Genomic DNA, 72,089 nt, shown 5'->3' with positions numbered 1-72,089 from the left:
TAATGAGAAATTTGGTCAAAATAGGGAAAAGGCCATATTTCCAATACAGGGATGTGAAAAAGGAGGAATACTCCAGGTTAAATATTATATTAACAAAAATTACAGTGAAGGGAAAAGAAAATGTTAAGTTTAAGAACTTTTGGAAACTCACTAGACCAGGCTGTCTTCCTAGGTAATTTTAACACATGATCCAATTCTCTCTCCCAACAACCTCAAGATTTTAGAGCAGAAGAAAATGAAATGTAGGAATGTCAGGAAAGGTTTTCAGGATTGTGCATCTGGCAATCCAGGATATATTCCATTTCATAAAACAGGCTCCGAGGGAGATGGAACACAAAGGTGCCGGCCCTGTATCATTCTGTTAGCGCGTCAGCTCTCAGCTCTGCTCGGTCTCAGCTACAGTTTGCAGTTAACTTTGGATACCAATTCTTGATATTTTTTGAGGTTGCCTATTTGTTTGTGTATCCTGTTGGAATATATAATACCATTGTAAAGGATTATAAATATAATTGAAATGCCAACAATGGCAGCCAGGAGACTTCCAGCTCATTGAAGCCAACACCAGCTATATAATAACTTCCCCAAGTCTCCTCCCAACATCTATAAAACATATGAAATCATTTCACATCTATGAAAATTCAAAGCAAAACCATATTCTCAAAATTACTTGGAGACAAAGAAAAACAGCAAGACAATTGTGTGCAAAATGAGAAAAACAAACAAGTGCCAGTCACCCATGGTCCAGTCCCATCTCTGCCCTCAACACGGCCAGTGGCGCAGATTGAGAAAAACAAAACTAAAACCCAAGAGGCTGGAGTAAGAACATCAGCTAAGGGGCCTGTGAGTTGGTGTGACCGTCAGAAAAAATGAAGGGATCTTAAGGTGTAAGTGTCTGAAAAGGGAGGAGACCAGAGGTTAAATGTTTATGAAGCAGAAACTACAGGAAGTTCACAAGTCTAAGGAAATGAGGAGACCCAGCTAGACCAGGACAAGGACGGGGACGGTGTAGGAGGGCTCGGAGAGCATCTACGAGACTGACACCAACACAGTCATCAGAATGATGTTCCAAAACCATGATGCTTAAATCTAAGATTTTAAATAAAGACAAAATCTGATGCTTCACGTACACAGTCCTGCCTCACACACCATAATCCTGGCCCGCAATCCAGTAAAACGTTAGTTCGTACTAACAGGAGGCTGTGGTCTGCTGATTTGACCTGTTAAAGTACTGGGTGTGAACACAGTCTCACCTGATCACTAAGCTTTTCGGTGCCCCATTAAATTCTGTGCCCAACATGAAGACCTCAGTCACCCCTCCCTTGTCTCAGTCTCGCTAATAGGAGCAGTTAATACACCACTCTCAGTGTAAGACAGATGAATTCACAGGAAATATGTAAAAAGACAAGAAACTGTTAAGGAACCACCCTTTAAGAAAGGACCAGTTTTCACAGGGAGTCCACCAAACTGAGCAAAGGCCAGATATTCCCGACCCTCTGTACATTATTCCAGACCACTGAAAGGAAAGAGAGCTACCACATTCCTCTTTTTTGAAGCACTTTAAACTAAACCAGATTAAGATAATACAGAGGAAAAAAAACTGCAAACCAATATTACTCCTTAATAGTAATTTAAAAATTCTAAAGGAAATGTTAGCAAACAGAATCAGTGCAACATTAATAATAATAATAATACACTTTGACTGAGAGGCATTTATGCACTTATACAAAGTTAGTTCAATATTTCAGACTTCTAGCCTCCAGAATGATGACAATAAATTTGTGTTATTTAAGCTTCCAAATTCATGATGATTGGTTGTGTCAGTCCTTGGAAACAGATACAGATATATATTATATTTGTAATTATATATATTATATACTATCTATCAGCTCTGCCTTCTGCAACAGCCTAGAAACTTCAACACTGAGTAGCACCGAGTTCCAGGTTGCTAAGCACCATTATCCAAAATCAAGGAACTAGGATTTCTTGGAGAAATGACTGACTCCAGGGTTAAAGCAGGGAAGGGTCTGGGACAGCTGATGGTATCAGAGAAAGGTTGTAATTTTTTTAAAGGATAAGAACTTGTTAAAGAAAAAGGAGCTCCCAATAGACAAAGCTGGAATAATTTGAGCAACAAAATAAATAACAGTAATGTTAGATTTGAATCCATAGACTAAATTTTTTAAATATAAAAAAAAGAAATAGAAAAGAGAAAGTTCTTCCTTTATTAGAATTCTAATCAATAGATGGGAAGGGGAAACCAAATGCCACACCAGGTAAACACCACGACAGAAAGAGAGGCTGAAAGCACCCACTAGTGAGGGCTGAGGAGAACATAGAATTCACAGGGTCCTCAAGTGTCTTCCCCAAGTTGTTTATTACTAATAAGGGTAGGGTTGCAACTGTACAACAGGAAGATGAGTAGACATCACTTTAACCAAGCAATCAAAGCCTCTGTCTCCAGAATATAACCAATAATGTTGGATTATCTTGATATGTCCAGGGAAACTACCCTTACTGTGTAGGCATCTAATAATGTGTGTAAATACTGAGTCACTATGTTGTACATCTGAAGCTGGTATAATCTGTACATCAGTTTTATTCCAATACAAATACATCTGCTGGTAAGCCTAAGTGACTTTGGGATCTTGAGCATCTGCCACCTCCTCTCCCTGCTTCGTGCCCTCAATAAATTCCCACTTTCTTTCACTACAAAAAGTAGGTCACAGAACAGGATGGGCTGTGGGAAGAGATTCTAGTATAAACATGGATAGAAAAGAGGAAAACACATTGCAGAGAACACTTGGGGCTTAGTAATCTTTTCTCTGACTTTACAACTAAACTAAGCACTGCCCACAAAAATTAGGCAAACACATGGATTTTCATTATGTCATCACAGCACAAATAGCATGCATACACATTTTTCCTAATAGGCATCAGTTTGTCCATGCATATTCCAGAAAATGATCTTAGTGTCAATTTAAACCACACTACTCCTGAAAATCTTCACTGCTTATATGTTTTTGTGAATCATGCTTTTACATGTAATTCTAAGGGTCAGCATCTTCTCTTATGATCTAAGAGCTAATCGGGCTAATTATTTAGAAAACTATTATTCGGAAAAAAGCTCAAAGTGGTGAAGAAGGAAAAACTGACGTTTTGGTTTAAGGACAATGATGTGTCTGCTCATTATGAAACAAATACTTTAAACCTTTGCATTTCCACAGAGAAATTTAGGGACACTTGATCAGATCAGAAATGAGTCTGTTAAAAAGAGAACCACAGGCTCCAAATGGAGTCACTTCTGCCCAGGCAAGTCACCAAACAGGGGCTGAACTCTTTCTCTAATAATAAATGAGGTACCTGAAGGAACACAAATGCTGCTGAGGATGCGGAGAAAGGGGAACCCTCCTACACTGCTGGGGGGAATGTAAGCTAGTTCAACCACTGTGGAAAGCAGTATGGAGGTTCCTCAAAAACTAAAAATAGAAATACCATTTGACCCAGGAATTCCACTCCTAGGAATTTACCCAAAGAAAACAAGATCCCTGATTCATAAAGATGTATGTACCCCTGTGTTTGTGTTTATCGCAGCACTCTTTACAATAGCCAAGAAATGGAAGAGACCTAAGTGTCCATCAGTAGATGAATGGATAAAGAAGATGTCATACATATACACAATGGAGTATTATTCAGCCATAAAAAGAAAACAAATCCTACCATTTGCAACAACATGGATGGAGCTACAGGGTATTATGCTCAGTGAAATAAGCCAGGCAGAGAAACAAGCACCAGATGATTTCCCTCATTTGTGGAGTATGACAACAAAGCAAAACTGAAGGGACTAGTGGTTACCAAAGGGAAGGGGTGGGGGAGGACAGGTGGGGAGGGAGCGAGAAGGGGATTAAGAGGTATTATGATTAGCACACATAATGTAGGGGGGTCATGGGGAAGACAGTGTAGCACAGAGAAGACAAGTAGTGACTCTGTAGCATCTTACTACACTGACAGACAGTGACTGCAGTGGGAGGGGGGACTTGATAATATGGGTGAATGTTGTAACCACAATGATGCTCATGTGAAACCTTCATAAGATTGCATATCAATGATATCTTAATAAAATAATAAAATAAAATAAATGAGTTACCTAAGGCATCTTTGACCCAGCCGTTAGGATCACATAGTAAATAAACGTATGAAGCCTCTTGATGAGAAGTAAGGGACATACAAGAATGAAATATTCTTGTAAAATGTTTAACCTTGTAACCTCGTAAAATATCAAACCAATCCAGGATATTGAACTTTTATGACAAGTTAATAGATAGCAGTATTAATTAATAGTTTACAAATATTTGTACTCATTGACCAACTCATTTTATTTCTAGGATAAATTTTTTTGTGGCAAAACAAATGTAGATCACTATTAACAATAATAGAAGATTTAAAACGTAATTGTGAAACCATAGAGAGAGGATTCAAAAACATTAAAAACAGAGTTCCCATATGATTCAACAATTCCACTTCTGGGTGTATTCACAAAAGAATTGAAAGCAGTGAATCAAAGAGATACTTGTGCACCCATATTCATAGTGGTATTTTTCACAATTGTGAGATGGTAGAAGCAACCCGACTGTCACGAAGAGATGACAGATAAACAAAATGCAGAATATACTTACAATGGAATGATTTCCAGCCTTAAAAAGGATGGTAATTCTAACATACTCTAACATCAACCATAGCATACTATGCTTAGTAAAATAAGCCAGTCACAAAAGAAGAAATCCTGTCCAAACATACTTTTATGAGGTAACTAGATAGTTAAGCTCATGTAAACAGAAAATAGAATAATGGTCACTAGGGGCTGTAAGGAGAAGGGAATGGGAAGTTATCATTTAATAGGTAAAGAGCTTGTTTTGCAAGATAAGAGTTCTGTGGACAGATGATAACAGTGGCAAGAGAATGTGAATACACTTAATGCCACTGAACCGTACACTTTAACAATGGTTACTATGGTAAATTTTATGTAATGTGTGTTTTACCACAACTAAAAAGAAAGAGAAATAGGCCAATTAAAAGAACAGATAAAGAAGCTGAGTAGCTTGGAAAACAAAAACTAAGCATAATATAGCATCTATTTAAATTCCTTAAAAATATACCTATTTTCCTGACAAAATAAAGCACTCGTTAGCAAGACAGAGAAAAGTCGTAATAAATGAGACAAAGTACAGTCTAAATACTATTGCCTTATTTTTAATATATAGTATTAACTGAGGGAAATCAATGTGTATCTAAGGGCAGCAGACTTCAAAATAATACTTAGAAATTATATGAATGAGAGGTGATATTCAGATGTTGACATTTTATCTCTTTTATGACGTTATTCAAGAGTTCAGGAGCTACTGAATAGTTTCTTTAATGTTGAAAGGAAGTATACAAACCCTAAGATTAAAGAATAATGTTGACAGAGTCCAATCTCTTTTTTAAAGTGTTTTATGTGAGTGCAGTTATTTTTCTAGCATAATGCCTCTCAATATAATGGAAAAAGTATATATGAACTCTTGGGAAAAACAGACTTGCCTTTAAATTTCACTCAACTCCCTATCAACAGAAGGAACTTAGGTATGAGGCTTAGCTTTTTGGAGTGTCACATTTTCTGCTTAAAACGGATAAAAAAACTGTCTTACTAGTGTTATTAGGGGAACTCAGGACACATGTAACCATTACGGTGCTTGGCAATAAAGATCGCTAACCATATGAATATTTCTGTTTAGCTAAGAACTAGAAACTGAACACCTCAGAATCATGTAAAGAATGGCAATGACTCTATTTCAATAACTGAGAGAATTGGGTGCAACAGATCCAGAGAAAATCCTGTCCTGAATGACTTCCCTTAAGGGACATTACAAGCTGTCCAGTTAGCTCGTTAAGAAGATATTATGTATGTTTTTGAGTGGAGAAAAGGAAGTAATCAAACATTAATTCTACGGTTTAAAAAAATAGATGTTTATATTTCTGACACCCATCTCAGCAATGTTTCTTTTTGTAAGTGAGTAGGGAGAAGCAAGACAGTCCGAGTTGGTCAAAATGACAATACAGGGGGCACCTGAGTGCCTGTGGAAGTCCTCCCACAGACGCCCTGGGTGCACAGATACACCCGGGCAGTTCCGCTGGAGAGAGAAACTCACTGAGTGACCCCCACATACGGATGAGTGAGGAAATGCCTGCATCAAAATGGGTAAGAAAGGCTGACAGACTTCTGCCATGAACTCTGCCCCAGTGCAGTGTGGTACAGTCAGAAGGGGGCCTCCGCCCCATGTCCTGCTCGAGGAGCAAGAGGTCTGAGCCCACGTGCAGCAACCCGACTTTTAAGACTCCCACTGAGGGGAGGTGTCCTGAAACACCTACCCTGAAAGTCACCAGGTCTTGTGTCCATGAGACCCACAGACTATAGCAAAAATAAGCAATTCTTAACAGGTGCACAGGCTCCAAGAGCAGTGACTCTCAGGGCTCAGCTCAGAGGGAGCAGGAAAAGTCACTCATATTCCAACATCCCTAAAACAGGTGCATCTGCACACCCACTTCTGCCTGAGGGCCAGGCTCTCAATTTTGTAAGCATCTAGGGGCTGGCTGTGATCTTACTCAGAGGCCAAGGAAGCTGGTGAACACCTCCAATAATAATAATACAAGTTCCTGGTATCTTACAGAGAAGCTAGCACACACATCTGGCACCAGCTTTGGTGGCAGTCACCCAAAAGATGGGCTCCTGGATGGGTCTGCAGTGACACACGGGGCTTCTACTCACACCTCCCACGGGACTTAAACAAAAACAGTCCTTGATGGGTGCAGCAGTGCCCGCTGCAGCCATACACCTGGGCCCCCAGGGAGGAGCAGGCAGAAATGCCTGTCTCAGTTTCTCACTGGAAGACACTTCACGACATACTTCCCCAGCAGTACTGCTGGAGGATCCAGCTCTAGTCACCTGCAGGGAGTGTCTGACTGCTGCCCCCACTGTAGGACACCGAAGGGTTTGGGCACACCATCAACTCCTGGGAGCCACGAAGAACCGGGAAGGTGATCGGACAATCACAAAAGTCTGAGACACAGCTGAGAGCTTGGGCTGGCTGAGTGATGAGGTCCGCCCCCCAACGTGAGACCACCCCATCAAGACCAGGAGAGGCAGCCCTTCCACCTGAAGTGCAGAAACTACCACCAAGTAAGGGAAATGAAGGAACAGAGGAATATGCTCCAAATAGAACAAGACGAATACCCAGAATCAGATCTCACTGGAGCAGAGATAAGTGATTTATCTCACCGAGAACTCAAATTAATGGTCCTAAAGATGCTCACCACATGACAAAGTGAGAATTTCAACACAGAGATAAAAAATATTTTTAAAACTGCCAAACAAAGATCACAGAACTAGAGAAAATAATAACTGAACTGAAAAATTCAATAGAAGAGTGAACAGCAGAATAGATCAAACAAAGGATCAGAGAACTGAAGACGAGGGAGCAGAATTCACTCAGTCGGAGCCAAAAAGAAAAAAGAATGAAAATGACTGAAAACAGCTTACGGGACTTAGGGAGCGCCATCTAACAGACCAGTATACACTTCATAGGTGGCCCCAGAAGGAGAAGAGAGAGAAAAAGGTACAGAAAGCTCACACAAAGAAACGATGGCTAAAAAATTCCTAACATAACCTGGGGAAAATACAGGCATGCAGATCCAAGAGGCACAAAAAACATGAAATAAGAGGAATCCAAAGAGATACAGACACACATTACATTTACATTGTCAAAGATTAAAAACAAGGAGAGAATCTTAGAAGCAGCAAGAGAAAGCAACTCGTTATATCTCAGAATCACCGTAAGACGATCAGCAGATTTTTTCATCAGAAATCTTGTAAGACAGGGAGTTGGATAATACATGCTAATGTTGAAAGGAAAAACTGTTAAATAAGATAATCTATTCAGCTTCTCCCCACTGGAACAGCCTCCAAGGAATGTTAAAGGGAATTCAAGCTGAAATGAAAGAGTACCAGTAAGGAGCAGGAAAATGTATGAGAGAATAAAACTCACTGGTAAACATAAATAAGTAGTTATATTCAGAGTACTCTGATCTTTTAGTGCTGGTGGGTAAATCATGTATAACTGCAGCATGAAGCATAAGACAAAAGTATTAGAAATAACTATAGCTGTAATTATTTGCTAATGGGTACACAATGTAAAAAGATGCAAATTGTGAAGTCAAAAATATAAAATATGGGGTGGGGCTCTTGTGTGCATTCAGAATTAAGTTATTATCAGCCTAAGATAGAAGAGAGGAAGAAAAGAAGAAAGTAATTACAAAACAACCACAAAAGAATTCCCAAATGTAAAAAATAAGTACAAACCCACCAATAACTTTAAATGTAAATGGACTAAATTCTCCAATCAAAAGACACGGCATGGTTAAATGGATAGGAAAACAAGACCAAATGCTGCTCACAAGGGAATAGCTCAGCTTTTAGAGCTCACATAGACTGAAAATAAACAGAAATGACACATAGACTGAAAATAAACAGAAATGAGGAGACAGTCCATGCAAAAGAAACTGGGGTAGCCATACTTACATTGGACAAAACAGACTTTAAGCCAAAGATTGTAACAAGAGACAAAGAAAGTTATTTAATAATGAGTCAATTCATAGGATAACAGAATTGTAAATATTTATGCATCCTACATAGGAGCAACTAAATATATAAAACCAATATTAACAGATCTGAAAAAAAAGAAAGTCAACAATAACACAAGAATTCCATGCCCTACTTACTACAATGGATAGATCATCCAGACAAAAATCAATAAGGAAACAGTGGATTTGAACAATGCTATAGACCAATTTGACATACTGTATACAGAACATGCCCTCTAACAGCAACAGAATACACATTTACTCAAGTGTACATGGAACCTTTTATAGGATAAATCATGTAAGGCCACAAAAAGATCTTAATAAATTTAAGAAGACTGAAAACATATCTAGTCTCTTTTGTGACCACATGGTATGAAACTAGGAATAAATTACAAAAAGATAACACTTCCAATAAGGGATTAATACATTCAAAATACAGAAAGTGCTTACAAAACTCAAGAGCAGAAAAACAATAACTCAATTTAAAAAAGTAATGATTCTATAGCATCTTACCATGCTGATGGACAGTGATTGTAATAGGGTATGTGTGGGGGACTTGATAATAGGCGGAGTCTAGTAACCATAATGTTGTTCAAGTAATTGTATGTTAATGATATCAAAAAAAAATGAACAGTGGACCTAACTTGACATTTTTCAAAAGAAGACATGCAAATAGTCAACAAGCACATGAAAAGGTGCTCAACATCACTAATCATCAGGGAAATGCAAATAAAATGAGATACCCTCCTACACCTGTTAGAATGGGATCATCAAAAAGACAAGAGATAGCCAAGTGCTGGTGACAATGTGAAGAAAAGGGAACCATTAGTGGGTATGCAGATTGGTGCAGCCACCACAGAAAACAGTTTAGAAATTCCTTAAAAAATTAAAAACAGAACTACTATATGATCCACCAATCCCACTTCTAGGAATATATCCAAAGGGAATGAAATCATTATTTCAAAGAGATATCTATACTTTACTTTCATGTTCGTAGTAGCATTATTCATAATAGCCAAACTATGGAGTTATCCAAGATAAAGAAATGTCCATCAATGAAGGAATCAATAAAGAAAAAAATATATGTAATATTATCTAGCCTTAAAAGAAAGAAATCCTGTCATTTGCAACAAATGGACTAATCTGGAGGGCATTATTCTAAATGAAGTAAACCAGACAGAAAGACAAATATATACGGCATCGCCTGCATGTGGAGCCTAATAAAAAGTCAATCTCAGAGGAACGGAAAGTAGAAGTGAGGCTCCCAGGGCTGGTGGGTGGGGGAAATTGGTAAATGTTAGTAAAAGGGTACAAACTTTCAGCTGTAAGATGAGTATGATCCAAGGATCTCATGGGTAACATGGTGACTATAGTTAATAATGCTGTGTTGTATAATCCAAATTTGCTAAGAGCAGAACTTAAATGTTTACATTCAAATTTTAAAAAGGATGTGTAAGAGGTTGGATATGTTAACTAACCGGATGGGCAGTAAATCCATCCCTTCACAATATACATACATACCAAATCATCTGGCGTGTCTTATAATTTTGTCAGTTCTACTTGAATAAAGGGGGAAAATTGCATGGAGAGCTTATTAGATGTTGTATACCTTCCTTGGAAAAAAACTAGAACTATTTGAGTGCAGAAGTACACGCAGATCCTGTGTATAAAGTCTACCGCATTCAAGGCCACACAAAATGCATCCTGGTGAGGTGGACACATCTGTAGACTGCGTAGTAGGATATTTGAGTTTTGATCCCACAGAAGTGAAAGCTCAGGAAATTAATCTCTCTGGACCTCAATTTCTTTATGGGTAAATGAATGGCTTGAGCAAAATAATGTCTACGTTTATTTCCTGGGCAGCAATAAAAATGCACCCCGCCTATTTATACTGAGGTGACCTCTAATCTCTATGTTCTCCTAGGCTGACTCGCTGATAGATTTTACAAGTGTATACCATTATCATTAAAATGAAGCAATGGAAAGGTACTGCATTACAGAGTACCTCTCCTCCAATATATAATTAAACAACTCAAAATACTTTTTAAAAAGACCAGAGTTTGCTATCTTACCTAATGAGTAGACAGTTTATAATCTCAAGTCATAAACCACAATGGTGGTGTCCAAGGCTAGAAAGAGAAGATGTGTTTTTTGCTAAACTCTTTATCTCTCAGTTTTGCCCCCACCTCAGCTATGCCCAGAGGAAGTGCAGAGGAACAATCCAAGTGGGAAAGAATCCATAGACACCCTGCGGCTGAGATGAAGGATGTCTGAGGCGGTGCGATCACAGTGGTGTCGGGTCAGGCTGCAGTAGGACTGCTTGTAGTAGAGGCCCTGAGGCCACCCCAGGACATCAGCACAGACAGGGCCCCGGGGGCTCCTAGGGGTGCTGCTGGCTGGAGGGGCGAGCTGGAGCACAGAGACTTCACAGGCATACTGGGCAGTGATGAGGCTGATCTGAAATTATTTAATAATGGAGAAAGTCTCCCACCCTCCACGCCTAGGTCTCCCATCAAGGGATCCTCACATAGATGAAAGGCCACTCAAGGAAAAGCATTACCCCATCTCTTACAGAATAATTCAGTGAGAAGACAGACAATTCCAGCTAAGGGTGCACTGACATCTGTGTCACCCCCACACTAGCAGAGCAGTTAACTCTGCCCACACGAAGCATGAGTAAATGGACAAATAGTTATGTTAACTGTGAAAGGATGCTGTTTTGCAGGGTTAACGATAATATAATAATGATTGAAGAAACATAGTGTGCTGCCTATATGAAAGAACCTGGTATGGAAGCAGGTGGAAGCAAGAAACAGAAAACACGCTTTCTACTACTGAAGAATTTACTGAGATTCAAGACTCAACAAAAGTAGATTTCAGCAGTGAAATGATAAAATTACAGAAAAGGGATTTTTAAGGTTGTAAATAAGGAAGTAGAATAACGTCACAGAGCCAGAATATCACAGTGGTTAGAAACACATGTATGAAAAATCACTTCCTGAATTTGAATCCTGCCTCCTTCCCTGGGAAATGACCTAAGCTCTAGGGGACTTTGTTTCTCATCTGTGAAATGAGAGTAAAAATATTGTCTTTTGCTGAGGTCTTATGTGTTAGTATTGTTACTCTTTTTAAATAAATTGCAAAGAACATAGAATAAGGCAGATCCAGTTGGAAATCAATTTAGTAGAATTAAGAAAAGGCTTGAGATAATTTTAGCCAGTTTAGCATAAAGAGAAAAATTAGTAAAATTAAAATAAAATGACAGAATTCAAAGGCAAAATGTTAGATTGAATGTATACAAATAAGTCCACTCCACTCTAAAAATCACTGAAGCTATAATAAAGCTTGACATTAATAATGAAGGAAGGTAAGAACACAAGCACAGCAATAACTATTGGAAACTGGAAAACATACGGGTGTGTACGAAACATCCAAGCATATTAAAAGGCCTACTTCATCCTCTAAAATCCTCAAATGGCTCAGGAACCTAGAGGGCCCCTCTGTGTCTCATTCTCCTGGTACCAGAGATTTACTTCCTAGGCAGGAGACTTGAAGAGTCTTCTTGAAGGAACCCGCCAGCCCTATAGGAAAGATTCACAGATTCCGGCCTTAGATTCAACAAAGAATAGTCTAACATTGCGACAGAGTAAAGCTCAACTTTGACAAGTTCCACTATGTCCATAAAACTTCAAATTAGCCTTTTAACTGTATTATATACAGGCGTGCCACACACACACACACACACACACACACACACACACACACACACACACACACACACACCTTAATCATGAGGCAGTACATATACACAATGAAATTATCATTTAGCCATAAAAAATAATAAATCCTGCCATTTGCAATGACACGGATGAATCTAGAGGGTATTATGCCAAGCGTAATAAATAAGCCAGGTGGAGAAAGAAAAATACCATATGATTTCACTTATTTGTGGAATCTATAAATAAACCAAACCAGAATGAACAAAAGCAGGGGACTCATAGACCCTGAGAAGGGACTGGTGGTTACCATGGGGGAGGGACTCGGGTGGGTAACTGGAGAGGGTGAGGGGGTAAAGGGGCACAAAATATATCAATCATAATGTAGGTTGTTCACGGGGATAGTAGTACGGCATGGAGGATGCAGCCGATGGTCCTGTAACATCTTTCTATGCTGACAGATAGTAACTGCTCTAGTGGGGCAACTATTTAACAATGTGGGTAACCGGTGAGCCACCGTGCTGTACATTTGAAACCAATATAATATTGTTTATCAATGATACTTCAATTTAAAAAAAACTAAGAATTTCCAGACTTCTAAAGAAAGCTTCTCATATCTACTGCAGGGGCTCAAACAAGAAAATAGAAGAAAAAAATGGTTTGTACAAAAGCAAAGTACAGAGACTAAAAAAAGGCTTAATCTATTATTCATATCATTGGAGAGGTAAAGAAAACAATTTCATTCAGGAAACAAGAAAACAAAATAAGACAGGAACATTGAAAGGTAAATAAAAAGCCTTAGAAATGTAAGCATGTCGGTGATTATTTTTAAAACACGCATCGTTCACAGGAAGGTCGGGGAGTGAGATTGTGCAACTCTTCCCCAAACAGAGCAACCAGAAGAGAGAACGCAAAAATTGAGAAAACTAGATAACTAGTCCACAAGGTCGAGCACCTACACGGTAACAGTTCGTAAAAGAGAAAACAATAAAAAAAATAAATGAAGAGGAAAATCCATATAAGAGCTTTTCTTGGCAACATCCACCACTGGGGAATTTCAGATCCCAGGAGTAAAGGAAGTAGATTTCATAGTTTTAAAAAAGAAGTCACCAACAAATGATCAAGAACCACAATGGCTGGAATTCACTGGCAGCACTGAGGGCCCACAGACTGCCAGCCTGGGGGAGAAAAGCAAGAGCAGACATTACATGGAGTGGCGAGGGCAAAGGGGGTGCCAATGAGGAGGAGGGGGGAGCCTAGGAGGAGTGGGGGGGAGAGGAGCCCAGAGGGGGGAGGGGAACCCAGAGCGGGGAGGGGAGCCCAGGGAGCAGAGGGGAGCTCAGGGGGGAAGGAGGGGAGCCCAAAGGGGGAGGGGAGCTTGTGGGGGAGGGGATCCTGGGGGAGAGCCCAGGGGGAGAGGGGAGAGGGGAGGGGATCCTGGGGGGAGCCCAGAGGGGGAAGGGGAGCCGGTGGGGGGAGGGGAGCAGGGGCGGGGAGGGAAGCTCGGAGGGAGGGCGGTGGTGCCACACCCCACCATGACACACTGCTGGTGACAACCACTTGAAGCCGGGCACCACGACGTCCTCTGCCTGCCGGGCAGCCTTTTCACCCTGCCCATAACCGCTGCAGACGGGGCATGGCTGGTGTGCAGGAAGAAGCCAGGGAGGGTCATTAGTCAGGGGCACGGACGCAGGAGGATGGCGACGGACGGGCGCGAACCAAGTCTCCAGACGCTGCTGGGCCGAAGTCCCGCGGAGCCGGCCTGGATAAAAGGGGAGCTGATATTTCCAGGAACGTATTATCAATAAAAGTACAAAATACATAGTTTAGCTGATATGATTAGTATCATTGTAAGTCAGTGAAAAGGCTACACTGGCAGAAAACAAACTTTTGAAAGACAATGGTTTAGGGTCTAGCAAGCAATGGATCTGAAAATACTCGTCACTCCAAGTGTAGAAAGGCGATAGGAAATGTTCTCAAATAAGAGCAGTCTCAGGAAATGCAGAATCTTTGAGCTCTCTGCTCAGCTGGGAAGGGGGAGACGGTAAAATTCACCCCAACGATTGCTAGTTTGAAAATAACACAGGAATGGAGAAGCTGTTGGGGAACATTACAACTTTTAACTATAGGATCAGTATCCGTAAGTATAACTGTGATTATAGAATAGAATATAAATTTTACAAACATAAATAGAATATTAACTTAAAAGTACTATGAAAAACATGATGTCCCATCCTTTCAATTCCTTTCATTTCTACTAATTGAATAATGTAGTTTAAAAAATAGCATAACTTCAATTTCTTAGTGTGTTTTCATGATCTTTTACCCTTAAATTTTATAGAAATGGTGTCTCTTGAAGCAAAAAGAAAAAGGAAAAGAATATTTTTAATTTGGGGATTATATTCCTTTATTGAATTTGTCTTTCCTGTTCAATTCAAGTAAAGTGATGTTTATCACCTTTTTTTTAAAAGCATTTGTAGTACCAGTTGTTTTTTAAAGTCATTTCTATTTATCTACCTACCCATCTTCTTAAATAGCAAAGTTTTGTCTCTGGAATCATGTTAAGAGTGATTACTTATAGAAATTTGGGGGAATTTATTGCTTTCTTTTATACAGGGATCAATTATTATAAAAAATGAAGGCACAATTTTCAGGTTTTGTTTTAAAAGTCTCTGCATGCAGAATATAGAGTAGAAAGTGAACTCTTAAAACTTAAAGCAGAAGACTCATCTACCCCATTTTTTGGAACAGTGATAAAAGTTATGCAGTGCATGACAAGGAACAGACCATAAAAATTTCAATGCAATTGATCACTTTGGAAAGAAAGTCCCCGTATGAGGCAGGACATGATAGCAAGCGCACAGCATCCGTCGGGATGTTAGCTCTTCTCTGAGCATGTGTCTCTGGGGCACAGGAGGCTCCACCTTGGGCTACGTTTTGAAATATTCAGTTTGGTGTAAACTCATTTAATACGTCCCCACTGGCTTCAGGAGCTGTCAACACAAAACTGATTTACTAGTGAGGGAGTCTTATTTTTGACGTTCTCTCTAGAGAATGAGATGTTTCTGGAATGGCAAAAGGGCACCTATTCCTGGAGAAGCCCTGTCAGTGAGAATACTTCTCGGATGGTGTTGAGAGCATGTGAAACTTAACCAAGCTCTTCACAACTTCACCCTGAGCCAGTCTATCCATACAGTGAGATCATACGAGCCACAAGGACAAGAGACAGCTCCTCATCTCTGAATGTTCTCGCAGGAGGTCAGAGACGTTGACCCAAATCACTGAAATCCCTCCACGTCATTACTTGAAGCAAATCCCACTTGAGTTGGTGCCACACAATGGGAAGTTTAACAGACTCACATACCCTCAGGCAGAAATGCACAGCTGTGGCTGACTGGGCAATGTTTCCAATCATCAATGCATTATTTATCCGGTGGAGACACTGTGCCTCGGTTTACCTGCCTTGCCCAGAGTCTGTTTACAGGAGCAGCCTTCATAGCCTTTCTTCTGTAACACCATGCATAGCATCATTCTGCTCCCCCAAGATGGAATGAACCCCTCAGTGCTGTGTATCTAAATCCACCATTCTTTTAACTGAAACATGACTGACATTTAGCTGTGTAAGTTTAAGGTGTACAATGTGTTTAATTTGATCCATTTATGTATTGGAACGTAACTGCCACTGTGAAGTCAGCCCACACTTCTAAAACAATTATCATTTCCTTTCTGTGGGGAGAACAATTAAGATCTAGTCTCTTAGCAACTTTGAAATATATAATACAGTGTTGCTTTATTTTACTTGAAATAGAATTGATATACAATATTATACTGGTTTCAGGTGTACAACGCAGTGATTGTTACTGTGTACCACAATAAGTATAGCTGCCATCAAAATGCAAAGATATTACATTATGTAAATAATGTACATACAGTAAAATGACTGTATTTCCTATGCTGTATTTTCATCCCATGACTAATTTATTTTATAATTGGATGTTTGTCCCTTTTTACCCCCATCTCACCCACCCATCACGCCTCCCCTGTGCCTACTGCCAATCTGCTTTGTGTTCATGAACTATTTGTCTGTTTATTTGTTTTAGATTTCACACATAAGTGAAATTATATGGTATTTTTCTTTCTCTACCTGGTTTATTTCACTCAGCATAATGCCCTCTAGGTCCATCCATGTTGTCCCAAATGGCAGGATTTCTTTCTTTTTGATGGCTGAATAATAGTCCATACAATACAGTACTGTTGATTATAATCACTTCACTGTCCATGAGAGCTCCAAAAATCATTTGTCTGTTTGCAGTTTTGTATCTTTAGCCACGTTGCCCCAGTGCACTGCCCCACCAGCCCCTGGTAACCACCGCTCTCCTCTCTGCTTCTGCACGTCCAGGTTTCCTAGATTCCGCAAGAGTGAGATCACACAGCGTTTGTCTCTCTCTGTCTGACTCATTTCACTTGGTGTAATGCCCTCAAGGTCCATCCATGTTTCAAGTGGCAGGATTTCCTTCCTATGCTTGAATAATATTCCACAGCTTTACCTGCTCACCCACTGATGAACACGTATCTCCGCTATTATGAATAATACTGCAATAAACATGGGAGTGCAGATATCTTTTTGATATCCTGTTCTTATTTCCTTCAGATATATACCCATAAATTGGATTGTTAAGTCATATAATAGTTTTAATTATCATGGTTTGAGGCGCCTCCATACTGCCTTCCACAGTGGCTGCACCAGCTGACACTCCCACCAACAGAGCACAGGACCCCCTCTCCTCCCCATCCTCACCAACACCTGTTACTTCTTGTCTTTTGGATGGTGGCCATTCTGACTGGTGTGAGGGGACATCTCTGTGGTTCTGATCTGCATTTCCCTGATGGCTGGGGGTACAGAGAATTCTTTCATGTGTGCTAGCTAGTTTTCCAAAAAGAATTGCAGACTTCCTGGTATCAAAGTCACTTCGGATGTCCAGCACAAGGAGAGGCACTGAGGACATATTAAATAAATATTGACTCATTTATTTGAGCACAATGTTGCAAAAAAGTATTCGACCATAAGCAAGGAAATAAAGCTTATTTTTCTCCTAGATTGCTCCCAAGAGTCAGAGAACTTGAACTAATCCCTACCTTTCCGAGATTCCCTCACTAATAAAAATAAAGCAAGCTTCAGTGTTCAAGGTGGTGTACATAGCAGGTCACCTATGATAACCATACAGATGACAGCTTATGTATGGAGGGAAGCTACTGCAGAGAAGGACTTTTGCTATGTATTTTGTCAAAATTTAAAACTGCACTTTTCCTTCCTTTTCACAGTTAAAAAAAAAGTAAACAATCTCTACTACTTAATAACAAAGGAACCTACCCCTCAAAGTCAATCTTTCTCATCAAGCAGAGCTGAGTGTTAAAAAAAATTTAACATATGTCAAACATAACTTGGAGACAGTCCAGACGGTCTGTAAAATTCTGTGAGCGTTCAAGGCTCCAGGCAGCAGCTTCTAACGGAGCAGGTTCTGGCCATGTGCATCTCACGCATTTTTTAAAGATCTGCTTTAAATGCAGGTTTATCAATAAAAATGCCACCAGAAAACAGCTTTGAAATTTTAATCTCTTCCTGAAATAAAAGGTTTCCTCAAGGCAGGCCTGGAATTGGTTGGGTCTGAACGCCATCCACTTTCATTATACAAGAAATTTTCCTACAGCTGCTAAATTCCAATTTTGCAAAAGTTAAAAAAGTACAGCTTTGTATCTCTCATCACCCAAAGCAGCATAATTTAAGCCTTCATTGTGTCAGTCATGAATTTTGTCTTCTGTAAGCTCACAATGTCATAATATTCTTTTAGATTAATGGGGGTCCTTGCAATGACAGGGCAGAAGCCATTGTGGAGAACAGCAGAGCCTGCGTAATGGCAGAAATTATCATGAATGCCGATGAGCAGGCCATGAATGACAAGAGGAACTGGTGCTGTCATCTAATTCAGAGGCCCACCAACTGAAAGATGGCCAACTCTGCTGTCCTCAAAGTGGTTCTGGGTAAAAGGCAAAACTCACAGGGAATCTTATTTCTTTTCACGTATAATATGGAACCCCTTGGACAACCTGGAAATAAAGAGATTTTTTTTTAAGGCTTTAATGCTCTAAGGAATATGATACCTTTACTAACTGGTGTGTACATGCAAAATGGAAACGTATACATGGTTCTTATATATAACATAGGCACAGTTTAGTCAGCTCTCAAATTCGGATAATGCATGCATGGCAAATGCCATGTATGTTCTCTGTGGGGAACTAGAACAGGAAACTGGTCCGGGCTTACGCTTCTCCATCCCACCCTCCATTCTGCTCCCAGGTGAGGCTGTCTTCTGATTTCACTTGTAAATGGAATCTAAAAGAGTCGTACTCATAAAAGCAGAAAATAGAATGGTGGGTTTCTGGAGCTGGGAGCGGAGGCAGTGGACAGATGGTGGCTGAAGGGTACAAAGTGTCAGTTACGTGGGACAAATTCTGGAGCTCTAATGTAAGGCACGGTGACTATAGTTAACAATACGTATTGCACACTGGAAATTTGCCAAGGGATATTCAGTGTTCTCCCCAAACACTCACAGTGGTTAACTACAGAAATGACGGCTATGTTAGCCTGATTGCGGTAACCATCTCACAAGGCATATCGAATCATCATGCTGTACACCTGGAATGTACAATTTTTTTTGTCAGTTATACTCCAATGAATCTGGGAAAATAAATATAAGCATTTCACTGCACTGTTTCACACCACGGACAAGGCTCGGGGCTCCCATCAGGGTGACAGAGTCATCTGCAGCCCCCCTGCAACATCCCTTCTTCTGAGACCCTGTGCCCTAGATGTGGTGTGACTCGAGTTTCTCAGTTCTGTCCCTTCACACTTGTTATTTTGAGGCTGAGGCCCCTTTCCAACCTGGTAGAGCCCCACCCCTACATCACTGTTTTTGCAGATCTATCCCTGGCTCCCCACAAGTGCCCACCCTCACTGCCCTGAATTAAAGTGATTGGTGTCTGCCAATTCTCCCTGTAAAACTGCTCTGTCCAGTGCCATAGATCCCAGATGCATGAAACTTAATTAAGATGAAATAAAGTTAAAGATTCAGTTCCTCAGCTGCACTAACCACCTTTCAAATACTCAGTAGCCACACATGGCTGATGGCCACGGAATTGGACAATACAGAGAGAAGACATGCCCATCCTCATGGAAGGCTCTATGGAACAGTGCCGCTCCAGAACATGAGAGTGGAGTCCAGTCTGCATCTCTTCTGAAAAGGATTAATTTCTAAACAGAAATCAGGAAAAGCTGTAGTCAGTTGAATAGTGGCCCCCAAAACATAGGTCCAAGTCCTAACTCCCAGTACGTGTGAATGTGACTTACTAGGAAATAGGGGCTTGGCGCAGATGCTAATTAACTGAAGGATCTCAAGATGAGACTCCTGGACTTAGGGTGGGTCCTTGATCCGATGACTAATGTTCTTATAAGAGAAAAGAGGGAAGCTGGACAGAGAAACAGAAAGAACGTGCTGTGAAGATGGGGCAGAGATCTGAGGGATGCACCCACAGGCCCAAAACACCAAGGACTGCAGATGCTCACCAAGATCTAGAAAGCATCACAGAACAGATTCTCCCTCAGAACCAGCAGAAGAACCAGGCCTGCTATCTTGATTTTGGGCTTGTGACATCCTGAACTGAGACAATAAACATCTGCTGTATTTCACCTCCCAGTTTGTGGCAATTTATTCCAGCAGCCCTAGGAGACTAGCGCGTTGGTAACAAAGGACCACTGCGAGGGAATCGGATGCAGGGCGTCAGTCACACAGATGGCGGGTGGTCGAGAATGAACTGGACGCAGTGAGCTGACTATAGCTCAGCCACGGCAGGAAGCCACCATTGCACCAGGGTGGAAGAGGAAAGGGCAGAAATTACTGAGAAGTTTCTGGGCCCGGGGCTGAGGGCACCCATCAGAGTAGGCGCACCACAGGCCTGAAGCCGTGGAGGAGGTACATGGATCTTATCAAAACATGACACACTCAGGGGGAACTTATGTAGTCACACCATATTTCAGCTGACTTGACGTAGACTCAGTCACCTGAATAAAAGCTCATGGCCACGTCTGCTCCTTTCCTTGCCCTTCCTTCACTCCTCAATCATGGAGGACAGACATCTGCTTCTTTTCCCACTGGTTTAGGCACTTTTCTAAGCTCAAATCAGAACACCCCCCTCCTCCCACCTTGGAACATTCAGAGTGTGGTGCATTTCTGAATTTCTTTTCAAAAAATCAGTGAAAACAAATAAGCGAAGCCTCTTTCCCTTCAGTCTGTCCCCAGCCTGATTTCAGGGCTCTGGGGCGCGATGCCCACTGACCACCAGGCCTTCTGCTCCCTGCACCAGATCGCCTTGCTTTTCCACCACCAGGTCCCTTTCTAGTATCATTTTCACAGTGGAAAATCCTTCTTATGATTTACGACAGGGTTCTTTGCCTCTGTTCTCCGATAAGCTCTTCTCAGTATTAACTTCACTTTGCACCTTAAATTCCCAAAGATCGATCTCTACTCTGTGACCACAGACCAGGTCCTATTTAGGTTAGTATCTGCTTAAGGGAAAGACTGCTTTTCTTCCATCCTTCTGTATCATCCTTTCTATTTTTTAACATATTTTTTATTGAACTATCATTGATATGTTGTGTTATCACCCAGCGTACTTCAATCATCTAACTTTTAGGATCACGTGTATGTGTGACTACATTTTAAACTCACAGGCTATTGTGAGATCTTTACCCAATGACAAGAGAAGTCAGTGGCGGACACGGTAGGAGGAATCTGTGGTCTGGGAACGGACTACCCTGGATTCCGATCCAGCTTGACACTCACTGGCCATGGAGTCACAGGCAACTCGTTAGGCGCTCTCTGTCCCGTTTTCTCATCGCTACATACGGGCAATTAAAGTGCTGGTCACAGAGGTTGCTTAGATTAAATGAGATAAAATCTGTAAAATATATAGAGCCTAACAAATGCTTAACTGATGTCAGCCCTGCTATCCTTCTTCTTTCTGGGGCTCAGGACAAGAGCCACAGATGGTGTGAGAAGAGCTCGGCTGTAGACACGGGTCCAGGGCTGCCCTTGAAAGGCAGAAACGTCAGGAAAGGAGTGGAGGGAAATGTGTCCAGAATACTTTGGTTCTGAGATGTAGACACCAAGGCGGTCTGGGGGTGGAGACTGATCACGGGACAGCCCCGCACCAGGCTTTGGCTGCTCACACCTCATGGACGATCCTCACTGCAAAAGCCCACAGCACAGACTCCACATGGTTTCACACACAAAGAGACTGAGGTTCAGAGAAACTAAACTCAGCGCAGGAAGGCAGAAGGCTTTGCATCCCCAAAGACACAAGTTTTGACCTCGTCTCGGCTACTCACTGGGCTTGTGGTGTCATGAAAGTCACCACTTTTCAGAGCTATGAAATTTTCATTTGTGAATATTTATAACACTACCTCTGACCAGAGTTTTGTAAGGATCATTCAAGATGCTCATGCAGGCCCTGGGATAGTACTTCATGTATAGTAGGCTGTTAGTAAATGGTGGCTCTTTTTACTATTGTACAGTTATAATCATTAATACTCAGCTAGAGCTAGTTTATCTGGTCTGATAAGGGAGATCACCCAGTTCACATGCATAGAATTCTGACCTTCATCAGAGGCTCCTTTTTAGAACCATGCTTATTCCCGGCTGGAAAAAAGGCTCTGGGAGAACAGGGACCACGTTTCTGTTCCCCACTGTCTTCAGTGCCCATCTTCACATTCAGATGCCAAATATTTTTGTGTCTCTGGCTGATTTCAGAGCGCGTTCTACAAAGAGAAAAATGTCAGCGGCCGGGTGGCCACAGAAGGAGCCGAGCACAGTGTGGTTTGGGAATTGCGGCTTGTCTTCCACCACTAGCAAAATGCAAAGATTTCAGAGGAAGGAACTGCACACGTAAATGTCAAGGAAATCAGGGCTGAGAGATCCATCTGGCAGTGACAGTGTGTAGTCTGAGATGATTTTAACATTGTTTACAGCCCTTGATGTTTTTCATCTCTCTTCTCTCTGTGCAGATCTAGCTCAGTAGTTAATCGCTCTCACCACACCATGTTTCTACCCCCAGGGTGGTCTTCTGCCCCCGTAGGTATCCTTAGCAATCCCACACTGGAAATATCTGTACCATAACAAGTCCATATTGTATGTTTGTGTCTGTAGGGAGCTGATGGAAAGAACCAGACTTTAGAGCAGACCACATGCAAGCAGGCTCCACTTTCACTACCTAAGTTAAGACTGTGCAGTTTCAACCTATGATTCATTAGCCACCACGTTTAAAAAGGGGAAGAAATGAATTCCTTAGAAGCAGGTGAACATATGTCCCAATTTACCTGAGATAGTACAGGCTACATCTATCGTTCTAGAATAATTATTAATGGTGCCTCTTTTACTCCTAAGACTGTGCCAAGTAGGAGGATTAAATGTATGCATAGTCCCTTATTTGTAAGGAAATTCATAATTAAGTTCTTTCAAACCCATCCTGACTCATCTGCACACGTTGGCACAGGACCTCTGGTTCCCCTTTCCTGGCCACCTCCGAGCACGTGCTCACCCTGAGGTCCGCCCCTCACTGGGCCCCTGGAGCACCTAGCCACCTCCCCTCTGACTGCACACCTCCATCCGTCCTTCACTGACCGTCGTCTTCCTACAGGCGTCTCCACATCTTTCCTGTGTCTGCTACACGGATTCTCCGAGACAATGTGCTATCACCAGTAGTTTTTGTTGGTACAAGTCATTTTTGATTATACCTGGTTTTTCATTGTTCTGTAATTGTATCTCCCTAATCAGTTTGCAAATGTATCAAAAACTTAGAATGATTCACACACTTGATCCCATTTCTCCCCTTCCTTTTCTCTTACCAAGTACTCGTTACAGAGGAAGCATACGTTAAGGAATCAGAAGGCTTAGAAGGGCATTCGAGATTATTCCAGCAAAGTTCTTCGATTAAAAAACAAGAAAACCCACGCAGAGATGATGAGAGATTAGGTCAAAGTCTTAGAGTTCACCAGAAGTGGAGTTCGGTTAGAGACTCATTCTCCTCGTTTTCAGTCCAATATTTTTTCCGTTTTACAATTCTGTTCTATTTAGCATTTTTAACTGATTTAATTATCTCACACTTATTTTTTAAGATAAAATTATGTTTGTTTAGTTCCTCAGAAAGACACTCAACACATCAATCCCAAGACAATCAGGCTGGCTTCATAAACAACAAAAAAATACATGATGTGAGGGCAATAGTTTCAGCCCCCTTCACATAGTCCAGGTACATTTGCAATGGCCTCCTGGAACTCAGAATTCTGCAATTTAGAGGTGCAGTCTTTTGACGTAAAACTTACTCTTCAACTAAAATACCCATGTGAAAGATAACTGATTAAACTTGACTCTGCATTTATATTGGCAATTTTGACTTATTAAATTATTTACTGAACTTTTAAGATATAGGAGACAGAAGAAATCAAAATAACATTAGGACTCCATGAGAACAGAAAAACGGAGGCTTTCCTAAGGAATCAAAGGGCACAGAGTGTAACTTGGACACATGGGTAACAACAGCTCAAGAAATGTACAACCGGATCCAGCCCTGGAATCAATGATCCATCGTGTTTGAAGAGAGACTGTTGCTTGCATTGATTTCTAGGTGGAACATGTTCCTCTCTTGTTAGAAGGAGTTTTCTTATTTTTATAACTTTCTTCCTAAAAAGGAAGAATGCATTAGGCTCAAAGCATCTTTTAGACCAATTTAGAATTAGCAGAGGGCTGGCCAATAAGCACATGCCTGGAGTTAAGCAAATAAACAAACACTTTACACTTCCATACTTACAAAGCCCTGCAAACCAAATGACTTGGGAAAGATTAATAAACTTTGGGAACAGCAGATTTCTGAGATGTTTAATAAACCGGGAAGACTACACAAAGCCACAGAATCAGGATGTGGGAAAAAATGAAGAGAGGAAGGGCTTATGTAATAGGCAGAACTGTTCGTAGCCTTCTCCTTTTATGGACGGGCTGGGCTTTATGCCATTCCCCCTTAATCTGTCCAGCAGATTCTAATGTGTCTTTAGATAGGTTCACAACACTGCTGGTTGCCTCCCCAGCACCTTTTCCTGATACAATTCAGGTTCTGCTCAAGTACTGGGGGTGGGGGGTGGGAAGGCATTGTGTTCAATAAATCTCAGCTTCAAGAGAGGAATATATTTCGTCTAAATCAGTCCTGTGAGTCCTGTTCCTCCTTTGTGGTTGTCGGTTTGAAGTGGGTAAATGGCTGCGTTTTTACTATGCAATCTGAGGGCATCTGGGAAACATTTTCTTCACCAATCAAGAGAAACATACAAGTCCCACTTCCTTCCTGCCTGCAGACCTTGACTTGTGGTGACACGATGCAGGGCGCCAAGGCAGCTTCCTTCCAGTTGTGGGGACATAGCGGAGGGAAGGGGCCAGATCCTTCTCCGAGGACTGACACCTGGGGCGCAGCCTGTCCCGCTCGTCTTTGGTTTAAAGCTGTGCACCCCGGCACCTTAGGCAAACGCCACTCTTCTGCATCACGCCCCAGTGGTTTCCTGCCCCGTCACCGGGGCCGAAGGCCCCTGTGCGGTGGGCCCGGTGCAGAGTGACCGCAGCTCCCGTTCGGGATTCCCAGGCTCACGCCCCTGTGGCCGCACGGAAACCCTTGGAGCCCGGGAACGGGCCCCAGTGCTGCTGGGCAAACGCGGGGTCACGGATGCCTGGGCGCTTGGCTGCCTCACTTCGTCGTCATAAGGACACAAATAATCACTGTTTTCTCTTATCCTGACATATTTTTCTTTTTAAAACTCATCATCAGCTGACATCATATATTTGTCTATATTTAATTTTTGTTGCTTTTCTCCTCATACCATCTTATAAAGTCCACAGGATTAAGGTCTTGCACATAGGTATGTTTTTCCTGGTGCCTGGAAGAACACGTGGTCAAGAGCAGCTACCAGTGTGTTTGGGGAGCAAATGAAAATGCGAGAGAAGCGTTTTCCCCCTGCCAGCTGGGGGAGCCCGGACTTGCTGGAGGGCGCTCTCCAACCGTGACCCCTCTGGCAGCCGTAAGCAGAGGGTTACCCATTCTTGCTCCCCAGACCCACACAGGAGAAGAGAAGGAAGGAACAATGAAGTCACTTGGACCAACCGGCACCAAGTCTCTGCATGACCATGCTTGGGATGCTGTCTGTGACGAGCCTGTGGGTCAGGGACCAGCTGCAAAGGGAACCTAATGACTTTTTATCAGGTTTTGGAATTTTATCCTGAAGCTGTGCACTTCCGACCTCTCCAGGGCAGCGTTGAGCCCTTCAGTGGCCACCTGCACTGCTGCATCTCTCCTCAGGGCCAAACTATGGATGCTCGAACCCAAGAAAGGACGATGCTACCGACTGTCCTTGTCGGGAAGCCACACACGGAAGTCTTCAGGGTGACCCAGGAAATTCGGTGAAACAGTTACCTTCAGTGTTACTGCTGTTGTAGCGCTTCCCTTCAGCAGTTATCCCCCGAATGTGTCCCTTCACAGTTCGTATGCTGGAAACCTAATGCCTGTGGTGATGGTACTGGGAAGGGGGCCTTTGGGAAGTGGGTCAGGCCATGAGTGGGGAGCCCTTTAAATGGGATTAGTGCCCCGTAGATGAGGCCCCAGAGAGCTCAGGGAGCTCCCCAGTCCCCCCACCAGGAGGTGCAAGAAGGGTGCAGCCAGAAGAAGGCCTCACCCCCCACGCTGGCAGACTGTGAGAAACAGATTTCTGCTGTTTACCGGCCCCCTGCTCTGTGCTGTTTCGAGTAGCAGCCTGCACGGCCTCAGACAGCATTCCTTACAGCTCAGGTAAGTTTGTGAGGGCTGAGTTGGAAGAAATAGCAGACGATTACAGGCTCGGTCACCTCAAATTCACCGCTACCCCTGATTCTGACCCTCTTATAACCAAACCAAGTCTGATTAATTTGGCTTTATCTCCTCAAACCTTCTTAAACCCGTATAGAAGTAGATCTCTGTGTCTAGCTAATCAACATTATTCCCCAGACATATCTACACAGTTCTGAATGTTCAGATAAGAACAGTGACTCCAGTAAGGAGCCTTCTGCCAGGCTTTTTCCAAGTCTTCTGAATCTCCCGTCATTTGCTCAGAAAGTATTAGAAACATTTAAGGTCATTTTGGCCAGTTAGAGGCAACAGGGTTCCAGTAAAGGTGAAAACCACTTCGGAAAACCTAATCAGCATATTTAAGAAATGTGTGGTTTTGGTTAGCATGCTCTCATTAACCAAAAAACTCAACTCTGAGAATTTCTAAAGATAAAATAAACATCTCTCTTGTTTTAACCCATGTCTCCTAAACATACTTGGCCACAAATATTTTTGTCCTCTCATGCATGGGAAATAGTTATTCAGACTTCTTCTGAAAGGACATTAAAAATAACTTAATATTTCTTTGACAACAAGGAATATATGATCATAGAGTCATCATTTGTTTTAAAGTTTGGAGAATGAGCAGAATCCATACTTGTATCAGGACATATTAGGAAAGATGCTTTTAAAATAACACCTAAAATTGACTTCCATGTTGAGATCTTGCTCAGTCTATTATGGTTAAATGATTAAACTAATTATTAGGGTCATAATTAGATTTCAATTAATCAAGATTATTTTTAAATGGTATCCAGACAACCTGCCATGCCAGATGTAAAGAGGTATGTTAATGCACAAAATCACCCTTTCAGGGTGAAGGAATGCACAAGGGGAATAAAGTATATGTATAGACCTCCAAGGAAAGATCATCGTAGTGGGAGAGAGCATTGGAGGAAAGCATTTATAAGGAAAGTGACATCTCCTATAGACATTGTATTAGCACTCACTTCCCAAATAGCCAGAGACCAGTAATGATTAGGCTTTGCTGATTATTCCCTAGTATATCCTGGAAGAAACTTATCTCCCTATAAAACTGCCTATCTTTATACGAGTTTAACCCCATGATTCTTCTCCAGAGGGGTTCAGAAACGCTATTTCAGAAAACTCATATCAACATAATTCCTGGAGCTAATTCCCTTGAAACTTTGCACCTGTGAGTGCTGTGGACGGATGCAGTCTTGTAAAGCACAGCAGATAAACCCTGAGGGAGGCAGCAGGTGTTCATCACACACAAGTGGACCTGGGCAAAAAACGCTGATTTTGAAATGCCAGGATATTTTTCCTGGTGCCCCAAGGAAGTCTTCCAGAACCAATGGAAAACTTGGAGGAGAAAATATAAGTAAGAGTCTCCCATGTCTATGAGTGGCATAGAGTCACAGTTACAGGAGACCTTTAAGAATTATATAGGACTTCCTGGTATTAATCTTGACTATTAAGCCTATTATTTTATTATTATTATTTTTGTCTTTACATAAGTCTCCTTACTTATGTGGACCTGCTATACTGTAGGAGAATTGTTATCAAGCTTCTCTCACCCTTTTTAAATGATCAGAGCAATAATGACCCTTTGCACAAGACTTTGTTGTATTTCAGTTCTATATCCAAACAACAGAGTTTGTTTAAATACAACTGTTTACTTAATGTTTTAATATACTCAAAGGTTATACTTAGTAATAAAAGGTTATACTTAGTAATAAAAAATCAAAAAGAACCATCTCTGTTTTAAATTACTTAGTTGTTTGGGGGGATAAGACACGTCTATAGATTCAGCTCAACAAACATTTCTTACAACAGGCAATAGGGAGAAATAAATATTTACTAAGCGTGTAATGCATATCAGATATATGACCTGTGTATTTTGTTTAGTATTCAGAACAACCCTTGGAGGTATACAATATGGTTTCCATTCTAAAAGTTAGGAAATAGTATCAGAGGAGTTAAATAATTGTCCAGAATCACTTAGCTCACTTCCTAGTTATAAAAATCTTGGATAGGAACTGGGTGTGTGAACTCCACAGCTCAGGTTTTTCCTTACATTCACAGATAAGAGTACAAAGTGTCCCTTCACTAGACGTGACATTATTTTGTAAAGCAACTCACAGAAAACGCTGTGGGCTCACATAGTAGGGATGGGCTTCATGCACAGAGGTGAAATTTGAGCTGAGGTTTAAAGAATGGATGGAATTTGGATAAGCAGAAAAGTCGAGAGGGTCCAGGGTAAGTGGGTCCTCAAAGGTCAACACAGACAAGTGGGGATGAGCCCAGCACATTCGAAGGCCAGGGAGGGATCTACTTTGTGGAGGACAGGATTCCATTTTGGAGTCAATATAAGGAGGACTTTCACCCTAGGAGGGTTTAATGCCGTGTTAATGTACCATCAGTTGCAAGTGACAGGTGAGTGGACATGAAATGAGGGTAACAGCAGCTGCATTGCACTCGTTGCCAGCTAGTGCACTGGAGGCACGCACCGTTTCATGTGCAACAGCAAAGTAAGACATGATGTATGATAAATAAGACAATTGAGACTGAGAGACATTAATTGTCTGTATCATAAGCCAAGCAGAGGACACAATGCTAGCCTCTGGGTTTCCAATGTAATATTCTTTCCATTGTTGTAGGCTGAGTCAAAATATTTCTCCCATATCCTCTCTTTTTCTTTCTGTTTTTCCAGTCTGAAATTCCACAGTACAGCAGTGCCATTGGGGGTCCCTGTGTCAAAACCACCTTTACGCTCTGACAAAGAGGTGCTGCCTCTCTCCACACAGTTAACAATACTTCTTGTGATAATCAGTATTTCTCACAAAAATCGCAGTAAGTTCCAGTTGCCTTTTGCCGAAAGAGATAAACTGCACAGATTATAAAGTTGAGATATATTTTGCTAGTTTGATGTTTAATATTTTAATGAAAAGCAGTGAGAACTTCCTAGTGAATTTGCCTCCAGTAAAGAAATTAAATTATGGTTGGAAGATATGATTAATGAAATAATCATTATTTCATTGGTTGGGGAGGAAGCACAAGGGTCCCGACACCTCTTCTCTTTGGCACAGAAGCCCAGTTGAGGAAATTTTTCTTAGTCCATTTCCCACAAAAGCAGGGATTCGGACAACAATTTAGGAGAAAATAAAATGTAAATTAATAATAAAAAGCAAAGATATCCCACAAGCAGAGAGGTAAAGCTAGTATAGGTTAGTATCTGAATCTATAAATATTGTTTAGGGAAAGGAAAGCAAAGAAAAAAGAAAAAAGAGAGGGTGAGGGGAAACGAGAAAGCAAAGAAGGAAATGCCCACCGACCCGCATGGCCCTGTCCTCCCTGCGCGCGAGGCCTGCTGTTGTTCAGATGGACCACACGCCCGGGCCCCAGGGCCGCGCTTCCTGGGACAGTCTGTAGTGCCATCCCGCCTAAGTCTCACGCTCACTGGTGTGGTGGCTGCACCGTCCGGTCACCCCTGCATTCTGAGGGCCTCCAGCTAAGTGTGAATTTGATGAAGCTGCATCTGGAGAGTGAGAGGGGCGCAGGCACTCTTCCTGGGCACGGGGAGGTGGGTGCCAGCCAGGAAGGCTGAGGGGGCTGGTGGGCACCCGCATTTCAGAGCCTGTGTGTGGGCAGGCACACCAGTGTCTTGGTCACGGGGCCGACGGCTCTCCCCGCACAAGGAGAAGAGCCCTGCTCGGCCCCTGAGGCCAGCCCTAAGTGCGCCCTGTCCCGTCTGTGAGACACAAGGAGGTCCCACTGCACAGGCCAGCGAAGGCTTTTGTTAACTAGGGACTGGGCCCTCTTATTTTACTTCCTGAGGAAAAGAAGAGAAAGCCAGTATCGGCCAGTGAACATAGAGCTGGGAAGGAATGAGGTCAGAGGGAGGGAACGAATTAAAAAGAGCAGAGTAGGTAGATGGACACAGATCAGGAGCTGACCGAACGACACAGGGCCCAGGCCAGGGGCTCAGCATCTCCGACACTCACCAAAGCAGGGCGACGGAGTCTGCATGGCCCAGCGCGTCGTGGCTGATTGATTGCCTGCAATGAGATCTCTGCCCTGTATACAAACGGCTGTGCTATCAGGGAAGCAGAGAAATAATGGGTGATGTGAAGGAGGGAAACAGCCATGGGGAGCAGTGTTCAGCGTGCCCTTTTCTTTCAGCTGGGGAGGAGACAGGGGAGCTGAAAAAAATGGCCCAAGGCAGACGAACAAGCTGAGAGCCAGCCGGGCAGTTCCGTCTCCAGGCCGCCCTCTAGGGGCATCCAACACAGACCGCACGCTGACTGGACGGAGCTCCCATTGTTACTCATGTTAACCACACTGAAGGGTGGCCCCCGCTGGAAGGTGGCTGCCACCCAGGGGGGGTCCTTTCGCAAGTCCTCAAAGGCCACCATGGCTGATAGTTTACCTAACAATTAGCAGCCACTGTTCTAGAAAATTCTGAGAAGTAGGTAGTCCTTGCTTCTTCTACCTCCTGAGATAGATGCTAGTGGCCTAATGAAATGTTAGAAAGTCAGTAGCAGAATAATGCTTAAGAGCATGAGCTTCAGAGAGAGACCAAAGTGTTTATTTCATTTCTAACAATTTCTGGCAACTTGAGTATAGTTAAAACAGTATAAGTTGTTAGATCCATTCTTTCCCACTTATAAAGTTGATTCTAAAAGTCATGAATATGAATTTAGCATATATTAAACCCTTAGTCCAAAGCCTATACACAATACAACAGTCCCCATTTATCTGTGTTTCACTCTCCGCGTTCAGCTACCCTTGGTCAACGGTGGCACAGTCAGGTCAATGGGAGCCCAGCACCACATCCGAGCGCCTGTGCCACTCACCTCACTGCATCCCATCACCTGGGCGCCCTGCCCGCTCACACCATCACAGAAGGTAGCTAGGTTGCAGTACAGTACTTTGAGAGAGGGAGAGACCGCATTCATGCAGCCTTTATTACATATATTGTTAAATTGTTCATTGCTTACTGTGTCTAATTTATAAATCAAACTTTATTATAGGTATGTATATATAGCCAAAAGACATGGTATATATAGGATATGTATTGTCCATAGTTTCAGGCATCCACTGGAGATCCTGAAATGTATGCCTCCTGGATAAGGAGGAACAACTGTATACACACAAGAAATGACAGCTATCAGTATACAAACCGACTTCAGTCATGACACTTCCTTACATGGGACACTTCAGTAATTTCATCACGTACTTGGGAAATACCTGAAACCCTTTAGTAAGTCCCTCCATGACTGGCACCCTACCAACCTATCATGCCAGCCTCACATATACCACTCTTCCTTTATAAGCCACGTTAGGTTTCTTTTTGTTTCTTTGGCAGAACAAGTCTGGCTAGCAAGACCCACAGAGGTTCTGATTCCCTCAGCTCCAGCACACAACAGTGTGCAGCGGGATGTAAAGATGCATACTATACTTACAGTGGTGTTATTTTTTTTTAAATGCATACCTAAAAAGACAAATGCACCCCTATGTTTATCGCAGCACTATTTACAATAGCCAAGAATTGGAAGCAACCTAAGTGTCCATCAGTAGACAAATGGATAAAGAAGATGTGGTACATATACACAATGGAATATTATTCAGACATAAGAAGAAAACAAATCCTACCATTTGCAACAACATGGATGGAGCTAGAGGGTATTATGCTCAGTGAAATAAGCCAAGTGGAGAAAGAGAAATACCAAATGATTACACTCATCTGTGGAGTATAAGAACAAAGGAAAAACTGAAGGAACAAAACAGCAGCAGGATCACAGAACCTAAGAATGGACTAACAGAGGATCAAAGCCTAATTTGGCTACCCAGAAAACGAATTAAGATATGATATGAAGAAGAACTTCCAAAATCAACATCCTCTGGAAGAGTCATTCCAGAAGATGATCATCAAAAAACTTCAACAAATATCCTGGCTCTGTTGCAGTTGTAGCTGCATTCATCCCACCAGTTCCTGGACTTGCCATTCGAATGAAGAAGGAGATATCTAAGCTGGCCTGTGCATACAGTAAAACAACAAATTTGACTGGATCTATACTGTTGGAACTCAACCAAGAATTAGGAGAAGTGCAAGTTGCAGCACTCCAAAATCATGTGACTACAGACTATCTACTGTTAAAAGAAATATGGGATGTGAACAGTTCCCAGGAATGTGTTGTTTTAATTTGTCTGATTTTTCTTAAACTATTTGAATTCAGTTAGACAATATCCATCATATCATTGATAAGTTTTCACAAATGCCTAGGGTACCTAACTGGTTTTCTTGGTTTCACTGGATATGGCTGGTAATTGTAGGTCTGCTTTTGTTATGTAGCTGTATTCTTATTATGTTAATGTGTGTATGCAATTTAATTAGTAGTTTAAAATCTATACATGCTTATGTTACTCTACAAGAAGATATGTCAAAGAAATAATCTATCTTCCCATGTTTTCTTCCATCTGCTACTTCTATAGCTTTTCTTCTTCCTTCCTAATTACAACCCTTTAGTAGAATTCGTGCCTCATATCGAAAATTACTGAGTATCATAATTCTTCCAAGTGGTAAAGATACCTCAAGACAAATGCTGGGCATAGAAGCCACAGGGCATAAATCTGCAAAGAAGTAAAAAGCTAACCTTTGCAAACAATATTGCTTCTCTCTCACTTACCAACTTTACATTTCCCTGTATGGCCCCAGAAGATGACTGGATAGCCAGAGATGGGTAAGATTCTTCAAGGGAGGAACAACCTAAGACAGGCAGAGTCGCAGGGGGGCCATCAGGTGAGAAATTGGGGATCAACAGAGGTGAGGCTTAGAACCTCACCCCCCCCCCCTGTTTTGAGAGAAATTTTCTGCATCCATGGATGTTTTGTTGCCCTTGTCTAGCTTGGATTAACACATAGTCTACAGGCACACACCTGATCATCTACATTTGCCCTCTTACAGCACTAAATTATGTTTTGTACCTTTATCTTGCATCTACCTACCACTTCAGCATTTTATTTAAAAAAATAATAATAATAAGGGAGAAATGTGGGATTCACATATAAATCAAGTATAAAAATCAAACGAATAATCATATGTGACTTGATTGTTTATAGTTCATGATGCGTGATCAAAACCGAACGTTTCTGTGATGACTGCCCTTGCACTGTTCACCATGTAAGAACTTATTCACTATGTAAGAACTTGTTCGTTATGCTTCAGAAGATTGGAGACTATTGAGAATTAGGCTTGGGGTTGATTAATGATTGTGCATTGAGTCCCCTATACAGAATTTTATTGTTGTTAACAACCATTTGATCAATAAATATGAGAGATGCCCTCTCAAAAAAAAAAGCACTGAAAAAAAAATGCATACCTATCCTGTCAGCCTCTAAGATCCAGGAAATGAAGGACTTTGCTTTCCTGTGTACACTGTCTCCACTACCAAGCTTGGGTGGTGCCAGGCCTCTAGGGGACCCTCCACGATGTTTGCTAAAGCACCAAGGTCCCAGACCCAGGTTGCGGGAGGCAAATTCAGAGAAACACTCACATCCAGCTTTTATGGCCTGAAAGGATTGCTACAGTTTCTGAGTACCTGAGTATATTACTTAGGCCTAGAAAAAAGTGCATTTTATTATGCTCTGGACAAAGCACATTCCAGGTGTCCAATCTTTAAAAAGTTGCTCACTGCCACTTTTGTATGTTCAATAATATCTTACCATTCAAAGACAATTAAAATATATTTACATACTTAATAGTTTTTTTGTTCAAATATGTATATGACCTCTATGTGTCTGTGTGTGTGTGTGTGTGAAAAGTGGCAGAAGGATAGAGAATGTATGTATATATAAAACTCTTAAAAAGACACAAAAATAAACAAGAAAGTTGGTGGCCCATATCACGTTTCTCTTCATTCTAAAGGAAATGCAATATCCCTTTTCACTCCTATTCTGCTCAAAATGCACTGTGACTATATAAACACTAATCAGCAGTGGAGTCACATGACGCACACCAAGCTATAATGTACTTTCATGCAGCTTCTTTTTCTTTGCTTAATATAAATGTCTCATGTGAGAGGGGGGTGTTCTTATTTCTCATTATTAAGTGTAATGAGGAATACAATTTTGAACACATTTCCAGACAGAACCTCTCATTTCTTCATATTTTTTCTCTTGCTTAGTCAGATCAAATCGCACACCCAGTTGAAAAATGCCAGTGACTCTCATTCTAATTCATTTACAATGGTTAATCAAAGAAACAACAAAATATCACTCCTTTCAAAGAAGCAGAAACTCCCCAAAAGACAGTATCCCTAAAGGACTGAGTGGGAGGGCAGAAACCGAACCCCAAAAAGACCCAACGAAAGGCATCTTCAGTATGGAGTAAAAATCGTACATACAGAGATGGTGAATAATAATGGAGACAGAGCAGCGATTAGTTCAGAGAAGGACTAAAGGTAAAGGGGCTACACCGTTTTGAAGGATTGTCACAGAATTCATCATCAAAGAGCATCGAAGATGCTGGCAAAAATCCCAAAGCTTGCATCCCTGGGGTCACCACTAATCCCAGCTAAGAGGTTGTTAGATGCTCCATCTCTCCTACTACTCAATTACCAGGTTACCACCACCATTACTACTAGCGCAGCCGCCATATACTGCTCTGTACACAAGGGGCCTCAACACATGAGGGTCTGTGTGTATATAAGTAACAGCATTTTCCATGTCCACTTCGAATAAAAGCATTTATGAGATAATCCAATAACCAGTACTACATAATGGTTCACCAAGTGTAATTGTCACCTCCGTGGGGTACCAGTCCATAAAGCAGCCGGAGCTGACATCATACACCTTTTGTATACATGTACTATGCAGAAGACACAGGGTGGGTTCCAAAAGCAGACTAGCAGGTTCCAACAGGCCCACTTTCCTTCTCTCTGCTGACAGAGCCCCTCTTTGAAGAGACCCCTGTGTGAGGCAAGGAGGAATTGAGGATACCCTCCCCACGACAAATACTATGAAAGTGTAAATTCAAATGTTTCCACATTTGCCCGTTATCCTCTTCTCTAAAATAGCAAACATGGATACCAGCCTGAGCACTGTGAACGCTGGTGTATTTTTGTCCCCAGTGAGATGACAAGTTCAGTACACATAATAAATAAGAAGTTACACTTTAAGAACAGAAGAAAAAGAGCAGCAAGTGAAACAAAATAGGAAGCAAAGAAACATGCCCATACATTGTGTGAAAACTTGATGTATAAAGGAGCTGAAATTAGAAAGCAGGAGGAGAAAGATGCATGTGGCTAGGAGAATTGGTCATATGATGAAAGAAGTAAAATTTGATTCCTCCCTCACACCATACAAAAATGGAAGCATGGGCGGAGCTAAAACTTAAATGCAAAAAACAAAATCATTCAGGTTTTGCCAAAAAACAGGAAAAAAAAACATTGTAGGTATATGGCTAGGAAATGATTTTCAACTAAAACAAGACAAAAATTAAAACCTAGGAAAAAATACACTTGCTGCATTAAAAGTAAAAATCATTGGTGCATTCAAGTAAGTGGAAAAGCTAAGCTGCCATATAGAGGACTATATCCACAACTACCTACTCAACAAAGGGTTATCATTTGGGACACAATTACCTTCTCTAAATCTATAAAAAGACAATCACTCCAATTGGATAAACTGGGAAGTAATTCGAAGAATACCCCAGCAAGGCACTCAAATGGCCAAAAGAAATAAAGCATGCTCAATGCCACCAGCAATCAGAGAAATGCTAGTTAAAATGCTGAGACAGAATTTAGCAACTATGACAATGGCAAAAATCTCAAATGCATGGACAAGATATAGAAAAAGGGAAGCCTCAGGCTCCAATAGTGGGAGTATATATTAGTTTAACTTCTTTGAAGAGCAATTTTGCAATATCTACTAAAGTGAAGGATGTGAGTAAGCTTTGATCCTGTAACTCCAGATCTTTGCATATGTCTTAGACAAGCTTGTATATATGCATAAGGATGCATGAATAAAAAGAACTACAGCAGCATTTCTTATAGTAGGAAAAGAAATGGAAATAATCTAAAATATTCAATGATGACTTAAAATTCTCTGGTACATATACACACTGGAATGCTAAAGTAAAAATGATGGAAACAGAACTACATGTATTAAAATGAATAAGGTCAAAAATACACTGCTGAGTAAAGAAAGCAAACTACAGAAATTCTTATGCTAGATACCCCGAAGGGCCAGGGACTGCTTGGGCTATGAGGAGACCCATCAGCCTGACTCATACGCATCACACAGGGTGAGGATCATAGAAATAATGTATTTAGCCATCTATCACAGTTTTCTCCCTAAGGTTTGGGTTTGCTTTTATTTGTTGTTTTATTCAAATATAATTCATGTACAGTAAAACTGCCCTTTTTAGTGTGCAGTCCTGCAAGTTTTGACAAACTTAATCATGTAAAATACTCGTCACCTCAATGAATATACTTAATCCCTCAAAAATATTCCTCCTTGTCTCTTTGAAACTAACTCCGGCTCCTACTCCTGCTCCATAGTTTCTCTTGAATAAATACATAGGATTGGGATTACAGAGTCGTATGGGAAGTGTGTGTGTAACTTTATAAGGAACATCCAAAAGGTTTCCCATCACTGGTATATTCTCACGCCATAGTCCCATCAGCAGCATACTTGAGGTCTAGGTGCTCCCCTCTCTTGTTAGCTCTTGATGACGTCTATTTGGTTTGGTTTGGTTTGGTTTGTCATTCTAATAGTGTGTGTTGGTGTTTTGTTGTGCCTTTAATTTGCATTTTCCTAACAACTAATGGTGTTGAACATCCTGTATATGTTTATTTACCACCCACAGATCTTTTTAAATGAGTAACTGCTCAAATCTTTTATATTTTTGGGTTGTTTTTCTTATTATTTTTGAGTTTTTGAGAGTCCTATTTATTTTCTGAATACAAGTCTTTTCATCAATAAACAATTTTTCTCTCTGTAAATTGTCTTTTCTATGATTTACCTTTAATTATCTCAGCAAAATCCTTCAAAAAGCAATATATTTGACAAAGTCCATGTTTGCAATTTATTTTCCATTATGGTTTCTGTCCTCAGGGTCACATCTAAGAAATCTTTGCACAGCCAAATCACATGATTTTCTCCTCTGTACCCTTCTGGAAGTTTTATGGCTTTAGATTTTGCTTTTAAGTCTATGATTGGCTTTGAGTTTAATCACCCTTATAGGAGACAAGGTGTTTAAGTATGTCTTTAATATCATCACCCAGTTTTCCCAGTGCCGTTTGTTATCCCTTCATGGCTGAATGTCTATGTTTGAAAATTAGACCTTTCCCTAATGTCTTCAGATCTTGTCCTTATTTTCCTAATAACTGTTTATTCATATGTAAGGCATTGTTTTTAATAAATGTGACATTCCTTTTCTTCATTCTGGCCTTTCATTCATACCTGCTGAATTTGATTGTATTTTCACCTTTGTGATTGAGACTGCCCATTGAATCATCTGCTGCCCTATTTGTATAGACGGATTTGGGGAAGTGAGGGTCTCAGCAGCAGGTTTCCTGCCTATAAATGGTCCATCTCAGTCATCACCATCCACCTTGGGCATATCTTTTTTTTCCCACCACAAGCCTCCTCATTCAGTGCTCACACCTGAAGATAAATGGTTTATTGCTGCTTCAGGCCCTGCTTCACGCTCCCATTTCCATGGACGCCGACTGCCTGCTGATGTCAGCTTCTCTCGCCTCTAGATGCTGGAGGTGAAGAAGCTCCCACCTGCATGATCACGCTCTCCTTGTATTCACTCCATAATTTCTCTCTGTGAGGAGAGAGGCTCCTCAACGTGCCCTCTAAAAACCAGCCAATACTATGAATTAACCTTGGAGAATTTCATAATGTCTAGTAGACTGGTGGATATTGATGTATCCCTAAAAGAGGGTGATGAGTAAGTATGCAGGGAAAGGAAGGAAAATCTTACATGGAAACTCATTCTCACATACCACTAATATATAAATCTAGAAGCCACAAAATATTTTGCTTTATAATTCTACACTGGTTTTACCTCTCAAATTTAATATAAGTGTATCAAATGCATATAGCTCTAATCACTTGAAATTGCATGTCAACTTACATAGCAATTCTCAGTGCTTACCTAAGTAATTAATATCTATTTATCCCAAGTTACATTAAATTGCTACACTGATGACTTACTGTATAAACTTAATCAGTAGTAATAAGGTTAGAATTAAATGCTTATTGATTATGTAATCTTAAACTCATTGCTAAGAAACATTATTTTATATATTCGTTGTTTCCAAATCTTCATTGTCTTTATATAACTTAATCAAATAGTCATTTAGGGAGATAGTATTTATTAGAAAAAAAGTCATTATATTAAGACATAAAATTAAATGAAACTATGAATATTTCTTATAATTATATAAAAAGTAAAACACTTGTATTTGGAAACCCTAAGAAGATGCTTGAAAAGGAACACTCATCCTCATTATTTAATGATCAACAGATTTTCTCCAGTGACTTATTCTAGCTATTTGGGCAATAAAGTCATGAGAAAGGTTGATGACATAAGCAAATGTAAACTTTCCATACCATTATGGTGTCTGTACATACTAAAATAATAATGAAAGCAATTTTGAAATGCAGAGGCTTTATTTCTACATGGAACTAAAAACATTTAGCCAAAAGAAAATACATTTGGGTACCTGATTGGGCTAACATTTAATAGTCCTGCATAGACTATGTTACTCTGTCTGCATGTGAGCTCCGGAAGGAAGAACGTCCTGAGATCTTAGTCTGGCCTGCCTAGATTTACCAGCATCACTGATTCCACGCGTTGCATCATGAGGAGACACATGAAACACGTCACATTTGCTGCGGTGGTTAAGAAACCTGCAGAACATATCTCACAGTTCCTGACTTTATTTTCAGAATTGTACTTTTTCAGACAAATTCCAATCACTTGAGTCAAGAAACCCAAATAGAGACCACTTACGATCTCTTCCTGAAAGAACTCAAAAGTCATTGAGTCGGAACACAGAGGGAGTCCGAGAGATTTTGGTGGTAAGGCTTGGAGATAGAGACCTCTCTCCCCCAGCCCGAGGGCCCGAAAGCAGGACAGGGGCCTCAGATTCTGGGTGAAAGACCAGAGAATTCCTCCGGTTGCCAATGAAGGCAGACCTGAATCTGCTTCCCCCGAGCACAGAGCGCAAAAGGAGGGAGCTGGAAAAACACTTCTAACCCTGACCCAGAGGAAGAAGTCACAGATGCTCTTGCTGGGGATTGGAAGCATCTCAGACCTCAGAGACCAATTAACTCCACGTCAGCTGCATGCAGAAGGAGTTTTCACCTAACTTAAAGACAGATCTGCTCTTTGATGTCAAAGCAAATCAGCAAAGTGCCAAAGTGACTAGTTCTGACGCTCACCAATTATATGAGATAGCGCCATTTTTAATAGAAGTGCCATTAAAAAACATGAATTTAACACTTCAAAAACGTGTCACCCTGACCCTCAAACCTTCCCTTTTGCTTTCTTTGGCCCGTGCCTCCCAGATCACACAAGCTGCAGAGCTGCTAATGCTCTCTGTAGCTGCTTCCAGTGGGAACTCTTACTGCCAATCACTAGTCTCTGTAAACTGCCTTGTCCTTAAGCCAAACCATCTTGCTTAGAACTACCTCTAGGTCAACATTTTACAAATGGATAATTGCCATGAAATTTTGTTTCAAGCCATGAAAATTAGTTATTGTCATAATATTTCAGAATGAAAATGCTAGAATAAATAGAAACATTAGAGGGTTTATATCTGACTTTATGTATGAATCTTCAATGGATTTGATTTTGTTCATAGTTTTGCAGAATTCTCTCAGATCAGACATTTTTTTTTTTGGCCTATTTGGTTAACCAGAACATTAAGATAGAAAAGCCAACGTAATTTTATCATGAGTCTTCATCAGAAACAAAACTAATTCACTTAAAATTATATTTTAATTCATTACATTCTCAATAAAATCTAAAAGTAGAAAAGATAAGGATTTCCACATGATGAAAATTATTATTACAAATGGCCAGTAGACAATATTTTCTAAAGTAAACAGGAGTTGTTGAATCTGATGCTTCAGGTGAACAACACAAAATTTTAAATTAATATAGCTAACCTTTAGGAAATAATGATTAATAATTTCTTAGGATTTACTAATCATTTAAAATTAAATCTATGCTATTTTAGAAATTCTTGGAAGAGATGAATAAGTAAATTCGGGGAAAAAGAAAAAGCCCAGGGTCCTCACAGAATAATCAGTTACCGAGAAGGCATTTTTAAAATCAAAACTTGTATAAACACAGACCCCAGCCGCACAGAGTCCCCGGGGAGAGAAGGCCGCGGCCCCTGCCACCCCGGGGCTCTGCGGACAGGCGGGCACCACCCGGGGAGGGAGTGGCATGTCCCCAGACCCCCGCGGCTGTTCTCAGTCTGGGGGCTCCTGTTTCTCCAGGACAAATGGAGAAGGCGGGGGACTAGGATGCCCCCAAAGGCCCCCAGGGCCCCTCATGGGATGCGAGCCACAGTCCGGAGGGACGCAGGGTGCGAGGGCGGCATCAGAGCCGCAGGGAGCTCGGGACACCCGGGCTCGCCAAGCCCTCCGGGCCCGTGGCCCCAGCCGCCCGCCCCACCTGCGGGCACGGCCGCTCCGGGCGGCTCGGGGCGCTGCCCTCCCGCTGGGCCGGAGAGAAGACCCCCCCGAGGGATTACGGGACCAGCTGTCCGTGGGTCCACTGTACTGTGCCTGTCATACTTCAAAACGACCCCTGGTCTGCAGACAGAGCCCTGAAGTATTTAAGCGAATATTATTGTATCTTCCTTTCTGAAAGCCCTTTTCTTGTGTCTCCGCTTTTTTATGTGAAGCACAAGCTGACCTGATATTATTACACTTTCAAAACAGCAGCCTGATTCTGTATCCCAGTTCACCAGAAGATGGGTCCTAGTTATATTAGTTTCATGGTTACAATGGGAAAGAAAGGTGTTTCCTCTGCATTCTATGAAATGAGAAGGAACATATTAATGATCTGAATAAAAGCAAGAAATAGCTTTGAATGAACAAAAAGTTGGATATTCATTCTTCAAGACTGAATCTCCAATTATTTTTGTGCACATGCACTGGTAGATAGGCAAGGGGGTGTGATTCCGAGGGGCAGGCTGGGGAAAGCGGGGTCATCCTGCCATTTCACATGACCTCTGGGTCATTCTGACAACAGCCAACGTTTAGAAGACGTGTTTCAAGCTCTCGCGGATTTGTAGACCTCCGAGCGCTCATCTCACTGAAAGCATTTTGGACTATAGAGTGAGCTTCTCAAGAGTCAAATTCTCCTTCTAATTGACAAAACCTATTCGTCTAGATTTCATTTTCTTTAAGTAAATAAACAATTATAGAATAGAGATCAACTGGTATTTGAACAGAAGCAAATTCCTCAAAATATTGCTGAATGTGTATAAATTAAAAACACCTAAGTAGTATTTCTCTTTAAAATTATATTTAAAGCTATTTTTTCTCTACAAAAAAACTTGGATTTTTGGTATTGTTGGGAGCCCTCAAACACTTGAAAATTAATTTATGTTGTAGATCAAATGGCTCAATATTTTGATAAATTCTAGAACATCCCATCTTCCATCTGATTTCATATTCCCTGAGAACCGCTCATGAGCCAGGGTCATGGTGGGAGACGCTCTCAGAGAGAAGGGGCCTTTCTGCCATTCTATTTAGGGCTACTTTTAGTTACAGCGTTTTCATCCAATGCCAGGAAGTCATACAGCTTTTCAATTTCTTTCATCTGGTTTTTCTCTTTTTTTTTAGTAGATATCCTGTAGCAATCAAAGTTCTCTGTATGTAGTGTGTGTGGTCCCTGCATTCATCTACAGATTTGTGCTTGTGCTGACCTAGTAAAAACTGTCCCCCTGCCCACCTCTCTTTATCACAAGGAAGTCCAAGTGAGGACATATTCCCAGCGCTGTGTAGCAGCAAAGAGAAGAGACTTATTGTGTTGCAAGAACATCTCAACCAATGGCATTTTATACTCCCCAAAAGCATTTTTTATCTGAAAATTTTTCTTTGTATGTTGTCCAAATACCTTGGAAATTGAAAGCCAAAGAATGACCCAGTAGCTTTTCTCCTCTTCGTTTCTTTAGCATTCATTTGACTAGCTTGTTGAATGAACATTCAGTGACTACACAAAATGTGCTGTGAACTAATGGACAGAATCGGACCATCGCTAACCATTGCTGCCAACACAAATACTGCTAATTTTATTAATATCTGCACAGCTTACGGGACTAAGGCAAACTGAGAACAGGATCACCTTTGTGGGGAAGGAAATCTGAGTTAGTGTCTCGACCATGTTATTGTTCAGTACAGAAGGAACAGGTTCAGAGGACACAGAAGTACCTCCCACTGTATCTAGTTTCAGGCGGGAATCTTACTGATGTGGAGATTGAGATGCACCTGTTTCTTTGCACAGAAGAAATTCCCGTTGCACAAGAAATGATGAGAGAGCAGCAAGAACTCTGAGAATCTGCCAACTGTTGGACAAAGAACTAGCATTAAAAAAAAGCAAGTTGAAATTTTCTCCCAAGCTTACAAAAATATATATATATAATCTTCAGTTAATAAAAAAAGAAAAGATTTGCCACTGGGGAAGTGAAATAAAAGACTAGTAAAATATGAATTTAAACATATCATAGACCGTATAATGCAGTCAGAAGGGAGAGATGGAGAAATTGTCCTGGGCCTGGAAAATTTTGCTGATGCAGAATCTTTATGAGCCTTCCTCAGAGATTACATTCAGCATGTAAAAATGTGAGGCTTTAATTCAGCATTAAAAACTTGGCTGATCTTAGAAATGATTTTTCACCCAACGTCCTAGGGGCCACAGAAGTAATAGAACTGCACGCAGTAGGACCTCACGCCATCAGACCAAAGTTCCCCAGGAGAGGGAGAGTTTTGGGCAATAACTTGGAAGAAAGGCAGCTATATCAGCCGAAGTCTTTTATCGAATGAGTGTCCTGGAATACTGAGCTACTGACACAGAGGCAGGATTCACCATCTGCTATCAATGATCGGTCTGTATGGAAGAGCTGAAGCATAGCCATAAAGTACAGAGCTTGGAGTGGGGAAAAGGATGCATTTGGGAAGAAATGAGGAAGAGAGGACTTATTCAAGGAAATGATCGGATGCAACAGGTCACATTAGGTCATTTTATCGTCATGGATCCCTAGAGGGAGAGGCCTGACTGCCAGGAGCCCACAGAAGCGATCTTTGAGAGCAGGAATAGAGGCTACAGTGTCAGTGTAACACACTCTCTTTCGTTGTTTGCTTTTGCTCTTTGGTGATAAAGATATGGTGGTCCAAGTAGCACCAACATATTTAATAGGAGTAACTATCCGTGGAAACTGAACACAGTGATCACTTCCTCTTTCTAACACCTTCTATTAAGAAAAATGAAATGTAACAACATGCCTACTACTTGAAAAATGAGTTATTCCGCTTTCTAGTAATAAATTAGCATTTGTGTAAACTACACTTTACAAGGAGCTGTAGGGAAAACTTACTGAATCTTGAGCTTCAAAATGACTCTTTAGAATAAGATAGATTTTATTATCCCTGCTTCCCAGATGAGAAACTTGAGGCTCAGCCAAAGTGCTGGTAGCAGAGAGGGGGCTCCTCAAGTATCCATGTGCCTACGGGCTTCCTGTGTATGTTCCAGACCTCTCAGTGAAGCCGAAGCCCTGACCTCCTGTGGCCCACAGGCTGCGAGCAAAGGCAGCCATGTTATTAGAGTGGGGCGGGTTCCAAGGATGGAAAAGTGGTGACTTAGGCAAGGGTGACACAGGCACTGAGTGACACGCCCACGTGCGACCATACGGGAGGAGAGCCACTTGCCCATGGCTTTTGCAGCTTGGGGGGAAAATCTGGAAAGTAGAAGTGTGTTCTGTGAGGTGACCACTACTGGTCATATTGGTACAGTGGTACAGAGGTGGGTAGAGAAAAAATGTCAGCAGCCAGCAACTAGAAATTAGAAAGAATAGAAGATGTTCAGAGTTCAGGGGTGAGACAGACAGGGAGGCCAAGTGCTGATAAACTCTAAGCAGCTGAGCAGGCAAGAAATCAACGAAAGATGGGACTCCAGATTGGATGGGGAACCATGAGATTCAGAAGGTTTTCGTGAAGAAAGTCCCATAAAACTGACTCCTTGGGACGTGCCCTGGCTTAGCCGGATGAAGGACGCAGGGGAAGGGCCCCAAGAAGGGGTCCCCCTTCCATCAGAGAGCCTCCTGCCACCCGTGTTCTCGTCCTGGGTGCTCTGCCAAAGCAGAAGGCTTACCTGTGAGTCGCTTATTTGGAAAGTGATTTGAGAGAGAAGAAGGGATAAGAGATGAGTCAGGGAAACAGAAAACCAATGGCAAATGCTTTTTGGAGTGGCCATTGCTGAGAGCGCGACACTCAAGTCTGCACATTTCCTGAGATTTGGAGAACTCATCTCAGAACTGTGCATGCAGCCCAGGGAGGACAGGAGACTGCAGCCAGCGGCCCCCCTCCCCTGGCAGCCAAGGGTGGACCCACCACAGTCCTTCCTCAGCAGTGGGTGCGTGAGAGCTGAGCGGCCCCTGAGGGAGTCACATGCTGCGACATGAGAACCCCAGGACAAGAAGCAAATGCACGTGACCCAGTCTGACGGGTGCTGCCTGGCTGTGCTTGTGGGAAAGAGCCACAGCCTGTGTGGAATGGGGACCAGCAGCAGCGGGATATGACATGCGACCAAGATCTTGAAATGATGCAAAAGAGCTATTGACAGAAACACAGCTAGTCAAGAGAAGCTGGCATCTAAGCAAAAACAGAACAAAGTTGGGGTTCAGATTAAGAACATGTTTCAGAAAAAACGCTGTGTTTACTTAACTGGCCCAAAAAACAGACTGGATGCAAAATGATCAGAAACCTACTGAGTTTCTTGGAACTGCCCACTCTGTCTTGGTTTCCTCATTGATGGATTTCATCTTGAATAAGAGAAATCAATTCCGGCTAGTTTAGAGAAGCTGTTCATTTATTCAAGTATATTGGGTAGCTTATGGGTCCTTTGGGGAGTCAGAGAACAGTCATGGAGGCTGCACAGCCGAAATCATGCCATGGGGCTGGTTGAAGGGGGATTTCACCGCTGCCGCTGTGAGCTCAGACCTTCAGCGCCTGCTCCTGACACCGACAGCCTGGGGCCCTCAAGAACATCACTCCATCCTCCGACACCCTGCAACTCAGAGCTGCCACCACACAGGGCCTAATTCTCCTCTTTACTAGCACCCTCTTCAAAATATAGCCTGTATTATAACTGAAAACCAAAGTTGGAAAGTGAGTAAGCACTTCCGCAGAGACGAACAGGAAGCAGAGAACTTGAGGAATTTCCCAAACACATGAAAACTGGTCAGGGTCTAGGTAGCCAAAAACTGACCGGTTTCCACTACAGCCACATACATACTGCCACTGTGGATCCTAACAGGGATTATAATCGACAATAAATATCTGTAGGATGCAATAACAAAGAAGGGGCAGGATGGAAGCATTTGGTTATTGCTATTCACACAGCATCGTTTTAAATGACGCCAGAGTAATCGGACTGTATGGCAGGGCCGATGTCTCTGCGAGTTCAACAGCATTATGATTTCAATCCCGTCCAGTTCAATAGCAATCAGAGCCAGAGCTACAGAGAATGAGCCCCGACAGACACACTCAGCCCTTCCTGTGGACCGAGAAGGGGCGCCCAGAGCTTACTAGGGTACTGAAGAGTGCTGACAAGCCTTCCACTATCAAAGTGAGGTGGGGAATTAGAGCAATTTTCCTGACACTCCAGGCAAAAGCAGGCAGCCTGGTGGATTATCTAGGTCACTGCTTCAAACTCTCAGATTCATTTTGCCCATGGAGAACTATCCTATTAGCTGCAGTTACCACAGAGCAACTAACTCAGGAACTCAGGGTGAATTCAGCCTCATTCCTAAAATCCTCTACGCTTAAATGTCCATGATTTTTGGTCATCTTAATCTAGGATGGATTTAAAAGTGTGACTCTTTGGAGATGGATTAAAAATGTCACATATTCTTAACTTGCCATTAAGTTTAAAGCAGAATATGCCAAATCAAACTATAAAAACTGAGCATCTAGTTCTCTCTGCAAGATTCTCCCATGATTATGATAGGAATGAGTCATCCACAGTGATATTTAGACTGGTAAAACCATTATAATAAAGTGTATAATTAGGTTAGTCCCCGTATGTCCAGAAAGTGTCTGCACGCCCCCCTTCCTCTCTGGCTCGGCAGTTCACCTCTGCGGCACGCAGGGCGCTGCTCATCAACACAAGTCCGATTAAAGACCGATTTCTGTGACCCAGAGGAGCCGCTGGGACAGTGAGGTTCATGCGCTCAGGAGAAGGTTCTATATGCTCTGCGGTGATGTCTTTCCTGCCACCCCCATTCTGCTCTTGATCAGTGAAAAAAACTAGGGTGGGGATAACCAACATATTAATGCTACTTAAACTGGTTTTGCTCATTTTATTTTAATTTGCCTAAATCAAGCTCCATTTCGGTTCTGGTTTCCTTTCAGAGGTGGGGATGTGGTATGGACTTGCTGAGTTCTCATCTGCTTGCCCATTAGTTTTTTTCTCATTATTTTCTGATACTGTAATAAATTATGGTACAGTATCATCAAAAGCCAAAATATTTTCTAGAATAATGCTAAGAAAATTAAAAAGATACAATGGGATAAGTGAATTTTCTACATTCTGCAGGGAAATGTATGCCCATTCTCGTTAAGTGAATTTAGCTTTTCAGACACATGTGGCACTTTCCATCTCCCTGCTGAAATCCTTCTTTACCAAGCAACAGCTTGGTCCATCTGGCTTAACGTCTTAACTGGAGAAATGAAAAAGCCTGGAATTAAGTAGTTGTTTTTCACATGCAGAGTCAGAGAACAAAAACAGGGACCTACGTCTGTACTTATTTTAGTTCTGTATGCCATGCATCGCTTCTTAGGAGATGAGCCCTCGCTAAATGCTGCTAACTGGGATAATTATACGGTACTCTAAGCAGTGAGCATAATAACACTGAGTGTCCAAGGGTTTAAACAATTTGGACTGATTTTGTATGGTGTACAATTTAAAGATTCAGAATGCCTTCCTTTTTTCTTTAAGAACAGCTTTCATCTTTTTTGCTCTTGATCATTATACATGGAGATGCATATTCACAGTCAAATGTGATGCAGATAAATCTAAACCTCTGCAAAACTGGAAAAGTTCTACTGGCACTTACCCTACACAGTGGTGGCTTTGGCCAGCTCAGCCTGTGATTGCTGGAGCCCTAGAAGTTGACTGAAGCTCACCCATGTCTGAAACTGTCTAGAATGGGTAAACTGGCATCAAGATCTTAATATAATTGATAAGAAATTATTCAGTTAGGAAATATAAGTGAGAAAGATAATTTCTAAATAGTATGTAGAAACAAAGAAATGCTTAAATGTGTAAGGAAATTATATAACATACATAAGATGTGATTGATTATAGTGTAGTAAAAACAAGGCAAGTGAATTTTTTAAAAGCACACTTCAATAAGCTTCACTCACTCATTCAGTCACTCAACAAACAGTTGTTTGCTCTAGGGAAAGAAGGGACACTGTGGAGAGAGCTGGAGACTTCATGGCTGAACCAGATGTTCTGTCTTCAGAAAGCTCAAAGATTAATTTCTGTGTAAATATATATATAAGGCAAAAGCAGTAGCAATCAATATTCCTGGAATAAAATGGAACTTCGCCCTCTCATAGCTAAACAATTTGTTAGTTTTTCTATTAGGTAACGATGATCAAAGAAATCAGGTCACGTAGAAATTATGGTATACAGATAATGAAGTGGTGAGAACAATGCACTTCCTGAAATTAGCTCACTATACAATTGTTGTGAGCTAATTATAGCCATCTTTAATATCAGGGGGGTCTGTCATGATGTCCCCTCTTTCATTTCTGATACTATTAATTCATATCTTCTCTCTTCTTTTTCTTAGTTAGCTTGACTATGAGTTTATTGATTTTACTGATCTTTTCAAAGAAGCGACTTTCAGTTGTGTTAGTTTTTCTCTATTGATTTCTTGTTTACAGCTTCACTAGTTGTTTATTATTTCTTTTCTCCTGCTTAGTTTGGATTTAATTTGTTTTTCCTTTTCTAGTTTCCAGAGGTGAAATCTTAGATAATGGGTTTTAAATCTCTCTTCTTCTACAGTATTGCATTCAATGATATAAAATTCCCTTTTAAATATTGCTTTTGCTGCATCAAACAAATTTTGATGAGATATATTTTCATTTTCATTTAGCTCAAAATATTTTTAATTCCTTTTGATATTTCTTCTTTGATCTCATTAAAAGTGTGGTATTTAACCTCCAAATATATTGAGATGTTCTAGCTATCTTCTGTTGGTAATTTCTACTATAATTTCTGTATTAAGGTGTGATATATGACCAACAATGTGGTTTATGTTAGTGAATTTTTTTATTTAAGCTTGAGAAGAATGTTTATACTGCTGTTATTGGATGCAACAGTCTGTAGGTGTCAATTATATCCATCTGATTGATGGTGTTCTGAGCTCAACTATTTCCTTAGAGATTTTCTACCTTCTGAATCTGTACATCTCTGGTAAAGATGTGTCAGAGTCTCCAATTATAATGTGGATGTACCTCTTTCTTCCTTGCAGTTCTCATACTTTGCCTTACATATCGTTATACTCTGTTGTTAGGTGCATACATGTTTAGTATTGTTATGTCTTCTTGGAGTACTGACTCCTTTATCATTATGTAACACCTCTTATCCCTGATAACATCCCCTGCTCAGAAGTCTGCTCTATCTGAAATTAATGTAACTACTCCTGCTTATTTTTGGTTAGTGTTAATATGATAAAATTTTTACCATCTCTTTACTTTCAATCTATGTCTTTATATTTAAAGTGGTTCTCCTATAGACAAAAACTTTTATCCTGCAACTTCACTGAATTTATTTATTAGTTCTAATAGTTTTTGATGGAGTCTTTAGGGTTTTCTATACATAATTTCATGTCATCAGCAAATTGTGACAGTTTAACATTTTCCTTTCCTGGACAGCTTTTACTTTCTTCTTTTTGCCTAATTGCTCTGCCTACAACTTCCAATCCTATGTCAAATAGAAATGGTAAGCATGGGCATCCTTGTGTTGTTCCTGATATTGGAGGAGAAACTTTTAGCTTTTTCATAAATGAAAGTTGAAATTTGTCAAGTGCTTTTTCTGCATCTATTGAGATATTTACATGAATTCCTAAGTAATTTATAATATTATCTTGTATGTTTTTAGACATTTTATAATTGGTACGATACTCTGTACTTTGTTGCATTTTAGTTCAGTGTTGTGGAATTCATCCAGATTAATAAATGCTGTTCCAGACCATTTTCATGGTGGCAGTATTTTCCATCATATTAATAGACGATAGCTTTTTTTTTCTAGTAATTGGACTTTCAGGTCATTTCCATTTTTGTGTTTTGTTTTGTTTTGCTATTGCAATATTACTATGACCATAGTTATTCAAATATATATATATATATATATATATATATATATATATATATATATATATATATATATATGAAAGGTTTTCTAAAGCAGGTCTTTAGACTTTGGTAAAGGCATCCTTTGGATACACATGTCTCCAGGAGGCATGTGAGCATAGCACTTTAAGTGGAAACAATGCATTTCAACATCCACTTCATTTTTCCCTAAAGGGATCTGCCTGCGAAGCTTCCTATGGTTGAGATACCATGCTGTTCCTACTTTCCCGTCCCTCCTTTCAAAGTCTCTCTTTTCTCATTCTACATAAACCTACCAGAATGTCTAAGATCAACAGTATTGACAAAGTCAAGTGCTAGTGAGGATGAGGAACCATGTGAACTTCCATAAATGGCTGATAAATGAAAAATTGTATAGCGACTCTTCAAAGTGGCTTGACAGTTTCTTAAAACATTAAACATATACTTAACATGTGATTCAGCAGTCCCATTCTTATGTACTTATCTTAGAGAAGTGAAAATGTATGTTGACATGAAAACCTACACACAAAAGTGTACAGCTGCTTTGTCCATGACTGCCCTAGATTGGAAATGATCCAAATGCCCTTTAATGGATGAATGGATAAACAAATGCTGAATACCACTCAGCAGCAAAAGGAATGAACTTACCTAAATATCAAAGGCATCGTGAAAATGAAAAATTATGGTCTCAAAATGTTACATACTGTATGAATCCATTTATATAACATTCTGAGAGAGACACATGAGTAGTTATGGAGCCCATACCTTAGTTTGCCAAGAGTGAAGTGTGGTGTGGGAGGGGGAGTGTGACTATAAAGGCATCAAGGTGGCACGAAGGCGACTTTTCGGGGAACAGGGCTGATGCAACTCCTCTGTTTCCTCATTGTCATTGTTTTTACATGAATCTATACCAGTGCTAATATTTAAAAACCTATGAATAAATATTTCTGTATATTATTTTAAAGCAAAATAACAAATAAAATTAAATAAAACCTGTGTATTCATTTGCTATTTTACCATGGAACACTGCTCCAAAATAGAAAAATTCCTTCAGTACAGAAAGAATAATTTGAAAAATTGAAGTTTGTATATAGGAAGTCAGTAACTCTAATGACTATAACATAACTTTACGCAGGACATGTGGCTCATAATTTTTTATTTTCAACAAAATTTTAGGATCTAATACTTTTGTTAGTTAGTTTATTATTTTTTTCATTAAACTTTTCTTTTATTAGGTCTAAAAATTCTGTGACAGATTTTTGGTTGCTTCCATTAAAAAGTAATAACTTTAAACAACCACACACATAAAATAAAACAAATGTCCTGCAAACCATTCTCCATTTCTTCACAGTATTGTGGTGCACTATCATCATTAAATGGTCTTTTACTACTAAACTTAAAGGGCCAATTGAGGCCGATGGTTCTGAGACCTTTCTTCCCACACTGAGTAAGGCAGGGCAGCAGGATTGGGGATAATATACATTCAGCCTTCTGAGCTTTCCAGGCTGACCGGGTGACCTCACACCTCCAACTGCCTTTCCACCGCTTTGATGGCAGTGACAGCACCCGAGTGTCTCATGTCACGTACAGCAAACTGCCCAGAGAAGGGTGATCAGGGCAGCTCTCAGCACACATGGGCTGCCAGGCACCACATCAGTAATGACAGTATCACCAGAATTCAGGGACTTGGAACTGTCTTCCAGCTTCTTCCCAGAATGACGATCAGTCTTCTCCTTCAGCTCAGCAAACTTGTGAGCAGTGGGAGTTGTGTGACCAGCCAGCACTGACCTCGCCTGGATGGCTCAGGGTAATCATGGAGAAGAAATACACATTTAGTGAGCCTCCCAGACAAGCCCCGGCAGGAAGTGGGAACGTGTCATTTTACATACCTGAGCTGTGAAGCCAGCTGCTTCCATCACTGGGTCAGTTTTGCTGTCACCAGCCACGTTGCCATGACGAACACCTTTGACAAACACGGTCCCCAGGAAGAGCCTCGCTCAGAGCTTCATGGGGCATTTCAACAGCCTTGACTCCAGTTACAACATCGGCTGGAGCAAAGATGGGCACCATGCAGGGTGTGAGGGCACCAATCTCCAGTCTGGTACTCCCACGGGGATGGCACCAACACCACTGATTTTGTACACATCCTGGAGGGGCAGGTGCAAGGGCCTGTCAGCAGGATGAGTTGGTGGCAGGATACGAACCAGAGCTTCCGGAGCGTGGTCCCACTGGCACTGCCATCTTTATGAGTGACTTCCATCTCTGAACCAAGGCATGTCAGCACTTGGCTCCAGCATGTTGTCACTGTCCAACTGGAAACTGGCACACACGCTGCAGCGTCGGGTGCAGCCAATCTTCATGTAGGGGTGGCCTTCCTAACGACTGCCTCGCATCTCCGCTGGCTGTTGGGTGGCTCCATGGAATCCACTTTGTTCGCACCAATAGTCAGTTTCACACCCAGTCTGTAAGCCAGAAGGGCACGCTTATGGGTCTGCCTGTTCTTGGAGATGCCTGCTTCAAATTCACCAACACCAGCAGCAATAATCAGGATGGCGCAACCAGCCTGAGATGCGCCTGTGATCATGTTTCTGATGGAGTCTGTGTCCGGAGTGTCAGTGGTCATGTAATACTTGCTGACCTCAAATTTCCACAGGGAGATATCAGTTGTGATACCACATTCATGTTCAGCATTCAGGCTATAAAACGCCCAGGCGTGCTTGAAGGAGCCCTTACCCATCTCAGCAGCCTCCTCCTCCAGTTTTCTATGGTCCTTTTTTTGATGCCACTTGCAGATCAGATGGCCAGTAGTGGTAGATGTGCCCAGATCTATGTGTCCATTGGCAACAATGTTAATGTGTCTTCTCTTTTCCCATTTTAGTTTTGATTTAGCGGTAGTTTCCATGACACCTGTGCTCTGGTGGCAAACCCATTATGAAAGACGTGTTAGCTATTTATGTGTAAAAAATGTAGTGATAGATTTCTGTGGTTTTTAATATATAAAAGAGGGAGCTCAATTAATGAAGAGCTACAAGGAAATGTCTTCAATTCCCATCTACTTATTTATATGAACAAAAATTTTTCTGAGCTATTAGATCTATTAAAAAAAAAGAAAAAAGAGGGAGCCAAGATGGCGGCATGAATAGAGCAGCAGAAATCTCCTCCCAAAACCACATTTATCTATGAAAGTATAACAAAGACAACTCTTCCTAAAATAGAGACCAGAGGACACAGGACAACATCCAGACCACATTCACACCTGCAAGAACCCAGCGCCTCGAGAAAGGGGTAAGATACAAGCCCCGGCCCAGCGGGACCCGAGCGCCCCTCCCTCCGGCTCCCAGCAGGTGGAGAGGAGTCAGCAAGGAGGGGTAGGGAGCCCAGGACTGCTGAACACCCAGCCCCAGGATTCCAGACTAGAGCGCAGACACAGTGCATGTGTGGGGTCCTGGATACAAGGGAAAAAGGGTGGCAGGACCGGTGAGCAGGTGCTTGAGGCTGATGCCGGAGAACAAAGAAACGGGAGCGGCCTTTTTTTTTTTTTTGGCAAGTGCTCTTTGGGAGTCTTAAAGGGACAGGGACCCTAATACCATGGAAAAAGGGAAGCAAGACCAATGAGCGGGTGCCTGAGACTGGTGCCTGAGGACAAAGAAAATCGTGCATTTTTCTTTTTTTTTTTAAATTATTTAATTTTTTTCTTTCTTTTGTTGCTGCTGTTGTTGTTTTGGTTTGGAGAGTGCTTTTTGGAAGTCTTAAAGGGGCAGGGCAGGACACTTAGTCCAGAGGCAGGGAATCTGGGGAACTATGGGCACTCTAACCCCCTGGACAGCAGGGAGCACAGAGGCCCGATACGGAGATAAATAGCCTCCCAGCCGCTCCCCCTCCAACGGGGCTCCACCATTTTGGAGCAGCTGCCCAAGCCAGGCCACACCCACAGCAACAGCGGAGATAAACTCCATAGCAGCCGGGGAGGAAGCAGAAGCCCTGTCTGCGCACAGCTGCCGGGCACAAGCCACTAGAGGTCGCTATTCTCCCAGGAGAGGAAGGCCACAAACCAACAAGAAGGGAAGCTCTCCCAGCTGTCACTTGTACCAGCTCTGCAAACTATCTCTATCACCATGAAAAGGCAAAACTACAGGCAGACAAAGATCACAGAGACAACACCTGAGAAGGAGACAGACCTAACCAGTCTTCCTGAAAAAGAATTCAAAATAAAAATCATGAACATGTTGATGGAGATGCAGAGAAAAATGCAAGAGCAATGGGATGAAGTCCGGAGGGAGATCACAGATGTTGGGAAGGAGATCACAGAAGTGAAACAATCCCTGGAAGGATTTATAAGCAGAATGGATAAGATGCAAGAGGCCACTGAAGGAATAGAAACCAGAGAATAGCAATGTATAGAAGCTGACATAGAGAGAGAGATAAAAGGATCTCCAGGAATGAAACAACACTAAGAGAACTATGTGACCAATTCAAAAGGAACAATATCCGTATCATAGGGGTACCAGAAGAAGAAGAGAGAGGAAAAGGGATAGAAAGTCTCTTTGAAGAAATAATTGCTGAAAACTTCCCCAAACTGGGGGAGGAAATAATTGAACAGACCACGGTAATACACAGAACCCCCAACAGTAAGGATCCAAGGAGGACAACACCAAGACACATAATAATTAAAATGGCAAGGATCAAGGACAAGGAAAGAGTTTTAAAGGCAGCTAGAGAGAAAAAGGTCACCTATAAAGGAAAACCCATCAGGCTAACATCAGACTTCTCGACAGAAACCCTACAGGCCAGAAGAGAATGGCATGATATGTTTAATGCAATGAAACAGAAGGGCCTTGAACCAAGGATACTGTATCCAGCAGGACTATCATTTAAATATGATGGCAGGATTAAACAATTCCCAGACATGCAAAAGCTGAGGGAATTTGCTTCCCACAAACCACCTCTACAGGGCATCCTACAGGGACTGCTCTAGATGGGAGCACTCCTAAAAAGAGCACAGAACAAAACATACAACATATGAAGAATGGAGGAGGAGGAATAAGAAGGGAGAGAAGAAAAGAATCTCCAGACAGTGTATATAACAGCTCAATAAGTGAGCTAAGTTAGGCAGTAAGATACTAAAGAGGCTAACCTTGAACCTTTGGTAACCACGAATCTAAAGCCTGCAATGGCAATAAGTACATATCTCTCAATAGTCACCCTAAATGTAAATGGACTTAATGCACCAATCAAAATACACAGAGTAATAGAATGGATAAAAAAGCAAGACCCATCTATATGCTGCTCACAAGAAACTCACCTCAAACGCAAAGATATGCATAGACTAAAAGTCAAGGGATGGAAAAATATATTTCAGGCAAACAACAGTGAGAAGAAAGCAGGGGTTGCAGCACTAATATCAGACAAAATAGACTTCAAAACAAAGAAAGTAACAAGAGATAAAGAAGGGCACTACCTAATGATAAAGGGCTCAGTCCAACAAGAGGATATAGCCATTCTAAATATATATGCATCCAACACAGGAGCACCAGAATATGTGAAACAAATACTAACAGAACTAAAGAGGGAAATAGACTGCAATGCATTCATTGTAGGAGACTTCAACACACCACTCACCCCGAAAGATAGATCCACCAGGCAGAAAATAAGTAAGGACTCACAGGCACTGAACAACACACTAGAACAGATGGACCTAATAGACATCTATAGAACTCTACATCCAAAAGCAACAGGATATACATTCTTCTCAAGTGCACATGGAACATTCTCCAGAATAGACCACATACTAGCTCACAAAAAGAGCCTCAGTAAATTCCAAAATATTGAAATTCTACCAACCAGTTATTCAGACCACAAAGGTATAAAACTAGAAATAAATTCTACAAAGAAAACAAAAAGGCTCACAAACACATGGAGGCTTACCAACATGCTTCTAAATAATCAATAGATCAATGAACAAATCAAAACAGAGATCAAGGACTATATAGAAACAAATGACAACAACAACACAAAGCCCCAACTTCTGTGGGACGCAGCGAAAGCAGTCTTAAGAGGAAAGTATATAGCGATCCAGGCACACTTGAAGAAGGAAGAACAATCCCAAATGAATAGTCTAACATCACAATTATCGAAACTGGAAAAAGAACAAATGAGGCCTAAAGTCAGCAGAAGGAGGGACATAATAAAGATCAGAGAAGAAATAAACAAAATTGAGAAGAATAAAACAATAGCAAAAATCAACAAAACCAAGAGCTGGTTCTTTGAGAAAATAAACAAAATAGATAAGCCTCTAGCCAAATTTATTAAGAGAAAAAGAGAATCAACACAAATCAACAGAATCAGAAATGAGAATGGAATAATCACGACAGACTCCACAGAAATACAAAGAATTATTAAAGAGTACTATGAAAACCTACAGGCCAACAAGCTGGAAAACCTAGAAGAAATGGACAACTTCTTAGAAAAATACAACCTCCTAAGACTGACCAAGGAAGAAACACAAAAGTTAAACAAACCAATTACGAGCAAAGAAATTGAAACGGTAATCAAAAAACTACGCAAGAACAAAACCCTGGGGCAGGACAGATTTACCTCGGAATTTTATCAGACACACAGAGAAGAAATAATACCCATTCTCCTTAAAGTGTTCCAAAAAATAGAAGACGAGGGAATACTCCCAAACTCATTCTATGAAGCCAACGTCACCCTAATACCAAAACCAGGCAAAGACCCCACCAAAAAAGAAAATTACAGACCAATATCCCTGATGAATGTAGATGCAAAAATACTCAATAAAATATTAGCAAAGAGAATTCAACAGTATATCAAAAGGATCATACACCATGACCAAGTGGGATTCATCCCAGGGATGCAAGGATGGTACAACATTTGAAAATCCATCAACATCATCCACCACATCAACAAAAAGATAGACAAAAACCACATGATCATCTCCATAGATGCTGAAAAAGCATTTGACAAAATTCAACATCCATTCATGATAAAAACTCTCAGCAAAATGGGAATAGAGGGCAAGTACCTCAACATAATAAAGGCCATATATGATAAACCCACAGCCAACATTATATTGAACAACGAGAAGCTGAAAGCATTTCCTCTGAGATTGGGAACTGGACAGGGATGCCCACTCTCCCACTGTTATTTAACATAGTACTGGAGGTCCTAGCCACGGCAATCAGGCAAAACAAAGAAACACAAGGAAACCAGATTGGTAAAGAAGAAGTTAAACTGTCACTATTTGCAGATGATATGATATTGTACATAAAAAACCCTAAAGACTCCACTTCAAAACTACTAGAACTGATACCAGAATACAGCAAAGTTGCAGAATACAAAATTAACACACATAAATCTGTAGCTTTCCTATACACTAACAATGAACCAATAGAGAAATCAGGAAAACAATTCCATTCACCATTGCATCAAAAAGAATAAAATACCTAGGAATAAACCTAACCAAAGAAGTGAAAGACCTATACCCTGAAAACTACAAGTTACTCTTAAGATAAATTAAAGGGAACACTATCAAATGGAAACTCATCCCATGCTCATGGCTAGGAAGAATTAATATCATCAAAATAGCCATCCTGCCCAAAGCAATATACAGATTTGATGCAATCCCTCTCAAATTACCAGCATCATTCTTCAATGAACTGGAGCAAATAATTCAAAAATTTATATGGAAACACCAAAGACCCCGAATAGCCAAAGCAATCCTGAAAAAAGAAGAATAAAGTAGGGGGGATCTCACTCCCCAACTTCAAGCTCTACTATAAAGCCATAGTAATCAAGACAATTTGGTACTGGCACAAGAACAAAGCCACAGACCAGTGGAACAGACTAGAGACTCCAGACATTAACTCAAACATATATGGTCAATTAATATTTGATAAAGGAGCCATGGACATACAATGGCAAAATGACAGTCTCTTCAACAGATGGTGCTGGCAAAACTGGACAGCTACATGTAGGAGAATGAAACTGGACCATTGTCTAACCCCATATACAAAAGTAAATTCAAAATGGATCAAAGACCTGAATGTCAGTCATGAAACCATTGAACTCGTGGAAAAAACATAGGCAAAAACCTCTTAGACATAAACATGAGTGACCTCTTCTTGAACATATCTCCCCAGGTAAGGAAAACAACAGCAAAAATAAACAAGTGGGACTATATTAAGCTGAAAAGCTTCCATACAGCAAAAGACACCATCAATAGAACAAAAAGGAACCCTACAGTATGGGAGAATATATTTGTAAATGACAGATCCGATAAAGGCTTGATGTCCAAAATATATAAAGAGCTCACAAGCCTCAACAAACAAAAATCAAATAATCCAATTAAAAATGGGCAGAGGAACTGAACAGACAGTTCTCCAAAAAGGAAATACAGATGGCCAACAGACACATGAAAAGATGCTCCACATCGCTAATTATCAGAGAAATGCAAATTAAAACTACATGAGGTATCACCTCACACCAGTAAGGATGGCTGCCATCCAAAAGACAAAGAACAACAAATGTTGGCGAGCCTGTGGAGAAAGGGGAACCCTACTGCACTGCTGGTGGGAATGCAAATTAGTTCAACCATTGTGGAAAGCATTATGGAGGCTCATCAAAATGCTCAAAACAGATCTACCATTTGACCCAGGAATTCCACTCCTAGGAATTTACCCTAAGAACGTAGCAATCAAGTTTGAGAAAGACAGATGCACCCCTATGTTTATCGCAGCACTATTTACAATAGCCAAGAATTGGAAGCAACCTAAATGTCCATCGGTAAATGAATGGATCAAGAAGATGTGGTACATATACACAATGGAATACTACTCAGCCATAAGAAGAGGGAAAATCCTACCATTTGCAGCAACATGGAGAGAGCTGGAGGATATTATGTTCATTGAAATAAGCCAAGCGGAGAAAGAGAAATACCAAATGATTTCACTCATCTGTAGAGTATAAGAACAAAGGAAAAATTGAAGGAGCAAAACAGCAGCGGAATTACAGAACCCAAAAATGGACTAACAGGTACCAAAGGGAAAGGGACTGGGGAGAATGGGTGGGTAGGGAGGGATAAGGGGGGGAAGAGCAAAGGGGGTATTAAGATTAGCATGCATGGGGGGAGGGAGAAAGGGAAGGGTTGTACAACACAGAGAAGACAAGTAGTGATTCTACAACATTTTGCTATGCTGATGGACAGTGACTGTGAAGTGGTTTATAGGGGAGACCTGATATACGGGAGAGCCTAGTAAACATAATGTTCTTCAAGTATGTGTAGACTAAAGATTAAAAAAAAAAAAGAAAAAGAAAGAAAAGGGGGATTACTCCTTGATAGGATAAAACTAATAGTAAATCAATGATTAACGCATGCTTTAAATATCCTTAATTTTGATCACTTAAAGGGTGTCAGATGATCAGCTATGGAGGTACACTTTTCTGATAATATTCCTTTCTCTTAAAAAAAAAAGAAAGAAAGAAAAGCAGTTCCTGTGTGGTGACCTCCAATGAGTTCTACACAATGGTATAAAGGGCATATCAAAGTGAGGGCAAAGGGTCTGTTTGTGTTTATAACGAAGATCTAAGCCTTATTTGGCTACCCAGAAAATGAACTAAGATACGATATGAAGAAGAACTTCCAACATCAGCACTCTCTGGAAGAGTCATGCCAGAAGATGATCATCAAAAAACCTCCACAAAGATCCAGGCAATGCTGCAGTTGTAGCTGCATCCATCCAACCGTTTCCTGGACTTGCCATTGGAATGAAGAAGAGATATCTAAGCTGGCCTGCACATACAGTAAAACAACAAATTTGACTGGATCTATACTGTTGGAACTCAATCAAGAATTAGGAGAAGTACAAGTTGTAGCGCTCCAAAATCTTATGACTACAGACTATCTACGGTTAAAAGAATACATGGGATGTGAACAGTTCCCAGGAATGGGTTGTTTTAATTTGTCTAATTTCTCTCAGACTGTTCATGTACAGTTGGACAATATCCATCATATCATAGACAAATTTTCACAAATGCCTAGGGTGCCTAACTGGTTTTCTTGGCTTCACTGGAGATGGCTGGTAACTATAGATCTGCTTTGGCTATGTAACTGGATTTCTATTACGTTAATGTGTGTGCGCAATTTAGTTAGTAGTTTAAAACCTATACATGCTTAAGTTACTCTACAAGAAGGTATGTCAAAGAAATAATCAATCCTCTCATGTTTTCTTCCATCTGCTACGTCTAGAGCTTTTTTTCTTCCTTCCTAATTACAACCCTTAAATAGAATTCGTGCCTCATATCGAATTTACCGAGTATCATAATTCCTCCAAGTGGTAAAGATACCTCGAGACAAGTGCTGGGCATAGAAGCCACAGGGCATAAATCTGCAAAGAAGTAAAAAGCTAACCTTTTCAAACAATATGGCTTCTCTCTCACTTACCAACTTTACATCTCGCTGTATGGCTCCGGAAGATGACTGGTTAGCCAGAGACGGGTGAGATTCCTCAAGGGAGGAACAACCTAAGACAGGCACAGTCGCAGGGGGGCCATCAGGTGAGAAATTGGGGATCAACAGTGGTGAAGCTTAGAACCTCACCCCCCCTGTTTTGAGAGAAATCTTCTGCATCCGTGGATGTTTTAATGCCCTTGTCTAGCTTGGATTAACACATAGTCTACAGGCACACACCTGATCATCTACAGTTGCTCTCTTACAACACTAAACTATGTTTTCTACATTTATCTTGCATCTACCTACCACTTCAGCATTTTATTAAAAATAAAAATAATAATAATAATAGTAATAATTTTAAAATAAAAAGAAAAAAGAAAAAGCCCACACAGGAATAGAATTAATGCTAAGCTCTGGCTCAGTGAGAACACCTGCTCTTGTTTGCTGATGTCTTCTCATACCTGCCTGAAATTTTTTTTTCTATTTCCGTCATCCTGTACATCTTTCTCCTCAAAGTTATTTTTCTCAGTCTTTTTACCTTCTTATGTATAAAAGTAAGGCATTAATAAGAAGATCAGAAGCTTTGTGCATGTTCATGCAGTTTGGTGGTTGTGTAGGTATAATGATTGGATTCATCTTCCCCAAAATAGACATGTTGGGGGACACCCAGTCCCTCACAGTGTGACCTTATTTGGAGATCAGTTCTTTATTACAGCAATCAAGTCAAAATGAAGTGATTAGGGCAGGTCCTAATCCAATGTGACTGGTTTCCTTATAAAAATGGGAAATAAAGACACAGATGCACGTAGAGGAACATGTGTAAAGACAGGAGGGAGATGGTCATCACTAAGGCCAGCGGGACCCTGGAATGACCCCCTCTCACCACCCTCGGAAGGGCCGCCCTGCCGGCACCGTGAATACAGACTTCTAGACTCCAGACACCTCAGGCCCTGAATCCCTGCTGTTTAAGTCCCGGTGGGCAGCACTTGCTGCAGCAGCATGAGAAAACGATACCATAGGGGAGCCCTGCATGTCGGCCCCTCTGCCCTACCCCACTTGGGCCAGTCGGGGTCTGCGGAGTCCCTGTCACAGTCTGCAGGGAACCCACGTGCCTGGCTGCCAGCATCCTGAGAGCTCACTGAGGGTAGGGCCTGGTTTCTCAGCGTGTAGCTTGTGCCACACATACCCTGCCTACCTCTGGGCCTAGTGTTGCCCAAACCAGAGACCGTGAATCTTTATCCCCAAGTTCGCCCCAGTTACTCGCTACCTGATGCTGCTAATCCTGAGCCCCTTTGGGACAGGATTCTGTGGCATCTTTAAGGTTTTCTTTTGGCTTCCCCCACTGCCAGCTCAGAATTCAGCTATTTTGGGTGCTGCTAATTCCATTATCACAACTGTCATGTTTCCTGGCTTCCAAAATAGCAAAGCCATTGATCCTTCCCCATTTGCCTTATCCCATGGATTTATGATGCTTTCTTTTGCAATCTAGTTTTAATTAGCACTCTCAAGTTCTGCTATTCACGTTACCTCAGCGATATATACTGTACCAGGTATTTGATATATTTTAGGATGATTTGAGTCAGGAGATATTTTTAGGATGACTACTCAGGCATATGTCTGGAAAAGGCATATTGTAGCTCAAATACTTGCTTACATTGATTAGAAAATAACAGATCAGGTCTTATCTAGAATCTGTTGTTTTTCAAGGGACTAGAGTTGACTTAATGAGAATTACGTCACCAGGGCTTGCTAGCAGATTGAATTATTAGATAGTAACATACATAGCGGCCATATGGAATTAGACCGATATTATAGAAAAATTTATTTTATACCATTAACAATAGTTGCAAACTGAGCCTTAAAATGTGATTGCAAGTTCAGGCTCTACCATTTACTAGCTGCTGCTATTGGACACATGCAGTTTCTCTAAAGTCTTATATTCTTTCTGCATAAGATGTGTAAATTAACTACCAGAGAAAACATCCTATAATTCTTTAATTTTAATTGAAACAGTGGCCACCCTTCTTCAAGCTCAATTATTCACTAGTATCTAAAATGGAAATACATGTGTTTACCTTAATTAAAAAGTAGCTTCCTTTATCATTCTGGCTAAATAGTTCTCTTATTTTGTTTCAGAATAAAAGAGGACACTTTACATCAATCTCTCTCCTCCGATAAGGACATCTCCTCAAGTTTAGTTTTATTTTGTGAGTAACTCCTGTATCCTGGTAGCGCATGGATCACCAACTTTGTCGTTTCACCAATCTAAGTGCATGAGTCAGCATCGTGTCCCCGTCACCACTACCTGTTTCAGGACCTGTTCCTCACGCAGACACTCTCTGCCTACTAAGTGCTGGCTCTCCAGGCTCCTCACAGACCCTAGCAAGTGGGTCTCCTCACTCACCCACTTGTTGTCTCTGTAGGTTTGGCTGTTCTGAATATTTCTATAAATGTAATCGTACTATAGGACCATCTTCTATGCACAGCTGCTTCCGTTCAGCACATTTTTAAAGGTTCATCCACATCACAACATACATCCGTACATTTTTTGTGGATAAGTAACATCCCATTGGGAGGACATACCACATTTTATCATCAATTGATAGGCATTTGGGTTATTTCTATCTTTTGGCTATTGTAAACAGTGCTGCTATAAACATTCATGTACACATATTTTTCAAACTCCTCATTCCAATTTTTCAGGGTATAAGCCTAGGCATGGAACTGGTGGGCCATATTGTAATTCTGTATTTACCTTATTGAGGATCTGCAGAACTGTTTTCCACACTGGCTACACCATTTTACATTCCCAGCAGCAAAATATGGGGGCCACAGCTCTCCACATGCTCTCTGACACTTGTTATTTTCTGATTTTTGATCACAGCCATCCTAGTGCATAGGAAGTGCTTTCTAACTGTGGTTTTGAGGCTGTAAACTGCTAAGCACTTGGGGCAACTCTGCTGCCTTGCCCCCCCCACCCAGGGTGACTGCAGGATATGCTCTGTGGCTGCTGGGAGTTTGTTATCATGCCTCCCATGGGGCAGGACGGGAGGTGGGGTTTAACTCTCAGTTTTCTCCCAGGGAGAGGCACAGGATGGTCCCAGTGGCTGGGGACTCAGGTCAAACATGACTGCCAGCCACCCCCTCTGGCCAGGCTGCGGAAGCACAGCTAAGATCTGAGCACTTCTTGCCAGAAGCCTCATCCCCCTTCCCTGAAGGTCTGATCCCTGGTGTTTGAGCCTGGCAGCTCCTTCGGCACCACCATGAGATCTGACCAGGGTGGGCCTTCCAGGAAGCGTCCCACTTGTGGGGGTGGCAGGTGCCCACCTCTTGGTCCAGGGCCCTCTCAGCATGGCGCTGGGTCAGCCTGGGGTTGGGGTGGTGCCACCAAAGTGAGCCTGCTTCTCCCAGCGTGGTGCTTTGGCCTCTGGGCTTCTGCCTCACCCCCGGGGTTCTGGGATACTGTCTGGGCTTTCTATAGCTGCTGGCTGGCCTTCCCGTGAGGGAGACTGAAGCTGGGACCACACAGTTCCCATCTTCACAGCATCCCCTCTGCCACCATCAGGCCTCACCGCCCGCCTGGCCACATGCTTGTCCTGAAGAGGGACTCCTCGCAACTCACTATATCTGTTCTTGCACGTGAGTCCTTTTGTATCATTAAAAGGGAAAATGCCATACCACCCTTGCTCAGCTTGAGTGACTTCCCCTATCAGCTGAGTAAAAACCATGGCCCTTAACAGCTTATAGGACCACATGTGGTCCGACCCACACGGCCTCTCTGGCCTCCTCCCCACCACCTGCCTCCTTGATCGCTGTGCTCCAGGCACACTTGCCTAAGCACCCCAGCCCTGCTCCTGTCTCTTCATCCTTCATCCGGACTCCACATGGCTCACTACTGCAGTTCCTCGTGCCGGCCTGGACGTCCCCTCGCCTCAGAGGGATTTTCTGGCCAGCTTCTGTTAGGGAGCAGTCCCTCCAGCCTCTGTTCTGCTTTACTATTTCTCTATCATGCTTATTACCTCACATAACATTTATTTGCTCCCCATCTACCCTCATGAGACTAATAATCCATGGGAGAAATACTCAAAATATATTTTTATAAGAATAAACATAGGAATAGAACATTTTTGGAGAGAAGATGACAGGTTTGTTTTGATCAGGATGAGTCAGATCTTAGCAGTGAGTATAATTTTTTCAGGAGAGGACCAGCCAGATACAGCTTTAGAAGATTAATGGAGGTGACAGTGTAGCCATACATGTGGATGCAGAGCTCGTAGTCTGTCACTCATACAATCATTGGCTCCAGGTTAAGCAATTAGAGACGCTGGCATGGCCTTACGTAGTGTGACTCCTCTTACAGACATGCCCACTAAAATGGCTATAGTCAGGAGCTTTGGGGTCTTTAAGTTGAACTTCACAGAACGCATAACTTGTTAATGTCTAGTTCCAGTGACAGGACACATAGGAATTCAGAATTCAAAGAATGGTGAACAAGTGCTCTCTTACCTTGTTCTATGTTTCAAATGAGAGAAAAGAGACTTTTTACAAGGAAGAATTGCCCCTTATATTTAGATTTCAATCTGTGCAATTAGAACAAAACCCTGAATAGATCCTTTCCTGTTGCCCCAGAGTAGAGAATAGGGTCCAAATGGGACCATAAGAAGTGATGATTACTCCTACACTCTGAAAGGGGTCGACCATGAAGGGCCCCGATAGCTCCTTAGGTCTTAAACATAGGGGGTCAAAATGATTCTGCCTTCGCAGCCATCCTCCCCGTAATCTCTCCCCGCAGTTATGGAGTGGGAGGGGCCTTGAGGACACGCGTGGGAGGGCGGGTCATTAGCTCAGAGGGAGACCCTGTGAATCTTCTCTTTTCCTGTGTGGCCGTAGCCTGGGGACTTGTTTTGCCCTCTTTCTGCAGCCAAGCGAGAAGGCTTACAGGTAGCCGCTCAGTCCTGACGGTCACCCTTAGAGGAGGCTCCTGTGCCTTCTGTCCTGGAAATGGTCCGGCTCTGAATACCCGCAACAGGCGCCCAGGACAAGGCTGGGTCTGAATGGCAGCTGCAGGGGCCCTGTGATACCCCCGAGGCACACACCCATGTGCTGAGCAACCGGGGAGTACCAGCAGCACTTGCTAATGAAGAGATGTTTGATGCCTTTATTTAACTTTCCTGATTTCCTCCAGCAACACAAAAAAAGAGACACAGAAAAGAGCTTAGAGGGAGATCAGCTAAGTTTGACTGGCCGGGTAGAAGGGGGGAGGGAGCATTCAGTAGCCATGAGATTAAGTTCAAGTACTAGACAGACCCTCTGTAACTGACAGAGATTGAAGGGCCCTGGTAGTTGGCTGGGACATCTTGGGATTAATAGGAGAGATTTTTCCAAACATAGTTAAAAGGAGTGATGGGCAAAAAACTGAAATAATTCATTTTTGTATCTAGTTACACAGGTTGTTGAAACATTGCATTACTGTGGATTTTTAAGATTTCTAGGGTGCTTCCTTCCTTCCTGAGAATCAGTTTCCATCTGGTATCCTTTTCCTTCAATCTGAAAACCTTCCTTTCGAATTTCATATAGTGCAGAAGTTTTGGTAACAGATTTTTGTAGTTCTCTTTTACATGTAAGTGTCTCTGCTTGTGTCCTGGCCCCTCAGGGAGGCTCTCGCTCTGACGGCGCATTCCGCCAGCCACAGGGCTCACTGTCCAAGGCGCACCGGGGACCCCCTGAATCACTGTTTCCCTGAGGTAAGGTTTGCTTTGTCTCTGGGCCTGTCAAGGTTTTTTCTTCTCTCTCATTTTCAGCAGTGACCTGGGATTGCTTAGGGATCACTGTCTTGGCATTTACCCTGCTTGGGCTTTGTAGAACTTCTTGAATGTTTAAATTTGTCTTTGACCATACCAGTACCAACAATAGCAACATGCTGTCCAGGAGAGATGATTGCCCAATATTGATTTTAAATATTTATTATTTGTGGTACCCTTAAAAATCTCTGTCAGGGTATTGGACCAATAGAAGCTGTCTGGCCATGTCCGTAGGAAGGACATTTCATTGACTATGTGCATGACCTCACTATTACTGATCATATTATCAAGCTATACCCCAAAGAAGAAATATCTAAAACTCAGTACTGGGCAATGCTGGATAGGGGAGTATATTGGTATTATGCCTAATAAGCTTATTGCAAAGCTCCTCTTCCAAGATAACGATAATAACTATAATAATCATAGTTAACGTTTACTGCATACTTCTATTTTTTTTAGATAAAATTCTAAATTCATTAAGTGTACTCGCCAACTGAATCCATAGAAATGTCACAAATAGGTGCTGACTCCACTTCAGAGACAGGAACACCAAAGTGTGCTAGGTGGGGTGAGCAGGGCTTGTGCCCAGCCCACTGTACCCATGGGCCAAGTTTAGCCAACAGCTTATATTGCCCTGACTTTTCCCAGAAGGTGATTAGATAAGTGACTGTAAGAGGAAGCTTAGCCCACATCGTTTCCAGCACAATTTGACAGTTTTAAAGGTTTCTCCTCTCCAGTCCACTGAGAACTCTAGTCTGAGACAAAGAGAAGTGGGGAAATGGAGGTTCTACACAAATTTTCATAGTGGGATAAATGATGTGTCCAGAATTAGAAAGAAAAGCAGAAAGTTCTTATTAAGGATCACCTCCATCATCATGATCTTACTTTATATGAAAACTGGTCCGATTTATTCCCTCAAACCAAACCAAAAGAATTCCTTCCACCTCAGCAGATCTTGGTTTAAAAGGGCTGTTACAGAACACGTGCCCCGGGGGTGTGTGGGGACCGCTGGCTGTGATTTTAATGGCGATTCTGAAACCATGTGGGGGTGGTAATGGAACATGTTAGTAGAACTCTTAACAAAAGAGTAACATCTTGTGAACTATGTGTTAAAAATTAGAAATCTAGTCTATAGGAAAACATAAATATAAGGGCTCTGGTTTTGCCTGATAGTCAACCTTTTTCCAACATGAGACTTATGACAGAATAGTTTGCAGAGAAAAAGCTCTTATCATGAATAATGTAGAAAATACAAATCATATATATACCCTAATTTCTCCACAGATGAAAGCTGAATGTACACTGTAATAACAAAAAAGTATGCTATTTGCTCTTGTCTGAAATATTTGGGGATTTATACCTGTACCATTTGGGGAAAGGATTTACTTCAGCTAAAAGGGAACTTGAACATTACTCTAATTTCAGAGATGAGGAAATCTTGATCAAAGATACACAAAGCATTAATTGATTCATTCAACAAACATTGGCTAAGCCTCAACTATGTGCCAGACACAAATGATCATATATATTAAACTATGAATACATAGAAAAAATAAGAGATGAAGTCACAGAATAACATGAGATAAACTGAGAAGTCAGACCTGTGGGTGTCTAGTTCATGCTCTCTCCAGAATAGAAGTGGCTAAGCTACACAGATGAGCATTGTAATCTGAAGAATAATAAAATTTAATTCCATTTGGTTATGAGGAAAAGGGAAATTAAAACCAAAGCTCCCCACAGAATGCTACTTAGTAGGACATGACTTGATGTTATCATCTCAGTTAAACTTCAGTATCACCTTTGGAAAGCAATGTAGAAAAAGGCAACCTTTGGCTTCTAGTAGATACGTCTAGGATTTCAAATGTCCTTGGTTCAGAAAATGCAGTTATTTCCTCCCTTGTAATCTTTTTGCATTGCTTCTATTAATTCTGGTGGCTTGTATCATTAAGTCTCATAAAACTGTTTAGGATGCTAATTACTGTTTAAACATGTTGGATAAATAGCAAACACTACATAGATTCTGCTTCACAATAAGGCATAACATTCTTCCACACACCCAATGAAAGGTATTTGAATTAAATGATCAAATCACCAAAGGCGACAGAGGTTGACTTTTCACAGTGTGTTACCCAACACCATTTGAAAGCTAACACAAATTCAGACCAGCTTCAGCCTGAAAATGTTCCCAAATACTCCATTCGCCAAATATTTGCACAAAGTTATTGAAATCAAAGTAACTGTGAAACTGACTTTTTAACTGTTTTTCAATGTAAGTGGTTGATTCAGATTTCATTAATGTTTGTTCAACAGAACCGGAGATTCTCTCATTATACCATTACAACGTGTGTCGATGACCAGCTGAGAAAACTGTTTTGCTCACAGTTGATGGAACGATGAACCCAATGTGGAGGGAAGCTTTGCTGTAGGAAGAAGCCACAGAGAGCTGCACAGAACCCCCTACTCTCCAGATTCATGAATGTGAGTTTTATTTTATTGCATCAGTAACTTAACCCACACTTGTTTGCCTCTATCTGTAAAATAGACCGCAAGATGCTGTAGAGGATAAGCTGATCGCTCAAATATTGGTAACAAAGATGGAAGAATATGTGAATTAAAACACGTATGCTTGGGGCCCCATTGCCGTGTAAACAGCAACCAGTCAATAGTAACGATGTTAGGATGCTGCCTGCGGCTGTCACTTCTCGCATATGGAATGGGCTTGCTGGGAGCTGCCGCTGGTTTTATGTCAAGCTGACTTTGGCTGGGGGAAAGTGGGTTTTCATATTTTTTTAAAGGAACCTTTATAAAGGAATACGTTTGAGAGAGAAGATAATGAAAGCTCACTTGCCAGCAACCCCCAGGCAGGTAGAGAGCGTCTGGCCATCCCTGTGGAGGACTGGTAGCTGCTGGGAGCGGCCCTGGGCCAACTGACACAGTCTAAGGGGAGCCACCTGGGGTCTCCATTGAAACCCAGCAAGTGACAATCGAAGAGGGTTGGTGAAGGCCTCACTCAAGACTACCTCCATGCTCAAGAATTATTGAGCTCTTGGTTAAAGATTTTCTAGGATTCCTTCTTTAATACCCAAAGATCTTGACTGAACTGAGTATTCTCTGCCTTCAGTGATTTTTCTCTCCTGGTAAAGGCATGGAAGTGAGGCAGGAACAGAGAAGAGGCTCTTGATTGAAGTGGATGCTAGGTTATCTCGGGGCAAGCCCACACAGGTCACTCTCAGCAGCTTACCTGGGTGTGAGAAGGACCGTAGCCTTCTCTACCCCAAAGAGGAAAAAAGAAAACACATATCTCTTGGCAATCTGGAAATTGACCGAATTAATGATATAAACCAGAAGTTTCAGCAGACCACTTGACCGTTCTTGCCCTACACCTTCCCCTCAGGATCAAAGCCTCTGGCGATCCCCCCGGGGCCAGATCAGAGGCAGAACGGGAATTCATCCATGCCTTTATCTCTTCCTTTACTCCACAAGCATCTACTAGGCAGTACTTCCCAGAGAAGGTGGCCCTTCAGCTGATTTTGAGAAATGTGTAGAAGGCAGTTGGGTCTTGCAGTGAAGAATTTCATGCAGAGAATGGTCATGTGCAAAAGCACAAGGGGGAGGCCACAGGTCCTCTGGTGTGTCTTGAGCCATAACAATGTTGTAGGGAGCGGGCACTGGCCATGAAGGCCGTGAGCCCAGGCAGTGGCCGGCCTTGGCTCTGGCGGAGCTACAGCTTCCTCCTGACAGTCAGCAGCTCATTGGAAGGTATTAACAAGAAGGAACAAGAACAGCTTCTATTTTAGAAAAAAAAGTCCCTCTGGAAAATCCTGAACAACACTTGGTGCTCAGTAGACAATGTTTGAATAAATTTATGAATTGTAAGGGCCATGACTAATTCAGGAAGAAACAGATTAAGTAAAAGACAGTTCTAGAGATAACACGGTGACCCACTCTTTCAAACCTGAAAAATTATTGCAGTGAAGGTTGAGAAAATGAAATAAATCAAGTGTGCCCATGCAAAAGGGAAAAGGAAAGAACCTGGGCTTCCCCCTCAGGGCTTTCCCATCACCCCTGCATGGATGGGACTACATTCACATTCACAGGTGCCGATGGTGTCTACCCATCATTTACTGAATCTGCAAGGGACGGGGAGGACTGTGGGACCTACCAAATTTAACCTAGATAGTCTCGTACTTCTTGGATAGATGTGTCATGTCAATTACATCCTCAAAATTTCTAGCAAAATTGGCATGTTGTCCCAGCAAAAACAGCTGTTTTGATTCAAACAGTTCATATAAAAAGCAGCAACACAAACTTAGTAATAGCACCAAAAATAAAAAAAGTTACAAACCACCCACCCACACGTGGTAAACAAGATTCTTTGTCTATTTTTACCATTTGTTTTAATATCAATAGCAACGCATTTTTGAAACAACGTTCATTTTTTCCGAAGTTATTTTCAAATGCAAATCTCAAAACTCTCTGAGACAAGACTTTGTAATCTTTGAACTTAATAAACCCCAGCTGCCTTTTAGAAAAGTGATTTAATCTGACACTATTTGCCTGAACCTCCTCTTATTTTAGATGTAACTGGATTGGGCCAGAGTTATATTACAAAAGAAAATCTCTGAGAGGATTTTGGGACAGAGAGATGAAATGTTTTAAAGTATTTTTTGGTTCATTTGAGGACTGCCGTGTATCCTGAAATCGTCATAGCATTGAACTCCGAACAAGATATCTCACAGTATATTCACAAATCTAAAAAAAAATTCCTACTAAAACCCATTTTTAGGTTTGGAAGAGACAGGAAGGGAATATGTTAAGCTATCTGTCACATCTTACCTAGAGACACCATGTTATATTTGTTATGTTCCTCTATTTCATGTGGCCAGGGTTTGTCTGTTGCAGTTCAGAGTATCGTAAGGATTTATAGAGAGTGACTTTCACCCACACCTGGTTAGACACATGTGCTCTCCCAGCAGCCTTAGCATGAAAACCACTCTTCTAAAAGAGAGAAATGTATCATTCGCTGACAAATTATCAGAACCTTCAATCATCTTCCTTGGACATCTTGTTATTATTTAGGAGGTTTTAAAGATTTTGCTTGGGAATAATTTTGAAATTACAGAAAAGTAACAAAAATTGTATAAGAAGATCTTGTGAGTCACTTAACCTGCTTCATCCAAAGTTAACATCTTACACAACCATAGCACACTTATCAAGAGAAGGCGATTAACATTAACACAACTTCATTAACTAAAGTACAAATCTTAGTCAAATTCCACTCATTTTTCCACCATTGTCATTTTACTGTTCCTGTACCCTACATCGTAACTACTTGTAAACATCATCAGGTATCTACACGGACATCCTGTGCCCCTTGACGTGACATACTGCAAAGGACACAGTATCATTTTTTTGGTATTTTGATAAAAAGGCATAAGCTGGATTCAATCATAAAAGAACATCAGTCTAGCTGACACGGAGGGACATCGGGAAAGACAACTCCCCAGGGCTCTTCAAAGGCGTCAAGGTCCTGAAATACCGAGGGTCTGTCATGAACCAGCTGGGGAATCAGAAGGTAGCCTAGGCACGATGAACCGTCAAAAGGACGCGACGGGGGCTCCTCACGCCGCTGGCCCGGAGGCTCAGGGTGCTCGTGCCCAGCGGGCATCAGACCTTCACAGAGGCGGGGCGGTTTGCGGGACGCAGCAGCATGGGCCCCTCCAGCCCACCTCCCGCCCCGCGTGTGTGCAGCTGATACGGGCTCCATGGACCACGTGGGAAGCAATGTGTAACAACCACATGCGCCGC

The 72,089-nt window shown here is 41.5% G+C and overlaps 1 pseudogene; it reads right to left on the bottom strand.

Annotated features, from left to right (window-relative positions):
- Window positions 1-40,933: 40,933 nt before the first annotated feature.
- Window positions 40,934-52,914, bottom strand: LOC108397638 (elongation factor 1-alpha 1-like; annotated as a pseudogene).
- Between the last annotated feature and the right edge of the window lie 19,175 nt (window positions 52,915-72,089).

This window comes from Manis javanica, chromosome 16, assembly GCF_040802235.1.
Source record: "Manis javanica isolate MJ-LG chromosome 16, MJ_LKY, whole genome shotgun sequence".
Taxonomy (NCBI): Eukaryota; Metazoa; Chordata; class Mammalia; order Pholidota; family Manidae; genus Manis; species Manis javanica.
Note: the sequence above shows the minus strand (reverse complement) of the source record. Positions and strands in the feature narration are given on the sequence as shown.